The sequence below is a fragment of the Medicago sativa genome, chromosome 5, assembly GCF_051527215.1.
Source record: "Medicago sativa cultivar Bolivia chromosome 5, Bolivia_mono, whole genome shotgun sequence".
In the NCBI taxonomy this organism is placed as follows: Eukaryota; Viridiplantae; Streptophyta; class Magnoliopsida; order Fabales; family Fabaceae; genus Medicago; species Medicago sativa.
Genome location: NC_140753.1, coordinates 69,534,076 through 69,606,164, shown reverse-complemented (window position 1 = coordinate 69,606,164; position 72,089 = coordinate 69,534,076). Strand labels below are relative to the sequence as shown.

Sequence of the window (72,089 nt, the reverse complement as noted above, 5' to 3'; positions counted from 1 at the left end):
TTCCGACGCGTCTCCGGTTACAATCACGGCATGTACAATGTGAGATGAAATGCCCCTGGTGTGATACGGCTATTGAGGATGATTGGCATGCTTTTGTGGGTTGTACGGTGGCGCGTGAGAGTTGGTATTGGGCAGGGCTTTTGACTGTGCTGCAACCACGAGTTGGAACTGTGAGCAGTTTGGCAGATTTTGTTTTTGATATATGTCTTTCAGAAAGCCGAGACATTGCTGGTCGGGTGGCTTTACTTCTTTGGCAAATTTGGGCTGCACGTAATGATGTCATTTGGAATGACGCTCATCATACTTCAATGAGCATTGGGAGGACAGCACTAGATGCATGGCAACAATGGCAAGAGGTTCATAAACAGCCCTCACCATCAGTTGTGCAACACGGGCAAAATAAAGTGCAAAGTAACAGCTCAGTTTGGGAGAAACCGAGCGAGACATGGTTGAAGTGCAATGTGGATGCCGCGTTCCATGACCGTAACCATACTATATCTTTTGCGTGTTGTGTTAGAGACTCCCGCGGGCAATTTATCCGGGCTCAATCGAAATGGCAACGGGCAAATATGACAGTATTGGAGGGGGAGGCAGTAGCCTTACTCGAGGCCATTCACTTTGCTGATATGAATAGATGGAACCAGGTTGTATTCGAGTCCGACTCATCTACTCTAGTGCAAGCTTTATCGTTTCCATGCCATGGTGATTCGGAATTTTATGCTATTGTGTCTAGTATTATTTATCAGTTATCTTTACATTCCAACTTCAAGGTGAAGTTTGTTAGGAGACAAGCGAACATGGTTGCTCATGCTTTAGCTAGGGCGGCCTGTTCTTGGGCTAGTCACCGTATCTTTGATTCTTATCCTTCTTGTATTGAACATTGGTTGATTAATGATAATAATTAACTTTGTTTTGGTCAAAAAAAAACTTTTTAATTATGAAAAAGTCTTGTGGTATTCAATCAAGACTCTTTGCAACTTAAAAAAAGTCTTGTGGTATTCAATCAAGACTTTTTGTCATTTTAAAAAAGTCTTGAGGTTTTCAATCAAGACTTCTCATCACTTAAAAAAAGTCTTGTGGTATTCAAAAACATTCAAATTTCGAAGGATTGTTTAATAAATTGTATTTTGAAGGATTTTGTAGGATTTTGTAGTGAAATTTTAGCAATAAAAAGTCTTTCATGAAGACATGAGATTTCTTGAGATTGTTTTTCTTTTAAAATTTTACTATCTCTCTCTTCTCGCCCCCCCCCCCCCCCCCCCCCCCCCCCCCCCCCCCCCCGCTCTCTCTCTCTCATAAAAAAAAAAAAAGAGTTTGTATTAAGAATATTATGATAGAGTGTGTTTTCATTTCTTTTTAATGAGTCTTAAAATTCATAAAATCTTTTGAAATCTTATAAATACATAAAATCATTTCAAATCTTGTGATGTAAATCCATTGAAATCCAAATTGTAAATCCTAAGAGTCTTCTAAAATCATGAAAGTCATTAAAATTCTAGAAAGTCTTTTAAAATCTGAGATTTTTTTAAACAAAAATTGTCCTTTAAAATCTTAATTCAATACACCCCCTTAATTTTTGTGTTACAATAATTCTCCTCCATTTTAAAAAAGGACCTTTGTAGACGTCTCTTGTTTGATGTCACATATGTGTTCCAATATCATTTTTCTTCATGGACTTGTTTCATTTGGCTAAAGTCAAGTCTTGTAATATACACCAAATATTTCTATGGATGCTAATGAATTAATTATCGTATCACTAAAATTGCAACCACAAAAAATATTTCCACTGGAGTGCTCCATACGGTTGAAGAAGACATCCCTCCCCTAGCTACTACCAAACAAGAGCACCGCAAGACTCAATTTCTAAAACGTTTACTCGGTTTTCTACGCAAAATAACTTTCAGCTCAATTTATTTTCTTAATTTCTTTTAAATTAAAGGTGACTCTTCATTCAACTTTAGAATTAATTTGTCAAAGTATTTTATTTTTTCAAAAAAATAATAGTACTTAACTCAAAATCAATTCTGACAATTGCATAGTTTATGGGACAAGTGATTGGGACCAATGTTTAAAAAACTAGAGTTAACCAATTAATTGAATTGATAGTCATTCATCAGTTCAATAGAATCAATTCGTTGGAAGTATCAATAGAATTGCTTATATTTTTTATTTTTAAAAATAAGAAGAATGTAAATATGTTTGATATTATCAACTGCAATATATATATATATATATATATATATATATATATATATATATATAGGCAAAAGTTATTATGCATAAGGATTTCCTTATGCATGGTGCATAAGCAAATCATAACCATTAGATCAAGGACAGGTGTTATAATCTGGTGCTTCAGCTCAAACATATCACAACCGTCTGATTTCTTTAACGATCATGATTTGCAGCTTCAACTCTTCCTCTCTCAACCGACCACCTCCACCACACCTCCATCCTCCGTCCACCCCATCGCCGTCACTTCCGTTCCTCCACCGCCGATCTCCGATCTCCGATCCGCTCCTTTTATGTCTCAGCTTCGTTCAATTGTCCGGCGAAATCGAGTTCAACGAAGTACCGATTCTGCCATGGACGATCCAGATCGCATTCGCACCACATCAATAAACTCGTGGTTGCCGGCGGTGAGTCCGCCGGAGGAATCCCACCGCGTCTTGCAAATCGCCGCATTGTCCTTTCTCACGCAAAAACGACATCACGTTTCTGTTATAAACCGAAACGCTTTGTTTCTTCAGAAAATCGAATTTCACGCCAGCTTCAGAAACATGCAATTGAAGCATGTTCAGGTAAGAATCTGCATTAGCGTTTTCAGCTCTTAATCTCAGTAGATCCTCAACCGAATCCATGGAATCGGAAACCGAGTCAACTCGCTCTGAGTCAACTGGAAACGATTGAAGCTCAGATTCATGAAGCTTCAGAAACATACTTCTGAATTCAAGACTGATTGAAGCTCAGATTCATTTTGGATTATGAAAGAGTTTGTTGCGATCTGGAAATGGATTCTTAAGTATGTTGTGTTTGTATTTTCATAATCTAGGAAAGTGTTCTTCAAAGTTCTGGAATAAATTTTGGAGAGAAAAGAGATTTTGATTTAATTTTGAGGCTGCCGTATTATTCAATGGTGTTTATATGGGTTTCAGTGCGGCCTTAAAGATGTCGAACCCCAAATTCAAAACCATTAAGTACATCTAATGGTTTTGGAGTACAACTCACAGAAACCATTTCGACAGCAAAATGGTTTTGGAGTCCAACTCACGGAAACCATTCCCACAACAAAATGGTTTTGGAGTACAACTCACAGAAACCATTTCCACAGCAAAATGGTTTTGAAGTACAACTCACAGAAACCATACCCATAGCAAAATGGTTTTGGAGTACAACTCACAGAAACCATTTCCACAGCAAAATGGTTTTGAAACCAACTCACAGAAACCATAGCCATAGCAAAACCATTAGACAATTATTTTGGTTTCTCATAGAAGACTATCAAAACCATTAAATCATAATTATGGTTTCAGTAATAATTTCAGTGTATAACATCTTAATCATTATTCAAAACCATCTAACAATAATAATTTCATTAAAAACCATTACACAATTATCTTGGTTTCACATACATGATTATCAAAACCATTAAACCATAATTATGGTTTCAGTAATAATTTCAGTGTTAAACAACCAGAAACTCATAATCCATACTCATTTCTCTCTCTAACTCATAAAAAGCTTATTCAAAACAGCTTATTTTATGCAAAATAGCTGTTTTGCACAAATAAGTTGTTTTGTATAAATAAGTTGTTTTGAATAAGCTGTTTTGCACAAATAAGCTATTTTGTATAAATAAGTTGTTTCGAATAAGTTGTTTTGTATAAATAAGCTGTTTTGAATAAGCTGTTTTGCACAAATAAGCTGTTTTGTATAAATAAGTTGTTTTGAATAAGCTGTTTTGCACAAATAAGCTATTTTGTATAAATAAGTTGTTTCGAATAAGCTGTTTTGCATAAATAAACTGTTTTGAATAAGTTGTTTTGCATAAATAAGTTTTTTTGAATAAGTTGTTTTTTAAAATGAAATCGGAATAAGCTGTTTTGTATAAATAAGCTGTTTTGAATAAGCTGTTTTGCACAAATAAACTGTTTTGTATAAATAAGTTGTTTTGAATAAGCTGTTTTGCACAAATAAGCTATTTTGTATAAATAAGTTGTTTTGAATAAGCTGTTTTGCATAAATAAGCTGTTTTGAATAAGTTGTTTTGCATAAATAAGTTGTTTTGAATAAGTTGTTTTTTAAAATGAAATCGGAATAAGTTGTTTTGTATAAATAAGCTGTTTTGCACAAATAAGCTGTTTTTTATAAATAAGTTGTTTGGAATAAGCTGTTTTGCACAAATAAGCTATTTTGTATAAATAAGTTGTTTCGAATAAGCTGTTTTGCATAAATAAGCTGTTTTGAATAAGTTGTCTTGCATAAATATGTTGTTTTGCATAAATAAGTTGTTTTGAATACGTTGTTTTTTAAAATGAAATCGGAATAAGTTGTTTTGTATAAATAAGTTGTTTTGCACAAATAAACTGTTTTTTTTTTATAAATAAGTTGTTTTGCATAAATAAGATGTTTTGAATAAGCGGTTTTAAAAAAAGTGATCCTAATAAGTTGTTTCGAATAAGTTGTTTTGCATAAATAAGCTATTACATTGTTTTGCATAAAAAAATTAAATAATATTGTTTTATATAATTAGACATTACAAAATTTGGTATCAATTTCGACATAGGACGTATAGAGAAAACTTAAATAAAAGGTACCTTTTACATTGGTTTAGGGGCAACACTGATGTAAATTTATGAAGGTTGAAATCGATTTTGTAGAGAAGTGACCTAGTGTAAAACCGATAGAAGCTAAATCTGTTTGATTTTGAATTTTTTACACAAGATTAACAATAGGTGGAAAATATCCCTCCGTACGACATCTCATTAACATTGGTATCCTACGAAGTATTGATGCTTGTAAAATAGTGAAGTAAGCGTATCATATATGTATACAATAAAACTCATATTTTTTCTTCAAAAAAAAAAATAAAACTCATATTTTTTACTAGAGTGAATTGGTTATCAAAAATAGTTCACAATCTCTTGTTATAGCTTACCTCCTTGGATGGTAATCATGTTCGAGAACCTTTTCTTGAAGGGATGAGTTGAACCTTAGTATGTTATGTTTTAGGAGATTAACTATCATCAGCTATACCCAAATCTGGTTTGTCCACAAATTCATCTATTTTCTAAAAAGTACAAAATCTACTAATTTATTCTTTTATTTTTTTACAGAATGCTATTTATTCCTTAAAAGTCTAAAATTTAAATCAAATCATTGTTTTAAGAAAATAAATTGGACTTATTTGATTGATGATTAATATATTTTTAAGGACTTTGACAATTAATATTATTAAAAACCAAATTAATATGTTTCATATTTTAAGGGCAAAATAGCTCTAATTTTTTTATTCTCAAAGACTCGGTTCAATATTTACTCCAAATTGTAAAATGTCTAAGGGTGTGTTTGTTTCAAGTTTATCAAATTTATTCCTAGGAATAACATTCCTTGGAATATAAAGATGGGAATTTTATTCCTAGGTATTTAGAAAAAATATGTTTGGTTTACTAAATAATATTCCTAGGAACCATAAAAATAGGGATTATAATAAGTAACTATTTATGAATTTATTCCCATCTCCATGGGAACTTTATTCCCACCCTTTTCCTTGGGAAAATTTTTCTATTCCCAGGAACATTTTATACCCGGGAATAAAATTTACTACCTCCGTCCCTAATTATAAGACCCTTTTGAGAATTTTTTTTGTCTCTTTTTATAAGACCCCTTTGCTATTTCCAACTACATTAATTATTTCTTTACATATATGCCCCTATTTATTATACATCTTTTTCTTCAATCAGCAATAAATAACATGTTGAAAACATAAACCAACTCTCTCTCTTAAAGGATAAAATTGTAAAAACAATAGTAATTACAAACATATTTAATACAAATATCCACTATCTTAATTCCCGTAATTTTTTCAAAAGGGTCCTATAATTAGGGACGGAGGTAGTAGTAAACTTGTAACAAACATAGGCATATATATTCCTATCATTTTATTCCCGGGAATCAATAAATATAACTTGAAACAAACGCACCCTAATTTTGCACCACTTAATTATAGACCAAATGTTTGTATGGATACTAATGAATTAATGTTTCTTTGGAAGATACTAATGAATTAATGTTATCGTCAATTAGTATAATGGACACAAAATTGCAACCACAAAAAATCAATCTTCTAACTGGAGTGCCTCATACGGTTGAAGATAAGCACCAGCAATTACTACAAAACAAGCCCATCTTACATCAATGCTTTAGTTTGGTGGTTATGTTTTCAGTATAAATAACTAAATAGAGGAAAATCAATTAGTACATCCAAAATCATCATAAAGGAAAAAGGAAAGAATACTGAGAAGAGAGTATTAAGTGTAAGTTTCTCTAAATGGGATCCTTTTTTATTCAATTGCCTTATTTTACCTTTCACTTTTTCTTCTTGTTGTTGCTTACTCATTTTACTTCCCATACTTTCTCATTATGCAACTTTCACGACAGTTCTGCCTTGTTACAATTCAAAAACTCTTTTTCTGCCAACACTTCATCTAAACCAGATGATATTTGGCCTAGTTGTTCCTCTTTTTCTTTCAAGACAGAATCTTGGAAAAACAGTACAGATTGTTGCAATTGGGATGGTGTCACGTGCGATACTGTGTCAGGTCACGTGATAGGTCTGGACCTCAGTTGCAACAATCTGAAAGGTGAATTACATCCCAATAGCACTATCTTCCAGCTTAGACACCTTCAACAACTCAACTTGGCTTTTAATAATTTTTCTGGGTCTTCAATTCCTATTGGTATTGGAGATTTAGTGAAACTCACACATCTAAATCTATCAGACTGTTACCTCAGTGGTGATATTCTCTCCGCAATCTCTCATTTGTCAAAATTAGTATCACTTGATCTTAGCTTTATCTATGTGGAACTTGATTCATTCACATGGAAGAAACTAGTTCATAATGCTACTAATTTAAGGGAGCTTTATCTAGATTATGTGAATATGTCTTCCATCAGAGAGAGCTCTTTGTCTATGCTAAAGAATTTGTCATCCTCTTTGGTTTCTCTTAGTCTATCAGAAACTGAGTTGCAAGGAAATTTGTCCAGTGACATCCTCTCTTTACCTAATCTTCAAAAACTAGATTTGTCATCCAATTATGACCTTAGTGGTCAACTTCCAAAGTCCAACTGGAGCACTCCTCTAAGGTACTTGGACCTCTCTAACACTGCTTTCTCAGGTGAAATTCCTTATTCCATAGGTCAATTGAAGTCGCTTACTCAATTAAACTTTGATTTGTGCAATTTTGACGGGATGATTCCTCTATCTTTGTGGAACCTCACTCAACTAACATACTTGGACCTTTTTCGTAATAAACTTAACGGTGAAATCTTACCGACTTAGATTTGTCATCAACAAACTTGAGTGGTGTTGTGGATTTTCACCAATTTTCAAAATTAAACAAACTAACTTCCATCGTTCTTTCACACAATAGTTTTCTTTCTATCATCACTGATAGCAGTGCAGACTCCATCTTACCCAACCTTTCTTCATTAGATTTATCTTCTGCTAATATTAATAGTTTTCCTAAATTCCAAGCACGAAATCTGCAAACATTAAATCTCTCCAATAACAACATTCATGGGAAAATTTCCAAATTCTTAGCACGGCTACCAAATCTGCAATGGTTAGATCTCTCCAATAACAACATTCATGGGAAAATTCCCAAATGGTTTCATAAGAAGCTCTTAAACTCATGGAAGGACATTAGGCACATTGACCTGAGTTTCAACAAGTTGCAAGGAGATCTTCCGATTCCACCTTATGGCATTCAATACTTTTTACTCTCACACAACAACTTCACAGGAGATATTTCTTCAACATTCTGCAATGCAAGTTCCCTTTATATTCTCAATTTGGCTCACAACAATTTGACAGGTATGATTCCACAATGCCTGGGAACATTTCCTCATCTCTCTATTTTGGATATGCAAATGAACAACCTCTATGGAAGCATGCCTAGAACCTTTTCCAAAGGAAATGCATTTGCGACGATAAAGTTGAATGGCAACAAATTGGAAGGACCATTACCACAGTCTTTGTCTCACTGTTCAAATCTTGAAGTTTTGGACCTTGGTGACAACAACATAGAGGATACATTTCCCAATTGGCTAGAAACTCTACAAGAGTTACAGGTGCTAAGTTTACAATCAAATAATCTTCATGGTGCAATCACCTGTTCTAGCACCAAGCATACATTTCCCAAGTTGAGAATATTTGATGTCTCTAACAACAATTTTGGTGGTCCCTTGCCAACATCATGCATCAAGAACTTTCAAGGAATGATGAATGTGAATGATAGCCAGATTGGTTTGCAATACATGGGTAAGTCCAATTACTACTATATTGATTCTGTGGTGGTCACAATGAAAGGTTTTTCTATGGAGCTAACAAGGATATTGACTACTTTCACAACTATTGATTTATCAAATAACATGTTTGAAGGTGTAATTCCACAAGTCATTGGAGAATTAACCTCTCTCAAAGGACTTAACCTTTCAAACAATGGAATCACGGGTAGCATTCCACAATCTTTGAGTCATTTGAGAAATTTGGAGTGGTTGGACCTCTCACGCAACCAATTGACGGGTGAGATTCCTGAGGCTTTGACAAATTTGAACTTCCTTTCTGTCTTAAACCTTTCACAAAACCACCTTGAGGGAATCATACCTAAAGGTCAACAGTTTGATACATTTGGAAATGATGCCTATGAAGGGAATACAATGTTATGTGGATTCCCATTGTCTAAATCATGCAAAAATGATGAAGATCAAGCACCACATTCAACATCTGAAGATGAAGAAGAATCGGGATTTGGCTGGAAAGCTGTAGCAATTGGATATGCATGTGGGGCAATATTCGGGTTGCTCTTGGGTTATAATGTATTCTTCTTCACTGGAAAACCTCAATGCCTTGCAAGACATGTTGAACGTGTGTTTAACATAAGATTGAAAAGAACGAACACCAGAGCCAGCGCAAATCACAGAAGAATGAATTAATTGGATGAGGGTCTTTTCAAATATGTAGATACCAATGTGTTATATATTATAATTAATCTGAATTTCCCAGTTTAAGGGATGTGGTATTATATATATCTTTTAATACCAATGTGTTATATATTGTAAGTTGTTGAACAAATAAGAAATTTATAGTGATCAATTGCTTTTCTGTTACTTTCAAGATTTTTTTTTTGTTGAATAAATGATCAAGACTTGATTGCTTCAACTTTTGAATTTTTTTTTTTTATCTTAATGTCTCCTGGTTGGTAGGTAGCCCACATTTGGATAACACCACCCCCAAAAACTGCGTAACATTATGTGCACAAAAAATAACACACGCATCAGACTTCACACTAGAGCACCATCTGACATGAAACCAGGCACCGAGACGCAGCCATAAAATAGCAACTCTGCTATAAAGAAAGCAATTCAGCAATGTCATGCTCAAAATAGCAGCCACAAAACCAAGAGTTTGAACCAGGCTATCAAAGAATCAAACCTTGCAGCCATTCAAAAAAATATTAGCATTCCTTCTTCAAAATGTCCCTGCAATGTATCAGCCTCCCCTCCATGCATGCTTCTGCTTTGGCTAACGAATCTGCTATTTAGTTTCCTTCTCTATGCGTATGTACAAATGACATCTTTTTTAGCACCATCATTAGGCTACTTACCTTAGTAGAATAAAAGCGGAGATTCCACGAACAATCTTATTTGTTCTGAATCCACATAAGTGTATTTTTGGTGTCCGATTCTGCTATAATCTCATCATCTTTTAACCAGATTTTCTTAAATGATATGCGGACACAATTGCTTAAAACTCCTCCTCATTGGAATCCCGAACACCTATCGATGTCATAAAGCTTCCCATGATTGTACCTTTGTCCTTTGGAAGTACTCCAACTATACCAGCTGGACCCGATTTGCCTTTAGAAGAGCCATCTACATTCCAAAACCAAATTTACTATTTTTATCTTAAATATAAGAAAAAAATCAAAATACTTTGTCTTAATTTGGACTGTTTTTTTAACAGTAAAATTTATTAGTAAAATTTATATAGGCAGAAACACCCAAAATAAAACTCATACATCTCAGACTTACAAAAACATCAATAAAATCACCACCCAACCAAGGGCTACCACAAAATTCAACACAAACTAACCACCAAATCCAAAGCCAATACCAAAAATCAAAGACAACCCTCACACAATAGTCGAATGAGCTAGTTACGATTGACTTTTACTTATATTTAAAACTGATTATGAAAATGGTGCCTATGTTACCTATACGTTGAGTAAAAAAATAAGGTATATGTAAATAACCGTGTAATGGTTAGTTTTAAGAATAAAAATTGTTGTTCACACATTTGAGAAGGCTGGGACACACATGTAAAATACGGTTTTGCCCCCTCGACAGTTAAGTACCGAGGATTTAAAAATCCGGCTGCAGTTAACTGCCGAGGAATTCCTCGGTAGTTAACTGCCGAGGAAAACAATATTATAAAAACCTCGGTAGTTAACTACCGAGGAAAACAGACCCTTCTCTTTCTTCTTCTTCTTCTTCCACTTCAATCCCTTTTTTTGTTTTTTTTCTTTCACAACCACAAAAACTGGTTTATATTATAAGCTTGCTTTTGTAGGAGACTAACTCATCTTAGCCTTGGTCAAGTATTGTGTTGTTTCTGCTATCTTCAAGTTATTAATGTCTTCGACGCAAATGGATGATGATGAAGTTTATCAATTTTAGATCCACGTTCACGTTTGTTGTGTTAATTTCACCATGCTTGCTTCGATTAACAACTGCCATTAAGAAAATGAATCTTCATATCATGTTTTTTTATAAAAGTAAAAAAAAAAAAAAAACGAATTCAACCGTAGAAGTAACGATTTTGTTGTGGTGTAAGCTTATTATTATATATATCTAAATTCTTGTTTGTGTTGAAATGGAATTCACAAGTGATATGGTTGAGAATTAATTTTTAAGCTTTGTGGGGCCTATCATGAATGACCATGCTTGCTTTGAGGGGGAAGAAGATAGCCGAAAAACACCAGTATCATTCCTCGGTAGTTAACTACCGAGGTTTTCCTCGGTAGTTAACTGCAGCCGGATTTTTAATTCCTCGGCAGTTAACTGCCGAGGGGGCAAAATTGTATTTTACATGTGTGTCTCAGCCTTATGCAATGTGTCAACAGCAATTTTCTTTAAGAATTCACAAGAAAAATTGACAAAAAAAGTAATTTAAAAGAGATATTTATTTCAAATATGGAATTCCACTAATTATATCAAATATCAAACTTTTATAAATAATTTATGTTTTATTCAATTAGTTACTATGTCATGCAGTTTGATATAGTGTAGTATGTTCTTTTTTTATACAAGATATAGTGGAATAGGTTGGTTAGTGAAACTATATTAGTGAAAATCACTCTCAGGTTCTGAGTCAATATCATCAGACCACAATATGTGTAATATTAATCACCAATATCTAATATTTTATTAGTGCACTAGACTGAAAAAGATCATTGCTGTTTTTCATTTAGCTATTGATATATTTGAGCACAAGTATTATCATCGAGATGGTTATTTATTTAAATCTAAACTTCAATTTGGTGATGTAAGTATGATAAATGTTTGACAGAAGATGCATAAACCATTGAGGTTGTTAGAGAAAATAATTCAGATCAGTTCTTTTTTTGCTATCACGGCAAGGACCTATGGAAGAAATTGGAAGAGGCTTGAATAATTTGTTAATGTTAATTGTAACAATTAGATATATTGGTGTCTCTTTGTTAACATGAAACTTGTTGTTAACGAAAAGTGTGACCTGTGCCAATGAACTTATGTGTCTAAAGTATGCTGCAGGTGTGTAGAACTGTACTCGCTGTAAATATACTTACGTGTATATTTATTCTTGTTTACCTGCTTGTTGCAGATACTTGGTGTACCTCTCATAATATGTCAAACCTTTTGAAGAAGGACGGTTGCATATCAAATATTTACGAATATGGCAATGAACAGATTGGTTGGTGGGGAGTTTGATAATTCCAACACTAAGTTTAGGCGCAATGAAGACATCAGTGGCCTTAAGGAAGACCTTGCACATGAAATAAACAAAATGTAGAGAGATTTGGAGACGTTCTGAGGCAAGCTCAAGCAATTGCAATAATTTGGTTGTGTCATTGTCGATAACCAAGTTCTAAGACTCTGAGAGCTCAAGAAGCACACTCTTGGTGAGGATGACCTATAGAAGGAGGCGAAGAATAGAGCTTTTCACATCCAGGCCCTGGTGGGCTAACGCAGATTGCAGTCACCACACCCATGCCACCACAATGGTAGCGTGCCAAATGCCTTCCTTCTACTTGTTGTGCATGTGCAAGTTCATCTTTGAGAATTGATGTTGGGGACAGTTGCCACCATTATTTATTGATGATTGAAGCACTACAAGCCCTAAACTTAAGGGAATTACGAAACCCTGGGTTTCAAAAGTTGGCTCGCCAAAGTTGAACTAAGAAGAATCGGAGGCCAAGTTGCAAATAACAAGTTGTTTTTCATTGCTGTATCATTGCCAGTTTGATTGAAATACATCACATATGATGGTTGAAAACTACTTTTGCCCCAAGCACCGCATACTAGGCTAAACCATCTATATTATACAATTGTAAGATAAGCAAACTCTTCAATAAAATGTCTTTAAACAACTCTCCACAAATGAAAAGAAAATGCAGCGGATCAATATGCATTATAATCCAATAATTTGGTGGCAAGAATAATAAAAAAAAAAAATAACTTCTTACCTACCTATACATCATTGACCCTTTCAAGGTCAAGTCAACTCAACTATCTTTTTGCTACTCCGGTATTTTGAACCAAATGATAAATGCATGAAGAAAACAAGAATTCCTTTTAGAATGGGAAAAATCCTTTCCCTCACTCATTTGAGATAAGAAAACCTTAACAGCCTATACAAATTCTGACATATATATAGTGACTTAAGTTAGAAGATGAGATCCCCATATGCTTTTTTGGTGGGGAAAGGGTAACAAAGCCATGTCAATGAACATCACTACTTCTTCACGTATGTGAGATATGGATCTTGGGCAATGGTCAATACATCTGGTCTCTCAGCCTGGTTATATGTTAGACACCGCCGTATAAATTCCTGGCAAATTTGTAGATGAAATAGAGATATCGTCAGGTTTCAGTGATATTTATAAAAAGTAAGTAGGTATTTTGGATTTGGTTCCTCTAAACTGTGAGGAGTGTTATTCAGAGAAAACGGTGCAGACTTATAATTTTGATTGGCAAATCAACAGTGAGATTTTTAACTACTTCATAGTCTGCTTCCTTCTTCAACAGTTGAGATTATAACTACTTTTAACTACTTTATAGTTTGTTACTTAGAGAATAATACAATGCCTAAGAAATATTATTATGGTTCTGCTGAGTGCTGATGATAATTAGAAGTATAAATTTTTAAATGAAAAAATATCTTGCACTACCAATACTTTCTCATTGCTGCAAATTACTTTCAACAACTATCAAATCAAACCATTAACATTTTAATGGGCATTGTGATACCGAGGAGAGAATTTGCACATTCAGATAAATTGTCAAGGCTAATTGCGCCTGCACATAGAATAAAGTCGGATTTTCGTGCAATAATATAACCTAAAACAGGTGAAGATTGTGTCCACTGAATAATAGAATAATATAAATAAATGAACGATGGCCAAAGAACAATTAGCTACGGGCAGTACTTATCATAAAAGGTCTCAACCTACCTTTGCCTCATTAGAAACAGTAGGTCTTGAGGGAAATTCAACCTTGCGTGCCTTAATAATTGTGTCTTCACGAAGTATTCTCTCTTGTGTTTGGTCATGTCCGAAAGGACGTCTACCGAAGAGCATTTGATAAAACAAAATACCAGCAGACCAGACATCAACCTGTTTTCCACAAGTCAGAAATGTTATGTGAATATCAAGTAAGATAATTATCCAACACTTAGTTGTTTGCACAATACCGACATCACGAAACTTATGTTAAAACGAAATATCCATTGACCAAAATGACTGACAAATTGAGATTCATAACACAAAAAAATGATCCATGCATTCACGACTTGAAAAAAAAAAATTAATGACCTTGGATGATATAAGAGGCGTCTTGCTGAGCTCAAAGCATTCAGGAGGCAAATACCTGCAATTCCAAAATGAAAGAAAGGCAAAAAGAGGTTTATTAAAGCAAATGTTGAAAGAAGTTTAAAACCAACAAGTTTGGATCACTTCAATATTTGAAATCCTACAACAATGATCTTCATCACTTACCAATACGTTCCAGCCCCCTGGGATGTAAGTTCCATACCCTGGGATCCCACATCATTCTCCACAATCTTGCTAAGACCAAAATCAGTCACTTTGGCAATACCGAGCTCATCAAACAAAACATTTCCAGGCTTTAAATCATAATGGATAATCTTCAGTGCTCTTTTATTCATGTAAATAAGGCCTTGGAAAATCTGAACTAAAATGACTCTAGCCTCCTTCTCAGGCAATATAGGTGTTGCTTTAAGAACAGCATCAAGATCTTTCCCTGGTAGAACAGAGGAGGATAAAATGAAGGAGCAGTAGACAAAACAAGAAATCAAACATACAATATTTATAAGCATGTTTGGATAAACAACTTCAACAAGCACTTATAGACGTGTTTATCATTTAAGTGCTATGTAGAAGTTATTTCTATAATAAAAGATAAAATCAAATCAAAAAGTTTTCATATAAGCTATAAGTTGTTTTCGTAAGTTATTCTGGAGAGCTTATGGAAATAAGCTGAAAACAGCTTATTAACATGTCATAGGTTCTATTCATAAGCTCTCTCAAACAGTCTCACAAAGTGCAAGCTCAAATAACTCAATCCAAACAGACCCATAGTCTATCACAAAAGTCAACAAAATAATTAATTATCTTCATAAAACAGATGAGGTGTATATACCGCTGCAATACTCTAGAACAGTGCAGAATGTATTTGGATCAATCTCAAAGATGTCCCATAAACGAACAATATGACGATGGACCAAGGTCTTGTGAATATTATACTCCCGAATTGCATGCCTTATGTAACTTTGCTTCTTCTCTTCACTCCATTGAGCATTTAAACCATGAAGCTTGCATGCAACATATCTATGCTCCACCAAATCAAAAGCCTGCTGGAAATTTTTTACTTCAAATCACTGCAAAAAGGTATTTATTTACATTTGCCAATAAAAGGCAAAGGAACTCTCTAGGATTCTGGTTTTAGTAACTCAACCTTGTATAATATTCGCTAAATTAATATAAATACGATAAAATGATTAATATTGTACAGTAAAGTTTAGACCTTGTACACCTCGCTGAATCCTCCCTTTCCAAGAAGGTTTAGAAGGGCGTAGCGATGGTTTAGAATCTGAAAATTGTTGAACCGTGAACCATCTTCATCCCGAATGCGTTTCATTTCACGAATTAGTCTTCCCTTCTCTAGTTCGTAGCGGTCCCTCTCTCGCAAAACAATTTCTTCTTCCTGAAAATTGTTCAGTCAGTAGAAGTATAAAAAGGAAATAGAATAAGCGGAGAAGTAGCAACTTACCCGTTTAATGCTGGCTAGTCGGGACTTATAGATTTCCTCGTGAATGAGAATATCTTCCAGCAATCCAGCCTCTGCATCTATTCCATCACCCTTATCTTCAGGCATGGAAAAGGGCCAAGAAAAACAAAATTCAAACCATTAGAAAGTGAGCGGAATAATGTGATACAAGATAGCACAGCAGTATCTCATAGCCTGAAACAGATATTTATTGTATCGATTAGCCATCTTAAGGAGCATATTCATGATTTATAATAATATCGTATAAATAAGTAAATAGTGGAGGCTATTAAAAGTATGATGCAAACAAATTACATAGTGTTCTGGTTTATTATGATCCAAGATATATGTTAGTTATAATGACAATTGGTACAAACTACGAATGAAGGGAAAGGAAAAGCGGAAAAGGACAGTCACTCGTTCAGTCCACTTAACCCCTCTTCCCCAAGTTCAGGAAGACAAGTGGTAACAGAAAAAAGGAAACTAAGTGGTACCAGATTGTTTTTTCTTGAATAACTTGCGCTGGCGCTCAATTGCCTCCTTTGTTTCGAGTAGTTGTTTCTGTAAAAATCAAGAGATAAAGTAATTCATGTTATTACTAATGCAAACTACTGATATATGCAATGGCTCCAATTGAAAATAAAAAAACCACCACAGAAAAGTTATAGAAACATTCATAAAATATACCACAAGCTAATGCCTAATAGTACTGAAAAGGAAAACAGGTGGAAGTTCGAAGACACCATCCTTAAAATTGTATTTCTTCATCAATTCAACAAAAGCAAAAAGGCCCTTGTTTGATGATATTTAGAATCCAAGATCCTAATTGAGGCCCATAAAACCATTGTTACCAAAATGAAACACGTAAATATATTTAGAGACAGTTCAATTTAACGATAACGTGTTACATCAGAAACAATCAATTTGTTTTTATAGTGTACATACAAATATTCGAGCAATAAAATTAAAAAGCATATGTCAAGCATTGGCTAATGTACATTGATACAAATCTCTAGTGTTTAACTATTTTGAATAGGAATCTCATCTTGAATCCCAATATATTATGAAGAAATTGTCCCAAAGAGGGCAAGACATCTACGATCATACTTAGAAATACCATTGGGGCATAATAAATTCAATAAATAAATATGAAGGGAAAGAAAGAGGTTAGACATACAAGTTGGGCATTCAGATCCTTTAACGCCAGACCATCTTCCCAGGTCTCAGTTAAGACAGTTCCAGCTCTAAAATTCATATGATAAACCAATAAGAAAACCTAAATAAAAATATTATAAAAAGGTATTTGTCACAATGCTCTACCTATACCTGATTACACCAACATTTCCGAGTCTCAATGAGTCCTGTCGTACTTTTAGTCTTGCTTCTTGTCTCTCAGCCTTTGAAACTGATATCAGCAAATCGGATATTATTTTTGTTCTCTACAAAATTCAAGGACTGGATGTTAATATGCCGGCTTAACTTAATTTTTATACGTGACACATGCAATGCTCCTTAACTTATTTTGGAGTAAGAGAACGATAACCTCTTTAAAATTTCTAGTTCATCTTTGTTATAGAAGATTCGTGTGCATGCACAATTGAATCCACCACTTCATTATATTTTAAATAACATGTATACCAATAGGAGTTTTGTGCCTTGAGAGAATCGGGAAGGAAAGTTTAACCACAATCAAAAGATGAAAATAATCAAACCTTAGGTTTCATTTGCTCCTCAAGATCTTTCAATTCCTTCAGTTCCTACATGTGCCAAAATCAAACATTAGAATTTAGAAGAACAGAAAACCATCACATTAGTTTCAACAACCGTCAATTCTATTACCTAATACGTATTTACAATTTACAATTCATAAAAGCATATTTACAGTTCACTATAAATTCAATTAGCAAATGGTATCAAAAGAATGCAGTTTGAATAACACAGTTCGGTTGTTTCACTGCCATTTTTGTCAGGTCGTACAATGGATTTGGTTTGGAATATGAGTTACAATACCAACTGCCCAGTTGCACCTTCTATAAGAAATTCTATAAGAAATACAGTGTAAATTATTGTCATTTTTTAGTTTGGGCCTTAAATTTTGCTGAATCTGAGAATTATATATGCCGTGTATGATTCATTATTAATGACAAATTAAGTTCCAATGAGTAAAATTTGAGCGAAAATTCTATTGTAATTATTTTCTTTCATTTATAGGTGTATGTTTTTGAAACTATTTATCAATTGTCATGATATCTTATGACTTGATACAATTCAAGTTTCAGAAAACATCCTTCTGATTCACATCTCTTGTTGCAATAGGACAATTATTCATATACCTTTTCTAACTGTGGACAGATATTCTGATGCTGAGAGGCTTCTTGCTTTGCTTTACGTAAGTCTTCCTCCAACACAACAACTTTTGCACGTAAAGATGCAATCTCCTCCTAATTTAATACAAAGATGAAATAAAATAAGAAAAAGAAAATGAAAGTTAATGAAGTTAAAGTATCAGCAATGTCATTGAGATATGTTGGGGAAAGGGACAATTTAAAGAGATCATATCATAATTCTAATCATATACATATAAAGCCACCCATTCTTCTACTTGCCTTAAAACTTGCACGTAGAACTCAAAAATATAAAAGAAGACATACCTCTAATGAAGCACCATTATCATTACGAAACGGATCTTTGAGTCTACCATCCTGCAAACAAAAATATGAGTTCTGTAACGAACAATCAAGGAGTGCGACATAAATGATCAATCCATAAAATTTATTGCTTAAAGAACCAAATATTTGATGGGAAGTAACTTTACGACATACATTCTCATTCTGACCATTTGAAGCCGAAACTGTTGAAGAAGAAATTTGTGTTCTGGTCTGATCATTAGATTTGGAACCACGACCTCTGCTTGAACCAGAACTCCCTCTTCCACGACCAGATTTCTTTCTATTTGCATCAACATTATTTTTTGTCTCCAAACTAGTTTGTCTTCCTTCAGTAACAACCTGATATAGTGATAGTTATTCAGTTGGAATGGAAACAACTACGACACCAAATTGAGACAAAGTACCACTTCTTACAATTGTTGAAGTCATCAAAATACTAGTAACAGAAGATGGCGACTAAATAGTATTTAGAAGTAAGCCAAGCACAAGCAATTTATCTGACGCATTGCCATATTTTCAATGAGACACGGCTTTTCTATTACTACTATAGCAAAGAGTATATAGAGCCACCATATAAAAACAAACCTCAGCACGTTCAAAAACATCATCGTTATCATCGTGAGGTTTTAAGCGCTTACGTGTGTTGGCTTGAATCAAGAAATCAGCACCATTCTGGAATAGAAAGAAATATGAAGATAAGGGCAATCTATCAATTTAGTCCATCAAAAGAACACATTCGACCATTTATATTTTCCAGATAATCAACAATAAAATACTCAAAATAACACCAACAATGAAAACACAAAAATACCGCATGCGTTTATAATATCAAAAACGATAAACAGATAAATAATGAGGATAAACAAAGAGTAAACGGTCATTTTGGTCCTCAAATGAGCGAGACCGTATCGCTAAAGTCCTTGACTGTATCAAATTTATAAAAACATCCATAAATGTGTCTCGACTCTCGATTAATGGTCGATACATTCAACGACCATATTCACAAACAAAAGACACGTTTGAGGATCAAAACGCCAAACGAAAGATATATTTGGGGATTGTAATTGTAATTATGAAAATTCAAGGACGATGTAAAACGCCCAACACATTCATGGACCCAGATGGCTATTTACTCAATAAATAATCAGTCAACCAACAAAACGAAACAAACAAAAACTGCTACAAAAAGCTACTAGATCAGCGTTGAAGAACTCTATCACTACAAGCAACTGAGCAACAAATATAACAAAAAGAGACCTCATAAATGCATACACTCAAAGTGCCAAACCCATCTCGCAGATAAAAAGGGATAAAACTTGCATCATCATCATCAGAATCACTTGTTAACATATCTAGCTTGTATCATATTTTAAATTCAAAAAAAAAAAAAAATCATGTATTTGTATCATATATCACACCCCCCACCCGCACTACGTATTCAAGCTTCATAGTGGACAGCACATTCAAGGACCTAACTTATTAACAAACGACACTTCAAAGAATCAAACCATCTAACGAAATATATATTCGGATATGTTTTTCTAATTTTGATACATTCAAACGAAGATGGTGGTAACAGTGTCTTCCACAATCAGAACCCAAATGACTATCTACTCAATAAACAATCAGTCAACCAACAAAACAACAATAGACAAAAATTTCCACAATCAGAATTGAAAATCCCTATCACTACAAATAAATGAGCAACAAATACAACAAAAATAACCCTCAAACCACCAAACCTTGCAGATAAAAAGGGAAAAAAATTGTTCTGGGTTAGGGTGACCTTGTAGTATGAGGGACTGAATATCTTCCATACGAACTCATTGAAAATACGACGATATGTTCCAGGAAATCCATAACGGAAAAAAACACTATTTTTTTATCGATATCTTATTTATATAATATAATAAAGTAAAAAAAAATGACAGGATATATTCTGTATATAATGGAAAAATGTGGCTATCTTATTGTTACAGAATACATTTGAACAGTTAGAACTTGACCCGATTTTAGTTTTAGATGGGGTCCATTTTTCATTTGAGCTATAAATATATTTTCATTAATAAATTGTCATTATCATCAGAATCACTTGTTAACATATCTAGTTCTTACGTCCTTCAAAAAATAAAATATCTAGCTCTTACATGTCCTAGAGTTCAAAAATTTCAACTATTTGTATCGTATCACATCCCTACCCGCATTACGTATTCGAGCTTCATAGTGGACAACATCTCAAGGACCTAACTTACTAACAAAAGACACATTCGACGATCAAACCGCCTAACGAAAGATATATTTGGGGATTTTTTTGTAATTGTAATTTTGAATATGTAAGGAGGGTGCAACAACATTCGACCTATTCATGGACCCAGATGGCTATTTACTCGATAAACAATCAGTCAACCAACAAAACAAATCAGCATTTAAAATCCCAATCACTACAAGCAAATAAGCAACAAATAAAACAAAAATAATCCTCATAAATGTACACTGTACACATCATCAGAATCACTTGTTAACATATATAGCTCGTATTGTATCCTAAATTTAAAAAAAAAATATATATATATATATATATATATATAATCATGTGTTTGTATCGTATGACACCCCCACCCCACCCGCATATTGAGCTTCACAATGGACAACACATTCAAGGACCTAACTGACTAACAAAAACACTTATGAGAATCAAACTGACTAATGAAATATATATTTGGGGATGTTTTCTACTTTTGATACATTCAAAGACGTTAGTGACGGCGTCTGACACATTCAAGAACCCAGATAACTATAAACAATCAAATAAAAACTTCCACAACCTGCTACTAAATCAGCATTGAAAATCCCCATCATTTATCAAATAAGCAACAAACATAACAGAATCACTTACATCATAAACACATAACTCATCTTGCACATAAAAATGTATAAAACTTACATCATCATCAGAATCACTTGAACTGCAAGGCTCAACCATTTCTTCAGCTGCTACTCCACTGAATTTCCCAGAAGAAGAAACAGAAGGCCAACCTTGTTGCTGAGAAGCAGTTGAAGAACCTTTTCCCACCATTCGAGCTTCCAACTTGGCAATCTTTGTAGGCAGAGACTGATCCGATTGATTCGAAGAATTTGACGAAAAATGCACTAGCATATCATCCGACATTGTTGCCTCTGTAACTGCAAACTGTTTTTCACAAACAAACAGAAAAAATCATTCAAACCATAATCACAATAACCTCGTAAAATTCAACCCTTTTGAGAAAAAAATCGTTTCTTTAATGGAAAAAAAAAACGAGTTTTGAGGAATTTGGTCTTACCCATTCGTGATCAAAGAGGAAAAGGTGTAATTTTTTCAGCGACCCACGTAAAGAAAATTAGGGTTTTGTGGAAATTATGAAATGGGAAAATCGTAGAATCAGTTGAAGAAATGAAAGGGTCAAAAAATTTACGATGGGTGTGTTGATGTTGTGAAGGAAAGTGAAAATTTTGGGTAAAAAAAATCAAAGAATTAATTGATTTTGTGGAGAGAGAGAGAGAGAGAGAGAGAGAGAGAGAGAGTCTAGGGTTTGTTTAGAGTGGTGGAATCAAAAGCTTGGGCTTGGGAGGGAAAGATTGGTTTGATTAAATTGGGTATGTGAGAGAATGAAGCATCATTGCAAAACAAGAAGTAATAGAGGTTTTGAAATTGTGTGACTACTATTTTCTTTTGTGAAATTGCTGTGGGCTGATTTGTTTTTAGGAAAGTGATTTCTAAGGGTCAAAATTGGAAATAATTGGTGGTTATGATTGTTTAGATTTGTTTTGCAAAGCTAAGATACTAATCGCTTGATACTTTGATATTTTGGGTGAAAATATTGGATTTAGGGTAGAATATAGACCGTTTGATTAGAAGATCATAACTTACATTTTAATTATGCGTGTTTAGATCCGTTTTGTAAAGGTAAAGTACTAATCGTTTGATACTATAATTAAAGATCATACGATTGAGATTGCGTGATAGATCGTTTCTTAATAAAAAAATTAGGTATGTAAAAAGATAAGACGGATAGTAAATAACAAAAAAAAAGGTGTATTTGTCCAAAAAAAAAAATGTTTACTTTCTACTTTGTGTGTGTGTATGTTTGTTACATTGTAACGTGAGATTGGTACTTCTTAAATATGTATTTTCAGGACTTGGATCCTCTCCTTCACCAATTCTCTCCTTCTATCTCCTTCTCCAAATATTGACCCTTAGATCAATCAAATGGTCAAAAGTTAATTTCTAATCAAGAATCAATTTCATCCTACATACATACACTAAATTGAAATCCCAAGACGCACAGTATACTCTTCATACACAACAATTCATTAGATTGCATATTGAACTTACTTTAGTCTTGTTGTCATTTTTCTATATCTTATTTCTCATCATGTATCCCATTTCACCACTATATATATGAGGTAGTGTTGTAGGGGGAAAATGACACAAAACATTTTTGTAACATTAACAATAAGGGTTAATTATGTTAGGGTTAATTATGTTTATAGTCCCTATAAAACTATGAACTTTACATTTTAGTCCCTACATAAAATTTTATTCAATTTTAACCCTACTTTTATTAATTTTTACAGAAAATGAGATGTTTTTAATGCCTGCTTATAGTCCCTATGAAATCAAATTGAACAATGTTTATACAGAGAAGTCCAGTTAACAATGTGCTATGCACACTCGAAAAAGCATAAACAATAAAAAAAAAGTATGGTACGACAGTTCAAGGTATGGTTTATAATTTTGATGCGAGTTTCTTTACAAGTTACAGTCAAACTGGTTATATGGTGCTTGTATCCAGTGGCGGAGCCACGTTTGTGTGAGGGGATGCACCTGCATCCCCTGGATTTATAAATTCACTTGCACTAGTATAGGTTTGTTTATATTTTTGCACACTCTGAATTTGTAATCTTGCACCTCCTAAACTTCTCTCACATCAAAATGGCACTCATATCATGTTGCTTTTACCTCTTGACTTTTATTTTGTATTTAATATTCATAATTTGTTAAGTAACTACTATTCAATATTGGTGATTGGTTTTCATTCTGAAACTATTTTTCAACAAAGTATATATAAAATAACCACAGGGACCTAGACTAAATGCACGTTTTGAACTTATTCGTGAATCGCGATCCTTAATTGACCAAAGCCATTACACCATTCGGTTGTCTTTTAATTAATTTCTATATATAAATATTTAGAATTTCGTTTTTAGTCTCTACACAATAAAATAAAACTTTTTAGTCTTGTAACTTTTTTCTTTAGATTTTTACGGACCAAAAATGATGACAAATTTTTTATTGCAGCTAAAAATGTTGATGTAGAATTTTATAGGGACTAAAATAACGACGGAAAATGTTACAAGGACTAAAATGTGCAATTTTTTTATAGGGATTAAAAAAGAAATTATGAATATCTATGGGGATCATTTATTTAATTAATCCCTTTTTTTAAGAAACTAAAGTAGCACATTAAAATTGACATTAGGTGTATTTGAACCTGAGACTTAAGAGAAGATACTGCAAGGGATCAAGCTAACGCCACCAAGTGAACCTAACTGGGATTCTAATTTAGTTGTTTGTTAAATTAAATCCTATACAATTTATAAGGTTAAATAATTTTTTTTTTTGTTTTGAAAAATATTATGAATTTTTATTGTAACATCCCAAACTGCTTTTAGGATTGCCGACTAACCCCACAAACCAACACAGGTCTTTTCAGCATGCTTTGTCCTCACTCACATGCTTACCGGGAAACTTCCCGGTAGGTCACCCATCCTAGTACTACTCCAAGCCAAGCACGCTTAACTGTGGAGTTCCTATGGATTGAGCTCCCGAAAAGAAGATGCATCTTGTTGATATGGGTAGTACCTAACAATTCTTATAAGCCTTCCTTCAACCATGTAGTCCCATACCTACACGGCCTCCGGATCCCTCTCATTCCGATGTGATTTCGGTTCCTCTCTTTAACGTGGGGTCATCCTTACGGATAGTGCCCGTTCCAACTGGCGGGAACCTTTCGTATCCAACTGGCGGGATATCGAAAGCCACGTCGTGGATGTTACATGCCCACCAGCTTCCGCCTGGTTCGTCCCCGAACCACACCGTACTGGGAGAGGTCTGCTCTGATACCATTTGTAACATCCCAGACTGCTTTTAGGATTGCCGACTAACCCCACAAACCAACACGGGTCTTTTCAGCATGCTTTGTCCTCACTCACATGCTTACCGGGAAACTTCCCGGTAGGTCACCCATCCTAGTACTACTCCAAGCCAAGCACGCTTAACTGTGGAGTTCCTATGGATTGAGCTCCCGAAAAGAAGATGCATCTTGTTGATATGGGTAGTACCTAACAATTCTTATAAGCCTTCCTTCAACCACGTAGTCCCATACCTACACGGCCTCCGGATCCCTCTCATTCCGATGTGATTTCGGTTCCTCTCTTTAACGTGGGGTCATCCTTACGGATAGTGCCCGTTCCAACTGGCGGGAACCTTTCGTATCCAACTGGCGGGATATCGAAAGTCATGTCGTGGGTGTTACATTTATGGTCTTTCATGAAATAATTTTGACATGTCATTGACATTTTTTGAACATAAAATCGACATATATATTTTAGACATAATAGACTTTCATAACGTAGATATATTTTGAACATAAAAAGGTCATAACCTTGACGTTAACATGAATATGTAAGTTGGCCACACACACATACATATACTATCATAACCTTGATTTTAATATGAATATGTAAGTTTTTCCCACACACATGTGTATTCAGATATACTCCCCAATTGAAGTTTAGAAGTTTGCATCCCTTAAATCAGGGTCCTGGCTCCGCCACTACTTGTATCCGCGGCGAGTGAGAGGTTTTAGTGAAGGCTACGACAGGTTGGTTATGCTCTGAGTTGCAAATCCATGAAGGAAAAGTTATTGCTATGTTGAAAAGTATGGGTCTTTCAAGCATGACTTTTAGTGATCCCTAAGTTCTTGATGCTGCAGCGTATGGCAGAGTTGAAGGTCAATCCGAATTTAATATGATTGTTAAGAGTGTTATACACATTTTAAATTTGAAATATAACTATGAGGTAAAGTTTATTTGGATACAAACGAATATGGTTGCTCACAGTTTCGTTGGAGCAACCAATTCTTACGCTATAGTCACAATATCTATAATTATGTTCCTCTTTGTATTAACTTTTTATTGATTAAGAAATGAGTTAAATGTGTTTCTACCGGTCGTAAAATTAAGATTAAAGGGAGGAACTCAAATTGCTACCTTACAAAAGGTCGAGATATTCAATGAAATTCTCATTTTCACTAGTTTCTTAAAAGATAGATACTACAACATGTGTTTTTTTAACGGCAAAGTTTATTAATAATCAAGTCTTTACATGAGACAAACATAAACCAACATAAGAAAAACAACATAGCAAAGGGTGTCATATATAGGCGGAACACCCAAATGAAAATTCATATACACTACATAAAAACATTAATAAAGTCACCACTCAACATGTTAGAGTTTTATTTTAATTTTACTAATCAATATATTAACCAAAAACTAAGTTTTATTTCCTTCAAAAAATGCCGACCTATGGATTTTTTTTTTCAGCTCCTCGTTATGGCAACCAATAAAAATTTGACGGACAATCATGTTGTTGTGTACAATTTTTGAGGTCGATTCCATTCCTCTCGTGACAAAGACGGATTTCTAGCAATTCCGAAATCCCAAGTGTAGTTTCACTGCTGCAAATAATTTCAGGTGTAAAGCCAACACTTTTTTCTATTGCTTCAACAACCTCGGATAAAGTATAGAGGGTAAATGCTAGAGGCCTAATACCAGAGCGTCCAAGATCATCTGTAAGATTGCGACTTCCCCAATTGTATAATGCAACCGAGAAGTATTGATGTATATCAAATGTTGGATAGGAACATAGACCGTGTTTTTTCCATTGATTTGACCAAAGAGTATAATCAGGTCCAACTAAACTAGGACAGGCATTTAAAAGGGCATTCCACAAATCTTCAATCTGGTGAAAGAAAAAAAACATACTCAGGTGATAAAATTATGGACGTGTAAATTAGTTGTGTACAACTTTTTTAATTTTGGACAAAAAAAACTTCATATAAAACATGTCATATCATCATATTTTAGACCTAATATTTGATAGGAAATCAAAACTGTCAAATTTTAAAATAAGGATATATATTAATTCTGCAAAATAATAAAAATATGAAGAAAAACTACAATCAATTATCCGTTAAAGGGAAAAAAAAAACTAACTTTGGATTGCTCCAATGTTATACCCTAATTTTGGACCTAAAAATACTAACTCAATTCTTCTTTTCTTGTATTTCAAGTCATTTGAACTGTCTATGATCAATTACATTTTTCTCTGCATTTTATTTCAATATTACTTGCAAAATCCACATAAAAGGGTATTTTAGTCATTTCCTGTATCTAAACTCTTTTTTGTCCTTAAAAATGGTTTGAGTCCTTTCAAGTAGTTTGAATAAGTCTTCATTTCAATTCTATGCTAAAATCCATTTCAAAAAAATTGCATTTGAAGTCATCTTGAGTCAGTTTTGCCCCTAGGGGCATTTTAGTCTTTTCATGTGCTAAAACTCTGTTTAAGTTCTAAAATTTGTCCCTGAGTCTTTTCAATTGGTTTAAATAGACTCTTGCTTTAATTTCATGATAAAACCCATTTGTTTTATTGCATTTGAAGTCATTTCGAGTCAATTTTGCCCCTAGGGGCATTTTAGTCATTTCACATGAAATTTTGGCAGAGAGAGGTTACTTTGAAGTACCTCATTTAAGTAGTTGGTTCATTTTAGTCCGTTTTGTCAATTTTAATCGTTTCACTTTACGTTTATTTCAAATTACATTTTTTAATTCAATTTTATTATTTTTTTCATTTTTTGTCCTAAAGTTTCCAAATTTGCATTCAAGTCCTTTTTTTAATAATCTTCCTTTTTGCAGAATAGGCCTTTTAATTTCACATTTTTGCATAATAGTCCTTTTGGTTTCGAAATTTTTTTTTTAAGTCTTTTTGTTAAAATTGCAAAGCAGTCCACATTTTGTCCAGGATTATTTTCTAGTCCTTGTTTAAAATTTGCAGGTTAGTCCTTTTAAAGTGCCAGAATTGCAGAAGGTCCCTTGAGTCCAAAATTGATCCAAGGACGAATTAATTACAAAGTCCAGACAGGTGGCAAGCACACATTGGCTATCATGAACACATGTCACCTATATAAAGGCCCAATCATCACAGTCCCAAAACAGAACGAAACAACTCAGCAAAATTCAGTGCCACATCACAAACAAATTTCACATTCTCTCTCCATTCAGTTACGATCCAAAATCAGGATCAATCAAGAACACAAAAGAACAATCACAAACCCTAGGTCCTCAGAATCAAAATTCAACACAATTCCAATGAATTGGTGAGAGTTCTCAGAGATTCGAAGCTGAATCATCATCACTGAACTCAAACCACTGCAATTCAAGCACAAATTCGGAGAATTTGTACGATCACAGTGGAGAAGAAGAGGAATCGAAGAAAGATTCGAATCAGTGAAGAAGAAGAAGATCAAGCACCGATTTATTTTCGGTTTCGAAGCTTACCAGAAGAACCAAAAGCTTGCAAGGATCTATCTCGTTCGAATCTCCAAATCAAACTCAGGTAAACACACAAATCCTTCTCGTTTTAACCTTAAATCATCATCGAAGGTTCGTAGTAAAAGATAAACGGTGAATCGAAGTGAAGATCCTGAAAAGCTTTTGAAAAATTTCAAAGTCGAAACCCTAATTTCAAAAATCATGAAGATTCACCGTTTATTTTCCAAATCAGAGTGTATAATCATCATCAGTGAAGAAAATAGGACGAATTAGGGTTTAGTTTCGAAAAGATTAGGAAAATTTCTTGAAACCCTAGAACGTAGATTCAAGTGTAGATCTGTTCAAATCCATGCCTTATTTCAAAAAACAAGTTTAAGAATCATGAAGAGGGGCCAAAGACGAACACAACGACATAAGTTTTTTCAGAAAAGAGTTCAGGTGCAGCGGCGCCACCGGCGAGCCACCGCACCTCCTCCGTCGTGTTCGTCGGAGAAGATGACCAGGAGAGGAGAGAGAAGTGAGAGTTTCTCTCACTAGGATGAGAGAAGAGAGAGAAGTGAACGTAGGAAATGGACTGGACCGGCAGGCTTGGGGTTTTATAAGCCCCTGAACCGGTCTGGTTCAATCCTGGTTCACTTGGCTTTCGTTCGTGGCCACAGGATTTAGGGTTTGATCTGTTTGGATCAATCCAACGCTCCCCAGTCTCCCTTGAGACCCAGATTCGTTTAGGTTTGGGCTTGGGCCTGCTTCTTTGTTTTTTTCTTGTTTTTTTTGCTATACACACCTGCTGTGTTGATTCCTGCACCTCTTGCATATCAAAATTTTCATTAAACCTTTAGTTAATTTTCTACATGATTTTGGTACTTTTTCTTGTTATTTTCATGATATTTCCATGTGTAAAAAAGGGATGGAAAATATATGTGAATTTCTTGTGATATTTTGTTACTTTTGTGCAATTTGTGTTTTCTTTGGTGTGTTTTGATCTTAGTAATTTGATGCATGAAGTTGATCATTGACATGTGATTTTGTGATGCTCCTTTTCACATGGTGATATGTTTATGTCACTGCTTGTGTTAATACCCTTTGCTTTCTTGCATTACAAGTCACATTATATTTTGTAAATATGTAAATAAATGTGTGGATGATGTCTATGTGTTTTCATATCTTTTAGTGTGATCTTGACCTATAATTGTTCATATTGCTACAATACCTAAAGCTATTTGAAAACAAGCATGACTTGAACAATCATAGGTCATGGTCTTGGTTCTAGTATTATTAGCATTTTAGGTCCTTTTTGTGCTATGTTTTGCCTCTAACTTTCACTATCTTTCTATCCCTTTTTTCTTTTCTACTATTCAATGCCTATTATTACTAACCATTTTGTTCATTATTTCATAAGCATCTCCATCTCATCTCATATTCATCTTTATCTTCTTGCAATTTAATTTCATGCAAAAATTAGAATGTAAAACTTAGGAAATTTTGTAATATTTCTCCTATGCTTTAAAATTCTTGCAAGACCATAGAATGTATCTAGGCCAATGATGTAATAAGGACTATGGACTCTAATAATGTACACCGACACAAGCACCGACACATGCACACACATCACATAGATATTTTTAGATGTATGCTTAGGTTATGCATGTTTAGATGTATGTTTAGGATTGTATGTTTAGATGAATGCTTAGGCTTTATACTTAGAAAAACCAACTTTCCAAAAAAACTTGAATAGCATCACTCAAATAATTTTCCAAAGAAACCTTGGGATCAAAATCCCATTGAATTTTCCCTTTATTTTCTTAATAAAAATTTCAATGAACTTTAATCAAACTTTGACTTCCTTTCTCAAAATAACTAATCAAACCCCACTTTTTCTTAAAACTCATGCCTTTGAGGCCTCTCTCTCTCTCATTCTTCAAAATTCCATTTTCAAACTTAAAATCAACCAACAAAAACAAAAATATTTTTGGAAGAGAACTACGGTGGATTTGATCCCTTAAACGGGTACGTAGGCAAGGAACAAAATTCCTTCAATTCAAATAAAATAAAAATTCAAACACATTCTTCTCCCTCCAATTCTTCACTTAGAAACTCTTAGACATCAATAAACACTTTCAAATTGCATTTAAAAATAGAGCGCGCGCGTAGAAAGTAAAGGCGGTTCCTATAGGATACTATAGTCGTTATGGGTGCCTAACACCTTCCCGTAGCGAAAACAACTCCCGGACCTCGATTCTCAAGGGTTTTGCTTATTTTTTCCCTTCCCAAGAAAAAATAAGATATCACCGGTTAAAAAGGTTCAAACGTAATCAATGTTTGACACCCGAAAACCAAGATAAAACAGCTGGCGACTTCACTGGGGAGTTTCGAGAGTTACGCCTAGTCTTTATTTCCACGCTTGCGCTCTTTTTACTTGTTTCTTTTACTTGCTTTCCTATGTGAATAAATGTTTAAATTCTTGCAAACGTGTGGGGTGAGAATATCAAAAGTCCTGCACCCGGGCTGAGTGAACTTACGATTTAGGAGGGATATAATCGACAATTCATTCCGGGGGTTGCCTGGTGTTTTGGATTATGCGATCAATCCCACATAGCTAAGGCATTTTGGAGGTGATGTTGTCGGCGCGTGTTGTCGCGTTTAGGCACTTTACTTCTAATTGTTCTATGACGCTATGAACCGTAGATAACCGAACCCATCCATGGCCATTTTCTAGGATGTAGTGCGGAGGCTAAACCGAGTGTTGTCTCGAGTTTTAGTTGTCACGCGATACTACACTCAAGTTAGACCTTCCGCGGATGATCTTGGAGCGAGTGTTGTCTCGTGACACCATGATATACGTCGGAGAGGTTGCAACTTGGGAACCTTTTTAGAACCTGGTTACTATCATCCAAAGCCCTAGTTTCACCGGACACCGTGTCCACCCATGACTCCTTGACTTTGAACTTCAACCCACCATGTTTTCTCCGAACTTGAACATAACCTTGCATTCATGCATACATGCATACATGCATAAACTTTTTCCATGCATTGTTATCAAAGGGTTTAGACAAGTTGAATTTGTAAACATTGTAGGAATGGGAAAGACTAAGTCCTACAAGTTCAAGGAAGTGGATTTGGCTAGTTTGAGAGATTTGGCACTCAAGGTTAAGGATCCGACTGGTTTCCGACATCGTTACGGGGCTTTACTTACTATTCTCCAGACTAATGTGGATGAGAAGCTTGTGCACACTCTAGTGCAATTCTATGATCGGGAGTATTGGTGCTTTACTTTTCCGGACTTTCAGTTGGTGCCTACTCTGGAGGCTTATTCTCACTTGATGGGTCTATCTATTGCTAAGGGGGTACCCTTTGCGGGACTTGGGAATCCTCCTACTCCATTGGTTATTGCTAAAGATCTCTATCTCAAGACCACCGATGTCTCCAAGAATCTTGTCACTAAGGCTCGCATCCGAGGGTTCGCTTCAGAGTATCTTCTTGGGAAAGCCAACCTCATTACCACTTGTCAGGACACTCTCGAGGCTATTCTTGCACTTCTCATCTATGGTCTTATTCTCTTTCCAAATCTTGATGACTTCGTGGATATGAATGTTATTATGATCTTCCGCTCCAAGAATCCGGTTCCTACTTTGCTAGCTGACACATATCATGCTATTCACGATCGTTCCGGCAAGGGTCGTGGATACATTCTTTGTTGTGTGCCTCTCCTTTATAGGTGGTTTATTTCGCACCTTCCGAAGTCTTTCCACGACAATCCAGAGAATTGGTCTATCTCACAGAGGATTATGGCTCTCACTCCTAATGAAGTGGTTTGGCTCACTCCAGCTTCAAGAGTCAAGGAAATCATCTTTGGTGGTGGGAAGTTTCTTAATGTACCTCTTCTTGGTACCCGGGGTGGAATCAACTATAACCCGGAGCTCGCTTTGCGACAATTTGGTTTCCCGATGAAAGAAAAGCCCATCAATCTTGCTACAACTCCTTACTTCTTCCACTACTCCAATGCTCCCACGGGAATAAGAGAGGATTTCATGGAAGCTTGGTCCAAGCTTCGGAAGAAAGAGGTGAAGCACATGGGTGTGAGGTCCGGTGTTGCTCATGAGGCCTATACACGGTGGGTGATAAACCAAGCTGAGGAGATTGGCATGCCTTACCCCTCTATGAGATATGTATCTGCATCTATTCCTACCATGCCTTTGCCTCTACTACCACCTACTCAGGAGATGTATCAGGAGCATCTAGCTATGGAGAGTCGAGAGAAGTATCAGTGGAGGACTAGATACTACGAGGCTGAGAACTTGATTATGACTTTGGATGGAAAGGATGAGCAGAAGACTCATGAGGTGTTGACATTGAAGAAAGAATTGGCTAAAGCTTGGAAGGAAATTGAAGAGAAGGATAGATTACTTATGAGGGACTCCAAGAGGGCTAGGGGTGCCCGTGACTTCTACGCACGATACTGCAGCTATGAGTCTGGGTCTGAGTCCGAGGATGATGCTTCCACTTCCTATGCTTGAGGATTTCTATTTCTTGTTGTTATTTCCATTTGTTTATATTGTTTTACATTTCAAAGTCTATCCCTTGGCTTAGCATTTCAAAGGGAATCGTCCTGTAAAACTATATGTTGGTTGTTTGTTTCCCGTTGATGTTAATTGTTGTTTAGTAATGTTTACAAACTTCTAATTTGTCTAAAACCCTTCGGTAACATCAAAAAGAGTCTTTTTACATATGCATTAACACATTTCATGCATCATATGCATTCATTGGTCACAAAAAACTTCTCTCGTGCTCATTGCCTCCTGGTTTTGTCCGCCGCAGTCTGAAAGGTGGCTCGTGTTCGCAAGGTTTACCAACCAGATAGAGTTCATCAAACAAGATTTCACAAGAGAAGGATTATGGCTAACTTTGAAGAAGAAAATGCTCAGCTCCGTGCCGAATTGGCTGCTATGAAAGAAGACTTGGCTAAGGCTCATGACACTATGTCTGCTCTGATGGCTGCACAAGAACAACCAGCCACATCTGTTCCAGCTTCTACTGAAGCAATTCCATCTATCCTGCTGTCTACTGTAGCTACCGATGCTCGGTTTGTTATGCCCAATGGGCGTCCTTATGGTCTCTCAGCTTACTATTCTCCTAACACTGCTGCTGGTATCTCTGGTTTTGCTGGTCAAGGACAGATTCCCGTATCTACTGCTATGCCTCAGGTTACTACTGTTGTTACCGATCCTATTGTCCACACTGTGCAACAGGTAATTGATGTCGATACTCCGCGTGGACAAGACCCTGTAATGGAAGCTATGAAACGACAGTTAAAAGAGTTGGCTGGAGAACTCCGTGAGGTCAAGGCTAGCCGTGGAAGCAACGTCTCTGCTAAGGCTCGTGATCTATGTCTGGTATCCCGATTCGAGATTCCTAAGAAGTTTAAGGTGCCAGATTTTGACAAATACAATGGATCTTCCTGTCCACATAGTCATGTCATTCGGTACGTCCGGAAGATGGCCAATTATGCAGATAATGATGCACTGATGATACACTGCTTCCAAGACAGCCTAGCAGAAGATGCGGCAGATTGGTACACTGGTTTGAGCAAAGACAATATCCATACTTTTGAGGAACTTGCTGCTGCTTTTGAAAGTCATTATGAGTTCAACACCCGTCTGAAGCCAAATAGGGACTCTCTTAAGTCTTTGTCTCAGAAATCAGATGAAACCTTCCGTGAATATGCTCAGAGATGGAGAGGGGCAGCTGCCCGTGTTTCTCCTCGACTCGATGAGGAAGAATTAACACAGACATTCCTGAAGACTCTAAAAAAGGAATATAAAGAAAGGATGATAGTCTCTGCTCCAAACAACTTCTCCGACATGGTTACCATGGGAACTCGTCTAGAAGAGGCTGTCAGAGAAGGTATCATTGTTCTTGAAAAGGGTGAATCTTCAGCCAGTGCACCAAAGAAGTACGGTAATGGCCACCATAAGAGGAAAGAATCCGAAGTAGGGATGGTATCTGGTAACCCATCTGCAGCTGCTACCCAATTACCTCTGCCCTATCAATATATGCAGTACTCTCAACATCCTTTCTTCCCGCCATTCTATCAGCAATATCCTCTGCCACCAGGTCAACCACCAGTGCCCGTTAATGCCATTGCTCAACAAGTGCAACACCAGCCTCCTGTTCAGCAACAACAACAGCAACAACAGGGTCCCCGACCCAGACCTTCTTTTCCACCAATACCTATGTGGTATGCTGAGCTGCTCCCAACTTTACTTGCTAAGGGACACTGTGTCACTAGACCAGGCAAGCCTCCGCCTAATCCTTTGCCTCCCAGGTTCCGACAAGATCTTACATGTGAATTCCATCAGGGTGCTCAAGGTCATGACATCGAAGGTTGCTATGCTCTGAAATATATTGTGAAAGACCTGATAGAAAAGGGACGGTTGACTTTTGAAAATAGTGTTCCTCATGTTCTTGACAATCCACTTCCAAACCATGCTGCTGTTAACATGATTGAAGCTTTTGAAAGGATCCCCATTCCTCAAGAGGATCCCACATTGAATGTCCGTAATGTTGTTACTCCCTTGGCACCGCTACATGTTAAACTTTGCCAGGCTTCTTTGTTCAATCACGATCATGCTTCCTGTTCAGAATGTCTTCAAAATCCTATGGGCTGTTGTGTGGTGCAAGATGATATCCAGAGCCTGATGGATGACAAGTACTTGATTGCCAGTGAGGTATGTGTGATCGTGCCAGTGTTTCATGATTCCCCGATTGAAGTTGCATCTCAAACAAGGAATGCTGAGCCCTTGGTGATCAGGTTACCTGGTCCAGTATCTTATGCCTCTACAAAAGCAATCCCTTACAAGTACAATGCAACCATGATTGAGAATGGAGTGGAAGTGCCTCTAGTATCCCCAGCTACAGTTGATAATGTTGCTAGTGAAATTACAGCTCTTAGAAGCGGAAAAGTCCGTCCACCCTTGTTTCAAAAGAAGGTGGTTACACATATTGCCACAATAACTCCACCAGTTGCTCCTCCTGTTGACAAGAATTCCGGCCCATCAGGACAATCTATTGATGAGTCTAATCTGGATGAAATTCTGAGGCTTATCAAAAAGAGCGACTATAAGATTGTTGACCAGCTGCTGCAAACTCCGTCAAAGATATCCATCTTGTCTCTGCTCTTGAGCTCAGAGGCTCACAAGAAAGTGCTAATGAAGGTACTAGAACAGGCCTATGTTGATCATGAAGTCTCTGTGGATCAGTTTAACAGAATAGTGGGTAACATTACTGCTTGCAATAACTTGGGGTTTGGTGACGATGAACTCCCCGAAGCAGGGAAACACCACAATTTGGCTCTGCATATCTCAGTACACTGCAAGTCCGACATGATATCCAATGTGTTGGTGGACACTGGATCATCCTTGAATGTAATGTCTGAGTCTACACTAAGACAGTTGAGTCATCATGAGATTTCTCTGAGGGGAAGTAGCTATCTGGTTAAGGCTTTCGATGGGTCTCGCAAAGATGTTCTTGGGGAAGTAGACTTGCCAATTACCATTGGTCCTGAGACATTTCATATCACTTTCCAGGTCATGGACATCAATGCTCCTTACAGTTGTCTCCTCGGAAGACCATGGATTCACGACGCTGGGGCAGTAACTTCTACTCTGCACCAAAAGCTCAAATTTGTGAAGAACGGTAAGATTGTCACTGTGCATGGTGAAGAAGCATATCTAGTTAGCCAAGTGTCATCTTTCTCTTGTGTTGAAGTAGGGTCCGCCGAAGGGACGTCATTTCAAGGCTTGACTGTTGAGGGTGCAGAACCCCGAAGAACGGGTACTGCTATGGCCTCATTGAAAGATGCCCAGAAGGCTGTTCAGGAAGGGCAAGCTGCTGGCTGGGGCAAAGTGATTCAGATTTTGGAAAACAAGCGTAAAGAGGGCCTTGGATTCTCCCTGACCTCAGGCGTTTCAACTGGAACTTTCTACAGTGCTGGGTTTATCAATGCTATTGCTGAAGATGCTGCTGAGAGTAGTTACGTGCCTACATTTGTTGTACCAGGAGGCACTGCGAGAAATTGGGAGGCCATTGATGTTCCTTTAGTCATGCATGCTTCCATGTAATGTGTCTTGTTGCTCATGTTTTTCTTTGTTTTCAAAATAACAATCCTTTCGCTCTGCCCAAGGCGAAAGTGATATCATTGTAAGGGCGTGTTTGTTTCGGCATTTCTGTTATCAATAAAAGTTGTCGTCTTTCTCACGACTCTTTGTTTTTTACTTTTTAGTGCCTTTTTCTTGGAAATAATGGTAATGCCAGAAAAAACCAAAACCTCTGTATTTTCTTATTAATTTCAAAAATCTGCATGAAAAAACTTTTTCTAAAAATCATCCCAATCATATTATGCAGATTGAACCACAGTAAACCCGTTGAACACAGTGACCCTATGGTTCCTCCAAATTTTGAATTCCCTGTATATGAAGCTGAAGATGAGGATGATGATGAAGAGATACCGTATGAGATCACTCGACTGTTTGAACAAGAAAGAAGAGCCATTCAGCCTCACTAGGAAGAGATTGAACTTATCAACCTGGGTACTGAAGAAAATAAGCGAGAGATCAAGATTGGTGCTGCACTTGAGCCAAAAGTGAAAAAGAAGATCACACAGCTTCTCCATGATTATCCAGATGTCTTTGCATGGTCCTATGAAGATATGCCTGGTCTAGATCCCAAGATTGTGGAACATCGGATACCGACAAGACCTGAATGTCCTCCTGTCAAACAGAAATTGAGAAGGTCTCGTCCAGACATGGCTCTTAAGATCAAGGCTGAAGTACAAAAGCAAATTGATGCGGGTTTCCTCATGACAGCTGAATATCCTGAGTGGATTGCCAACATTGTACCAGTACCGAAGAAAGATGGGAAAGTTCGAATGTGTGTTGATTACAGGGATCTGAACAAAGCCAGTCCAAAAGACAACTTCCCATTGCCTCATATTGATGTGCTTGTTGACAGTACTGCTCAATCAAAAGTTTTCTCCTTCATGGATGGTTTCTCTGGCTACAACCAGATACGGATGTCACCTGAAGATAGAGAAAAGACGTCCTTCATCACTCCGTGGGGAACATTCTGTTATAAAGTAATGCCGTTTGGCTTGATAAATGCTGGTGCTACCTATCAAAGGGTATGACCACTCTGTTTCATGATATGATCCACAAAGAGATTGAGGTATATGTTGATGATATGATTGTGAAATCAAGTGATGAGGAGCAGCATATTGTGTATTTGAAAAAGATGTTTGAAAGATTAAGAAAGTACAAGCTGCGTTTGAATCCTAACAAGTGTACATTCGGTGTAAGGTCTGGAAAGTTGCAAGGCTTCATTGTCAGCCAAAGAGGCATTGAAGTTGATCCCGACAAAGTCCGAGCCATCAGAGAAATACTGGCCCCTCAAACTGAAAAGCAAGTCAGAGGTTTCCTCGGACGCTTGAATTATATTTCAAGATTCATATCTCACATGACTACTACCTGTGGTCCAATTTTCAAATTGCTCAGAAAGAATCAACCTGTTATATGGAATGATGAATGCCAGGAAGCTTTTGATAGCATTAAAGAATACCTGTTGGAACCACCTATCCTCGTCCCGCCAGTGGAAGGAAGGCCTTTGATTATGTATCTCTCAGTGTTAGAGGATTCAGTGGGTTGTGTTCTCGGTCAACAAGACGAGACCGGAAAGAAAGAGCATGTTATCTACTATCTGAGCAAGAAGTTCACCGACTGTGAGACTCGGTATACAATGCTTGAAAAGACTTGTTGTGCTTTAGCTTGGGCTGCCAAACGCCTGCGTCATTATATGGTGAATCATACAACTTGGTTGATATCCCGAATGGATCCAATCAAGTACATCTTTGAGAAGCCTGCTGTCACTGGAAAGATTACACGTTGGCAAATGCTGTTGTCTGAATATGATATTGTGTACAAAGCTCAGAAAGCAATCAAAGGAAGCGTCCTTGCTGAGCATCTTGCTTGTCAACCTCTTGATGATTACCAGCCGATTAAGTTTGATTTCCCTGATGAAGAGATTATGTATTTGAAAGCGAAAGACTGTGAAGAGCCACTGATCAATGAAGGGCCAGATCCCAACAGCAAGTGGGGATTGGTGTTTGATGGTGCTGTTAATGCTTATGGTAAAGGAATTGGGGCCATCATTGTAACTCCACAGGGGCACCACATTCCTTTCACCGCTCGAATAACCTTTGAATGCACAAACAACATAGCTGAATATGAAGCATGCATCTTGGGCATCGAAGAAGCCCTTGATCTGAGAATTAAGCACCTTGACATCTATGGAGATTCTGCACTTGTTATTAATCAGATAAAAGGTGAATGGGAGACTCATCATGAGAAGTTGATCCCATACCGTGACTATGCAAGACGTCTGTTGACATACTTTACCAAGGTTGAGCTGCACCATATCCCTCGGGATGAAAACCAGATGGCTGATGCTCTCGCTACTTTGTCCTCCATGTTTCGTGTGAATCATTGGAATGACGTACCCGTAATCAAAATACAGCGTCTTGATAGACCCGCTCATGTGTTTACTATTGAAAATATGCCAGATCAGACTGATGAAGATGGGAATAATAGAAGACCTTGGTACTACAACATCAAACAATTCTTGCAGAATCATGAATATCCACCTGGTGCTTCCAACAGGGATAAAAAGACTTTGAGACGATGGGCTAGTAGATTCCTTCTGGACGGAGAAATCCTATACAAGAGGAACAATGACATGGTCTTGTTAAGATGTGTTGACAAACAAGAAGCTGAGAAATTGATGCATGATGTACATGATGGTACTTTTGGAACCCATGCTTCGGGCCACACCATGTCAAGAAAACTGTTAAGAGCCGGCTATTACTGGATAACCATGGAGCGTGATTTCCACAAACATGCCAAAAGATGCCACAAGTGTCAAATTTATGCTGACAAGATTCACGTGCCTCCACACGCTCTCAATGTTATATCTTCCCCATGGCCTTTCTCTATGTGGGGCATTGACATGATCGGAAGAATTGAACCAAAGGCTTCCAATGGACATCGTTTCATTCTAGTGGCAATTGATTATTTCACCAAGTGGGTTGAAGCCGCTTCCTATGCAAATGTGACCAAGCAAGTGGTAGTGAAGTTTATCAAGAATAACATCATCTGTCGATATGGTGTTCCCAACAAGATCATCACTGACAATGGTTCCAATCTGAACAATAGCATGATGCAAGCTTTATGTGAAGAATTCAAGATTGAGCATCACAACTCTTCTCCTTATAGACCTCAGATGAATGGTGCAGTTGAGGCCGCTAACAAGAACATCAAGAAGATTGTTCAGAAGATGGTCACTACTTACAAAGACTGGCATGAGATGCTACCGTTTGCCTTGCATGGTTACCGTACTACGGTGCGCAGTTCAACCGGGGCAACTCCTTTCTCTCTTGTGTATGGCATGGAAGCGGTTCTCCCTCTGGAAGTGGAGATTCCATCTCTTCGAGTGATCATGGAAGCAAAACTAACTGAGGCTGAATGGTGTCAAAGTCGGTACGATCAATTGAATCTGATTGAAGAGAAACGTATGGATGCTATGGCTCATGGACAGTTGTATCAAGTGCGAATGAAGAATGCTTTTGACAAGAAAGTCCGACCTAGAGAATTCAAGGAAGGCGAACTTGTATTGAAAAGAAGGATAAGCCAGCAACCCGATCCAAGGGGCAAGTGGACACCTAACTATGAAGGTCCTTATGTTGTCAAGAAGGCTTTTTCTGGTGGTGCTTTGATCCTTACACACATGGATGGTGTTGAACTCCCAAATCCTGTTAATGCCGATATAGTCAAGAAATACTTTGTCTAAAAAGAAAAGAACAACGTGGTAGGTCGAAAACCCGAAAGGGCGGCCTAGGCAAAAATGCGCTTCCCGGTGGATCGAAAACCCGAAAGGGCGATCCAGGCAAAAGTTAGGGACAAAAAAAAAATGAATATGAAAAGCTCGCTGAGATTGGACGCAACTCAGGCAAGAATGAGCGCCTCGATGAGCCGAAAACCCGAAAGGGCGGTTCATGCAAAAAGGAGGTTGACAATAAAAGACAAGTAACTATATCTGGCAAATCACCATCACCCCTTGGGGCATCCGCAACTGTCAATGATCGTCTTCATCAGAAGCTTCTGTACTTGTGAATTCAAAATTTCTATGAAATGTAGCGGTCATCGTGTTCAATGTATCACCAACCAATGAAATTACCATTTTCCAAGCTTTGTAAATCCGTGAAGTCATGCTTTGGCCGACTCTCACTCTTCTACATCAATTTGAGCCTGTGCTATTGTTTGAAACTCTATTTTTCTTTCCACTTTCAATGCTATATACAAAACATTTTCTTTCTATTTTGATGATGTTAATGTCTGAAACAAACATCTTTTGAAAATTGGAACTTTTTTTCCTGTCTATTTTGAAAGCAAACCTGAGCAGTAGGGTACATTTCAATGAAACATGCATGAATGAATGAATGTCAATGTCTATTTCAATCCATGTTACAAGCAGGTTACTCCCCAGGATGATCTGTGGTCAATGGCAAGAATGAAAAACAGAATAAAAATGATAAAAAATTGAAAAAAATGCAAATGAAAAGCTCGCTAAGTTGAAAACCCGAAAGGGCGGCTTAGGCAAAAATGAGCACCCCGCTGATTGACAACCTATGAAGGCAATTCAGGCAAAAATGGGGCAATGAAAAGAATCTTACTCCCCGGTGAATCGAAAACCCGAAAGGGCGGTTCAGGCAAAAATGGGATTGGAAAATGAAAGGATGAAAAATGAAATATTGAAAAGCATTGACCACAGATGCGAACATCCAATGTTTACCCAGCACTGACACGCCTAACAACGGCGACCTGTATCCAAGAATCTTCCAAAGGGTCCCTCCCCTATAGCTTTATTGCCCTCAGCCATGGTTTCGATACGTCTCTCAACGACGGTCTCTCCAAAGAGGTTTTCCCCCGTGAATATGTTGTAGCACGAGCCACTACGTGCCCAATCTTCCAATGTTTTGTCTATCTCTGTGAAACTCCTTTGTCAAATTACAAACCAATCATGCATTTCAAGCATTCATACATGCATAATCATGCATTTTATGTGCTCATACATTTAATAATCTTGTTACAGCATACATACATGCTGCATTTCCAATTCCAACTTTCAATCTAAATCAGTTTCCACTCCCAATTTCAATTCAATCCAAGTTTCAACTGCCGAATTCAATTTCAATCCCCAATTTCAATCACAATTTCAATTCCAACTTTCCAACTCAATTCAATTTCCAATTTCAATCCAGTCTCAATTTCATTTCAATTCAATTTCAACTGGCAAATTCGATGCAATCTCAACTCTCCAATCTCAATTGTAAATCATTTCAAATCTCAAATTCGATGCAATCTCAACTCTCAAACCTCAATTTCAATTCAATCTAATCTCAATTTCAATTCAATTCCAATTCCAATTGTCAAATTCAATCCAATTTCAACCTCCAATCCAATTTCAAATGTCAAATTCAATTCAATCTCAATTTCCAATCCAATCTTAATGTCAATTTCAACTCTCCAAATCCAATGTCTATGTCTATATCTCTAATCAATCTCAATTCTCAACCTTCAATTCAATGTCTGTGTCAATGTTAATCCACTCTCAATTTGCTTTTGGGCCAACAAAAATGGTCATGTCTGTCTTCAAATCAAGTCAATGACAACTTACTCTCAATTTGTATCTTTCTAAACCCAACTTCCAATTTGTATCTTGTTATCGGTCAAGTGACTAGTTCGACCCAAAGAATAACTTGTACCTGCTTATATACCGATACTTCCGGACAAACGACAAGTTCGATCCAAAAGAACAGTTTGTACCCAGCTTATGCTTTGTTATCAGTCAAACGACAGGTTCGGTCCAAAGAACAGTTTGCACCTATCCACATGATGTGGTGATGATCCAGCGGCATGTTCGATCCAAAGAACAGTTTGTATCTACCCTTTTGTCTATATCTCCAGTCAAACAACCAGTTCGATCGTAAGAACAGTTTGTACCTGTCTATCCGTTTGTATCTTCAATCAAGTGTCAAGTTCGATCCAAAGAACAGCTTGTATCTGCCTATATGTCTCTGTTTCAGGTCAAGTGCCAAGTTCGATCCCAAGAAAAGCTTGCACCTATCTCTTGTTTTGTATTCCTTGGTCAAGTGGCTAGTTCGATCCAAAGAACAGCTTGTACCTTATTTTCTATCCCCTGGTTTGTCGACCCTGTCAGTGTCCACCTGGATCCTCAGTGACATGACATGCTCCATAGACTCCAGTTGTTTGTCTTGCATTCATAATCAAAATATTGCACGACATTCATGATTTTGAAAATCTGAAAGCGTATTTTTATGTCCAAAAACAGTGCAAATGTTAATATTTAAGTATCTTCGTCCAGTCAAATCAAAGACTTCGTCTCTTGACTCTCCGGACAAAGAAACTTAAATAGGGGCAGCTGTTATACCCTAATTTTGGACCTAAAAATACTAACTCAATTCCTCTTTTCTTGTATTTCAAGTCATTTGAACTGTCTATGATCAATTACATTTTTCTCTGCATTTTATTTCAATATTACTTGCAAAATCCACATAAAAGGGTATTTTAGTCATTTCTTGTATCTAAACTCTTTTTTGTCCTTAAAAATGGTTTGAGTCCTTTCAAGTAGTTTGAATAAGTCTTCATTTCAATTCTATGCTAAAATCCATTTCAAAAAAATTGCATTTGAAGTCATCTTGAGTCAGTTTTGCCCCTAGGGGCATTTTAGTCTTTTCATGTGCTAAAACTCTGTTTAAGTTCTAAAATTTGTCCCTGAGTCTTTTCAATTGGTTTAAATAGACTCTTGCTTTAATTTCATGATAAAACCCATTTGTTTTATTGCATTTGAAGTCATTTCGAGTCAATTTTGCCCCTAGGGGCATTTTAGTCATTTCACATGAAATTTTGGCAGAGAGAGGTTACTTTGAAGTACCTCATTTAAGTAGTTGGTTCATTTTAGTCCGTTTTGTCAATTTTAATCGTTTCACTTTACGTTTATTTCAAATTACATTTTTTAATTCAATTTTATTATTTTTTTCATTTTTTGTCCTAAAGTTTCCAAATTTGCATTCAAGTCCTTTTTTTAATAATCTTCCTTTTTGCAGAATAGGCCTTTTAATTTCACATTTTTGCATAATAGTCCTTTTGGTTTCGAAATTTTTTCTTTAAGTCTTTTTGTTAAAATTGCAAAGCAGTCCACATTTTGTCCAGGATTATTTTCTAGTCCTTGTTTAAAATTTGCAGGTTAGTCCTTTTAAAGTGCCAGAATTGCAGAAGGGCCCTTGAGTCCAAAATTGATCCAAGGACGAATTAGTTACAAAGTCCAGACAGGTGGCAAGCACACATTGGCTATCATGAACACATGTCACCTATATAAAGGCCCAATCATCACAGTCCCAAAACAGAACGAAACAACTCAGCAAAATTCAGTGCCACATCACAAACAAATTTCACATTCTCTCTCCATTCAGTTACGATCCAAAATCAGGATCAATCAAGAACACAGAAGAACAATCACAAACCCTAGGTCCTCAGAATCAAAATTCAACACAATTCCAATGAATTGGTGAGAGTTCTCAGAGATTCGAAGCTGAATCATCATCACTGAACTCAAACCACTGCAATTCAAGCACAAATTCGGAGAATTTGTACGATCACAGTGGAGAAGAAGAGGAATCGAAGAAAGATTCGAATCAGTGAAGAAGAAGAAGATCAAGCACCGATTTATTTTCGGTTTCGAAGCTTACCAGAAGAACCAAAAGCTTGCAAGGATCTATCTCGTTCGAATCTCCAAATCAAACTCAGGTAAACACACAAATCCTTCTCGTTTTAACCTTAAATCATCATCGAAGGTTCGTAGTAAAAGATAAACGGTGAATCGAAGTGAAGATCCTGAAAAGCTTTTGAAAAATTTCAAAGTCGAAACCCTAATTTCAAAAATCATGAAGATTCACCGTTTATTTTCCAAATCAGAGTGTATAATCATCATCAGTGAAGAAAATAGGACGAATTAGGGTTTAGTTTCGAAAAGATTAGGAAAATTTCTTGAAACCCTAGAACGTAGATTCAAGTGTAGATCTATTCAAATCCATGCCTTATTTCAAAAAACAAGTTTAAGAATCATGAAGAGGGGCCAAAGACGAACACAACGACATAAGTTTTTTCAGAAAAGAGTTCAGGTGCGGCGGCGCCACCGGCGAGCCACCGCACCTCCTCCGTCGTGTTCGTCGGAGAAGATGACCAGGAGAGGAGAGAGAAGTGAGAGTTTCTCTCACTAGGATGAGAGAAGAGAGAGAAGTGAACGTAGGAAATGGACTGGACCGGCAGGCTTGGGGTTTTATAAGCCCCTGAACCGGTCTGGTTCAATCCTGGTTCACTTGGCTTTCGTTCGTGGCCACAGGATTTAGGGTTTGATCCGTTTGGATCAATCCAACGCTCCCCAGTCTCCCTTGAGACCCAGATTCGTTTAGGTTTGGGCTTGGGCCTGCTTTCTTTGTTTTTTTCTTGTTTTTTTTGCTATACACACCTGCTGTGTTGATTCCTGCACCTCTTGCATATCAAAATTTTCATTAAACCTTTAGTTAATTTTCTACATGATTTTGGTACTTTTTCTTGTTATTTTCATGATATTTCCATGTGTAAAAAAGGGATGGAAAATATATGTGAATTTCTTGTGATATTTTGTTACTTTTGTGCAATTTGTGTTTTCTTTGGTGTGTTTTGATCTTAGTAATTTGATGCATGAAGTTGATCATTGACATGTGATTTTGTGATGCTCCTTTTCACATGGTGATATGTTTATGTCACTGCTTGTGTTAATACCCTTTGCTTTCTTGCATTACAAGTAACATTATATTTTGTAAATATGTAAATAAATGTGTGGATGATGTCTATGTGTTTTCATATCTTTTAGTGTGATCTTGACCTATAATTGTTCATATTGCTACAATACCTAAAGCTATTTGAAAACAAGCATGACTTGAACAATCATAGGTCATGGTCTTGGTTCTAGTATTATTAGCATTTTAGGTCCTTTTTGTGCTATGTTTTGCCTCTAACTTTCACTATCTTTCTATCCCTTTTTTCTTTTCTACTATTCAATGCCTATTATTACTAACCATTTTGTTCATTATTTCATAAGCATCTCCATCTCATCTCATATTCATCTTTATCTTCTTGCAATTTAATTTCATGCAAAAATTAGAATGTAAAACTTAGGAAATTTTGTAATATTTCTCCTATGCTTTAAAATTCTTGCAAGACCATAGAATGTATCTAGGCCAATGATGTAATAAGGACTATGGACTCTAATAATGTACACCGACACAAGCACCGACACATGCACACACATCACATAGATATTTTTAGATGTATGCTTAGGTTATGCATGTTTAGATGTATGTTTAGGATTGTATGTTTAGATGAATGCTTAGGCTTTATACTTAGAAAAACCAACTTTCCAAAAAAACTTGAATAGCATCACTCAAATAATTTTCCAAAGAAACCTTGGGATCAAAATCCCATTGATTTTTCCCTTTATTTTCTTAATAAAAATTTCAATGAACTTTAATCAAACTTTGACTTCCTTTCTCAAAATAACTAATCAAACCCCACTTTTTCTTAAAACTCATGCCTTTGAGGCCTCTCTCTCTCTCATTCTTCAAAATTCCATTTTCAAACTTAAAATCAACCAACAAAAACAAAAATATTTTTGGAAGAGAACTACGGTGGATTTGATCCCTTAAACGGGTACGTAGGCAAGGAACAAAATTCCTTCAATTCAAATAAAATAAAAATTCAAACACATTCTTCTCCCTCCAATTCTTCACTTAGAAACTCTTAGACATCAATAAACACTTTCAAATAGCATTTAAAAATAGAGCGCGCGTAGAAAGTAAAGGCGGTTCCTATAGGATACTATAGTCGTTATGGGTGCCTAACACCTTCCCGTAGCGAAAACAACTCCCGGACCTCGATTCTCAAGGGTTTTGCTTATTTTTTCCCTTCCCAAGAAAAAATAAGATATCACCGGTTAAAAAGGTTCAAACGTAATCAATGTTTGACACCCGAAAACCAAGATAAAACATCCAATAGTAGGTTTTCTCGGCAAAATAGTGGACCCGTCATGTTTGTTCTCGCAGGCCAGAGCCCCCGAATCTTGAAATTATTGACTATTGCCCCTGGATTGCATTGTCCTAGTCGACAAAAGGCCAAAGGCCATCGATACACCATCACGAAGTAGTCAAATGACGATATTGCGGCATTGAAGAAAAGGAAAAGGAGAGCTAAACTAATAATTATTTTCATTTTCATTTGAAGAAGAAAATATTCAGTTTGATTTGTGAAGAAGGAAGAAAAAGAGAGTTATTGAAAGTTACAAACACAGCACATTTAGTTGACATGTATTACATATGTTTTATGGTAGGTTAGAAGGAGAATTCGCATGAAGGGGAATGCTATATGGCATGAGAGGTAGGACAGACGAATGCACAAAACGTTCATGTACATGTGTTTTTTGTTTTTTACCTTCCAAGTTTTCTCTGTTCATAGATAGACCAAAATAATAGAAACTCCATGAGAAGAATGACCGTGGCAACATTCTAGGCTAGTGGTAGCAAACACTCAAGAGAGAGTGATTTTTTTTTTTTGGTTACAAGAGAGAGTGATTTGTAAAAGCTTTTGTTATTTATCACAAACAATTTTAAAAAAATTTACTAAAAAAACTCAATAGAGAGATTTACTAAAAATCAATGCACATGCAAACACTCAATAGAGAAAGATTTACTAACAATTTGGAGCCAAATCAAAATGAAAAGTGAAGTAAAAAAATAATTAAAACCAATCTTTCATGCAAATATGACAAAATAATAATATCTCGTACATTTAAGCATTTTCCTTTGCACGAAATTGGATTCTTATGTGGTTATTGGCTTCATGCATTTGTGTGATTGTTCAATGGAGTTTAGATCTTTTAAATTTCAAAATGATTTTAAATTTCTTTGAAGTTGAATTTCATGCTTTGCAATTACAATTTTAAAATAATTAAATTTATATACATCGTGCAAAAATATTTTACATTGTCAGTTTTGGTCTCCCCATGAGGGGGTGGGAATAGTTTTGATCTAATAGGACAGATCTAGTTTAAAGAAACTAAAACCTAAGTTTGATTCATTAGTTTGTTAAAGGTTTTATTTTAAGTCTGACATGTCCTATTTAAAAGTGTGACTTGACCTATTAACTTGCCTAAAAGTCTAATTTGTACTAAAAATAAATAAATAGAAGATTTGACCTATTTATAAAAAGGTTAATAAGTATAAGTATATATTTCTAATAGGAAGACTTTTTAGCATGTCTTATGCCAGGAAGACTTTTTGTCGTGGTAATATAATTCATTTTAGCCTCTTCAAAAAAAAATATTTCTAATAGGTCAATAAAATTTTGTAAAACATATACATCTATTTTTTATCCCACTTTATAAGCACATATTACATGTACATCCAATAAAATAATTAGAGTATGTACATCCATTTTGTAGAGGCTAATAAGCGTGTATTGCATAGATTTGATCTATTGTCTTTCATTTTTGTTGCTAATAGGGTTTCTTACTTTGTAATTTGGAATAAGATGATAATGAGAATAGTAAGAGATTAAGAGGGTAATATCCAAAAGTATGTGCACTCGTTGGAATTGAAATATGAGAGTACTACCAAGAGTTTTGCAACTGATAGGAAATCCCAAATTGCAAAAAATAAAAATAAATTATGGTATTGAAAATTTGAAGGAACCAAAAATTTATTAATATATATAATGGAGTATATATAATTATACGGCATGATAGGTCTAGTAGGCTTTTCTATAAGTCTTAGCATGACCTACTTAAATTAACGAGCTTATAGAAAAGTTTGAGTCTAACCTATTTAATAAACAAGTTAGGTCAAATCAGAGTTTAAGTAGGTCGTGCCTTAGTCACTGAAGAACGGTCTGGCCTATTCCCTCCCCCTTGTCCACAGGGTTATACACGAAGATCTTACACTAAGCAAAAACTCAATCTCAAAGGAGGCTAAAACATATCTTTGGCACAATAAACCCTTTACCAAAGCAGAATCCCAATTCTGTAAGGACCCAACTGAGGCACACATGTATCTTCATCACATCATACTCATATCCTGCTTCTCAACTGTCAGAAGCTTAGGATTCCTTCGACAGTGTTGCTATTTAGTACGGGTAGATGAGCAACGAATATCCACGATAGAGAGAAGCTAGCGGTTACAGTTTTTTATTTTTTAAATTAAAATCATATAATTTTGGCTTTTAGTGGAAATCATGGGTAATGATAGTGTAATTCGTTGGTTTTCGTCAAATCCCTCTCGTACTAAAAAATATTTCCCTTCCTTAGAATACATAACGCATTCAACCATGCTTGACAACTTTCAACGGTTACGAACCCGCCACCCATAACAACTTATCAATGATCACCTCTCACAGTGAGATGTACAACTATATAAAAAGGAAGCTTAAGTCCTCTCTCATATCCACATTCTCTATCCTAAAAACCTCTAAACCTCTGCTCTCTTACTGACTGGAGTGCAAAGTGCTTGCAAGTATTCCCAACTTGCCATCGACATTGTTGTTCCTTGTCGGACGTTGCTCTTGTGATCAAAACACATCAGTGAAACCGTATGTGGGAAACTAGTTTTCCCCATCTCTTCCCTTGAAAGATTAATACTTCTTGTTCTAGAATACGCAAAAGATTATCCTCGGTAGTCCTTTTAAGGCATAAATCCAAAACCAAATAAGGGCCCAAAAATATATTAGTATAAAAGTAAAAAGTCTTAGCATTTTACGTTCCATTTTAATAATGCATTATTAGCGTATAATATAAAAAATTCAAATAAATATTCATTTAAACAAAATTCAAATAAATATTCACTCTAAGCTACATATATATTTTGTATACTTTTCTCTAAATATATACATATATATAAGTTTATAAACTTATTTGAAATGATATGTAATTACATTCAAACACATGTTCATGTTAAGTTCCATCCCGCAACGCGTGGGTTATTATCTTGAGATAAATAATAGTACATCATTTAACCCATCACTAACTTGATAAAATAATATTTTACTTTGTCTCTTTTTAATTGTGGATGTTTAAATTTTATTTAGTGAGTAACAAGAGTGCAATAGGCCAACTAATCTGTGGCATGTTTAGATTAGATGAAACACTTTTAAAAAAGGGTAAATACAGACTTTGGTCCCTTAACTTATTTTTGCGTTTCATTTTGGTCCCTTAACTTTAAACTGTCTCAATTTGGTCCCTTAAGTATCTCTCCGTTTACCAAAGTGGTCCCTTCCGTTAGTTTTCCGTTAGGTTTAATAAAAAAAAATGTGGTACACGTGTCATTTTATCATTGGTTGAGAACTTTTTTTTTTTTGTTATTTCCTTCATCTCCTTCATTTGTTGCGATTTGCAGTTTCTATGGAAGATGAAGAAAGTGTTTTGCTGGTATTATGAGAAGATCTATGGAAGAAGAATGGGACAGGCTCTGGAGCTGGACCTAAGATTGCCACTAACCTGCAGAAAAAATCACACACACACACACAAAGAGAACACACAGGAGCCGAAAATCCAAACAACAACACACAAAAATTCCAACTAACAAAATCTGCAAAAAGACACACAAAATTCATCAAAAACACCAATTCACAATCTTCATCAAAACATGTAATACACAATCACACAGAGATACAACAATTTTCATCACAACCTGCGCAACAATCCTCACCACAACATCAAGAACCAATCACATAAACCAATCAATCATTCAAATCGCATAGATCCAGTCCCAAATCCAAATCGACACAAACCCCACAAGCCACAAAACCCAGTACCGTATCCAAATCACAGCATCCCAATCGTAAACAACATCAAAGCCGTAGCCAAACACGAACCGGATTCATTTAAAGGTATTATGAAATACATTTATGGTGATATAATTTGTTGACGAATGGAATTGGATGAAATGAGAACTAATAGTTGGAAAGAAATCATATTCCTTTATTTTAACAAAAGCATCAGTACCATTTCTCAGCTTGTTCATATGAGCAAAAGTCTTGAAAAGGGTATCAAAACCAAGGGGTGATGAATTGCAGTGAGTGTAGGAATGAAGCAATGATTTAACGAGATTTAAATTGGTGATGATTTTGCTGAAAATGGAATGTGTTGTTTTAAAGTTTCGATTTTTAGTGAGAATGGGAATAAGGAAGGTTATGGGTTTGGACCCAATTGAAACCGCGTTGTTTTGGAGTTTTAAGAGGATTTGTTGGATTTTGAATGGGGCAAGAGTTTTTGATAAAAGAGTGAGTCTTGGCAAGAGTTTCTGGGTTTGTGCTATGAAGGTATGAAGATGGTGATGAAGATGATGAAGAGAATGAGGAAGAAGATGAAGATTGTTGAAAAAAAAATTGGTGGTGGTGGTGTACAATTAGATATAATAGACAAGCATTATCTAATGGTTGTATTTTCAGAAAAAAGATCAAACGGTTTAAGAAGATGACACGTGTACCACATTTTAACTTTTTTTATTAAACATAACAGAAAACTAACGGAAGGGACCACTTTGGTAAACGGAGAGATACTTAAGGGACCAAATTGAGACAGTTTAAAGTTAAGGGACCAAAATGAAACGTAAAAATAAGTTAAGGGACCAAAGTCTGTATTTACCCTTTAAAAAAAATACAAACAACGCACTCTAAAAAACTTGTGTTATAATTTTTTTTTGTGGGACTCACATAGTTGACTTACTTCCTCTCCCATGGTTGACTGCAGCAGTTTTAAACACAGGACATGACATGACATTCGCAAACTCAGAGAACAAAAAAATCGCATTCATAAACTCCAATCCCTTAGTGGTTTCTTTCCTTGTAATTTCCTTTATCACTTATCAGATGTTTCACAAAAATTCAAAAGAGCCTCATTTTGTTGTTGTCAGGCTCTTTCTGTTAATACCGTTAGGGTTAGTCCACTTATATGCAGATTGGCATTGTCTATATTATCCTTTAGGGTTGGCTTACTCAATCTACTTTTTTCCCCCAATCATTTGTATTTTCTTTTATACACAATCTACTTTTTCTTTCTACTTAATTGTGGCAATAATGCTTTAGTTAGTTGAGTCTCATAGACAATGTTTTTCTTCTAGATCAAGTAAATTTAGTTATGTAGAGGCAAATATGTGTGAATAACGAGTGTTGCTATGCATGGCAAACAAAATCATCCCGGAAATATCATGAAGTGACAAACAACTGTTAGATATTGCATTTGTAGGAAACTTCTACTTTACAAAAATTGATCTAAACTTCTACTTTTCTTTGTTGTAGACTAGGCCAAAGAAAATTAAGATGATCTTTTCTTTGATTATTTTTTTTCACAATAAAAGATGATTTTATAAATGATTTAAAATGTCATTACAAATAATATATGTTTTTTTATTGGTCGTCGACGTTTCTTCTTTCTCTACTTTGTCTTTGTCTCATGGTCTTCTTGTGACCATTTAATTTGCTGACTTGCATTATATATGTGAACAAAAGTTACTTCAAATTTTTTTGTACTAAAAATGGATCTAACTTCTTTATAAAAAGATCAATTTACGTTGACCAAAATAAGAAAAACGTAGTGTACACAACAATAATTAATACTTGAAGTTACTATGCTTGTCCCCGTATCTTTAGCCAGTCTCATCATTTTTGTCCACAATATAACCTTTCCCATTTGAAGAATGTAGAATGTTTTTACTAGTTTTGCAACATTAAAATTTCTGAGAAAAATTGTCTCATTTGGGTTGGTTTGATAATGTTGACTTATGATCTTAGAGTGTGTTATCTTAATTAAATTTTTTTATTTCAGTTGATTAGTTTGCCTTATTAAAAAAAAATATATGGATTCCAGGTACTAAATTATACCGTATGGTATGATATGCATTGTTACTACTATTATATGTGCTTCTAACCTATGAGAGAGACTATACCCAACAACACAAGGGTTTCGAGTGATAAAGGTTTCCAATTTCTGGTCCAAGTTGACCAAAAAACGCAGTGACTAGGTGAGGTTAAGGGAAATCAAATTGTGGGTTGGGTGTGTCCACATCGAACACTGACTCATGTGCATGGATCGGAATAAGAAACATTCAACCTACCTAGAGTTGATGAGAGGAATAAAGGTCCAATGTGTCAAGAGTGACAATAGAGTCGTGGCACCATGCAAGAAGGAAATAATCAACAAGATTATAATAATTCTATTGCTACAACTAGTTCTTAAGTTAATGTAACCAAAAAAACTAGTTCATAAGTTTGCAACTTGCAACAGCATATACAAAAATGACAATACTGTTTTGTTGTTTGAGGCATCTCTATCTATCTAATATGAAACTTAAACTGAGCTATCTTGAATCTAGCATGGCAAACTCATTCCTCTTGGCACCTTTTTTTTATTATAATAAGAAAGTTAATTAAGGAGAATTTATGTGTATTCCGTTAAAAGAAAAGTTGAACCATGTATGTTAATGTTCCTCGTATGATCGATCTCTCGTTCATTTAATTCTCATCTTGTTAATATAATTATGTGACATTGATTGTACAATTTTTAATGGACATCTCATGTTAAAGTTGACGCATCCGTCTGTGGTGGAGAATATTGTTCCTCCTCAATTGTGTTTCCTTTTCTATGCCATAAAAATGTTATTGGTTGTAGTTTTCTCTTTTAGGATAGGGCTATGTGTTTCTTCTTATGGTTATTCCTTCAAAAAATGTTTGCTAAGTTTATCATATCAAGAGGGATGCTAGTACCGTCACTCTCTTGTACACTCTCCCAGTAACGATAATGTGAGTGATTGTGTAATGATTAGTTTTAAAAATTCATAATAAAAATTGACATAAAAAAAAACAGGAATTTATAAGAAATATTGTTTTAAATATGGAACTCTACTAAATATATCAAGAGGATTGCTATATCTCCCGAGAGATTTTTTCCCGAGAGTTTCACGAATGCATTATTTTGCTATCTTTCATTATTATTTTTCTCTTTTAGATAGGTTATGTATCTTTCTTTCTATCCTACACTACTGATAAATAGGAAAGGGAAAAAAAAAGGAGACCATGTGTGCCTCAAAAAATGACAGCCACCGCTACTGTCACTTTCTACATAAAGTTACTAGTCACCTTATAAACCACCGCCATTAGCTCACTACATTGCAAGCATGTGATCATATATTATTAGTTTAATCCAATTAGATGTTGCTTCAAATGCATAAATGAAATTGTTACAATTATACTGTCATGAAAGATGAGTTCAGTATAGTTCGTGAAATAGTCGTGATAAGCGTGTCGCGATATTTAGCATTTTTGATATATCAAATGTCAAACTTCTATATACATTTTTTTTATAAGCTGTCAAACTTCTATATTAGTACTTGCAATATTTTTTTTGACAAAAAGGTATTTATAATTTATACTACTTACTTTACGTTCTACTAGTGTTGGTATATATTAACGTGCCGGTCTTTCCACTTTTCTAATTCATTTAATAGTACGTTTATTTTATCGCATTGGGTTATAATTTTTTTTTAAATACCGCAATCAAATAAAGATTTAACCTATTATTCCTATTGTCGTGAAATTTTTCCTATTATAATGGGCTTCAAATGGTTTTTTCATTAAAAATTTATACAATATTATATAAAAGTTAAAATTCTAATTATAATAGTTTAAAAAAAAGATATAATCGGAAGATAAAAAAGTCAATCCAAGATTATGTATGTGTTTTATATGATTAACAATTCAACCGATAAATGAATGAGAAATACAGCTTTTTTTTTTTTGTCTCTAGATGAAACAGTAAACATTACTTAAAACACTTATACACACAACTGTCATGAGGTCATGAATTCAAACACGTGGAAGATGTCCGACTTAATATATCAACATTGGCAGATGAGTCATGCCTTACAAACAACATACTATCATTAAGGCTTAAAAAAAAGATGTTGATAAATATCGACTCATTACATTTACTTTAATAAATAATACTCCTTAAACTGCAAACTACTGTTACCCAATGCCCAATCCATGCTTCCAATGCCCCCTAATCGATAAACCAAGTCACTTTGAATCAAGACATGAAAATTGTGTGCTACTTCATTAGTTGACAACGTGTTTAGTTTGTGAAATGATAGGTAATATTTTGTTTTTCATACTATGACAATCCTCTTTACTGTGGAGTTTGGACAAGTTCAATGTTATTTAGTTAGCATGCCATCATGGAATACTTTGTTATCATATTCAATCCATCCATCCAAGATTTTTTACAACTTACGGATATACACTTCAAATTTCTTTACATCTATTTTCCACCTTGAAAAGTATAATCTCATAAAATTATGCCAGGCTTGAATGTGAATGAGTTATTTCATTATCAAACATTAGTGGTTCATGAAAATTTGATCCATCTATTAATCGAACGTGGAACAAAAAATATGACATTGTTGTAATATGAATCGTAATACTATATATAATTTGAATCACTAAAACTCTAATTCACTCGTAAATATATTAAACTATATAGTTGTTCTATAGTCACAGAGGTGGCCGAGCTGAGTAAACAAAGACCGGCTGCGTTCATTGTTTTTAAGTTCTATTTCTTTAGTCCTATGTTACTAGTTATTTTAACAATGATATTATTTGTTTTACCTATTTTCCATAGCATTTGTGTTTCCCATTTCATCATTTGATATAAAATTATTTTGTTTGGGTATCTTAGTGGAGCAGAAATTTTCGTTAATAGCCGTAAATCTTTGTCACCTCTAGAGAGAAGTCAAGGAGCTATTAATTAAAAAAAGTGTGGACAATTTTATTTTATTTTTAAGGAATTTGTGGACAAATATTGTGTTTTATTATTCCTTTCTACTCATGCATTTTCTTCTCTTCTTTTTCACGAATAAACTTTTAGTTAATTTGCTTTTATTTGTTCTTTGGATGGGATTATTGAAATAATTAGCAGGATAAATTGTCTATGTGCCGTTAAATCATCCTTCACATTCATAATCTAACATCTTTTATAATATACACCATGTCAAAGTATATTGAAGCATGGATATGAATCAAGCTTTGTACACTAGCAACAAACACATATGACAACATGCTACAAACACATATGACAACATGCTGATATAGAAAAAAGATTAGTGGACCCCATCCACTCTATTCAGGATTCACATCTCTCTTTTTTCTCCCCCCCTCATTCTTGTGTCTTGGAGTATGAAAATGTGGGACCGACCCAACTTGTAGAATGGAGGATATGGTGTCTAAATATAATCACCATAGTGATACATACATTAAACATACATATAGGTTAATTTCCTTCAAATATCACAATAATATATTGTTTTTTTATTTTAAAAAGGGCGCATGATAGTCTAAAACTTGCATTGAATCAGGTTATTTCTGTCGATTATTTTTTTTTTGAAGAAGCTAAAATGAAATTTTTTAAAATCACAGTGAGTCCTGACCAGCACAAGAGTCCTGTCGATTATGAAGTTTACAAAATATGAAGAAAAGAGAATCAGGTTATTCACATCGATTATGAAGTTTACAATATGAAAAATAGAGAATAAGGTAACAATCTCTTCCATGTTGACCGTCAAAAAAGAATACTAGCTAAAAAGTGTACTTGTATAAATGGGATTTTTAATTTGTTATTGATTTTTTTTCTTTTATTATATTATTATAGTTGATCATTGTTTTTTTAAAAAGTTAAACAAACTCACTTAAATTGACATTAGAAAAAATCGAACATGCACACTGCAAAATCTTTATCCAAAACTACTAGACCAACCCAAGTGGGTTTATATTTGAGCATTGTTATCAACACACTCCATCTACCAAATACCAACAATGACTTCGCACAATTGATAAGAGGTCGATATGAGCACACTTAGACAATAGAGCAACTTAATTGAAACAAACCTATAAAAACCATGAAAGTGTAACTCAAAATTTAGACGGCATCCTACAAAGCAACATAAACAAACTTAGAAACCATATTAAGGATTTTGTCCGTCGGTTGGATTTAGGAATTTTATTTGGTTCAAAAGATAAGATTGATTATATTAATGACCAAACACCTTGAAGTTTTCTTCTAGACAAGAACAATAACTCCAGCTACAGTGGGATTATAACAATTGTTTCTTTTGCATAAAAAAACTGTACGTATTATCGTTGTTACTCTTCATCGAAGAAGGTAAGTTTATCAAGAGTACTCTTGTAGCTTTAATTGAAAAAATTAAATATTCACTTAATATATTTCTTTTAAGGTTAAATAAGTTTTTGGTCCTTGTAGATATACCGAATTTTGTTTCTAGCCCTCAAGGAAAAAAGTGACATGTTTTAGTCCTTATAAAAAATTTCAACATGTGATTTTACTACGTGTTCATTGAAAATTTGTTTAGTTATTCTTAAAATTCTAAATATTTTAATGATTTTTTACGGACATATTAAGAACATTATAAGAAATTTGTTTATAAAAAATTAAGCTTAAATAGTTAAATTGTTCCTATAAGTTCGCCTGTTTTCTGTTTTCGTCTCTGTATATTTTTTTATTGCAAAACAAACCTTATAAGATGCAAACGTTTTGCTTTTGGTCTCTACCGTCATCATCCGTTACAAAAACGCATATGTGACAAATAGAGGATGACGTGGCAGTGGCTGACGCCGCTGATTTGACAAACTGGATGATGAGTCACACTGTGAGAGGGACCAAAACCAAAAAAGGAAATTCTTAGAGGGGCCAAAACCAAAAAATGAGAAGATAAAAAATTCAAATTTAAAAACTTTGGTTCTTCCATCGTCTTCCTGTCTTTCTTCCTCTATTTTCATCTTAGTCGCACACCTTCACCATTTCTTCTAGCTATGTCCTCCATTTATGCTAAAAATTCACAAATAGATCATAAAACAGTAAAATTCCTTCACAAAAACATGCTTCTTTTGCACATTGATTTTGACAACGATGATGAAATTGTCACTGCATTGAGGCTTTTAAACCAGGTTACCCCAATTTCCAAGTTTCTTCATTTCACATCGAATGAGATGTTGTTGACGACTTTTGAAGGGAAAGAAAGGGTTCACATTATCGACTTCGACACAAAGCAAGTACTACAATGACCTAGCTTGTTCCAAAGTTAGTTTCATCGGCTAATCCTCCAAGCCATGTTTGAATCATAGGCGTGGGGGAATCGAAGCAAGAGTTGAATGATACTGGAGACAGGCTTGCTGGTTTTGATTTTCATTCAGTACTGGTGGATAGACTTGAAGATGTGAGGCTTTGGAAGATTCATGTGAAGGAACATGAAAGGTGTATTCTTGTGAATAATTACAATGTTCAGAAGGAGGAGCACATGAAGGAGCAACATCCCTCACTTTGGATTGGCTTGATCAACCTCTCTACACGATATATGGAGACAACAGCAAAAGGGTAGGAGTGTTTTCTGTTGGCAGGGGCGGATCCATTTGAGAGCAATGTGGAGCTAAAGCTCCACATGAAATTTTTCATTTTTTTTAATAAATAAAATACATGTTAAAAATAAGATCTTTTGAATGTTTTGTCACTTGTTAATGATACCAAAAAATAATTATAAGAAATGAGGAATGAGGGATGAGAAGAATTTATATCTAAAGTTATTAAAATTTGCAAGAAGCATGATATTGATGTGCCTGATATGGATGCACCGCATGCACAAAGGAAGTAACTTTCATTGAAAAACACCAATATTGTTTATTAAAAAGTTATATATTTAATATAAAATACACAAGTTATAAGACAAACTTACCATTTTAAATTTTTTAACATGTGCAAATTTGTATATGGTAGAAAAAACTCTTCTTATTTTTAATATAATTTGCATTATTGTTTCTTCAAAATTTTAGCTCCACGTATAATCAATGTCTGGATCCGTCCTTGTCTGTTGGTAGGAAAATTATCATTATTATTCTTTCATTCTTTACTGCAGATAAGATTTACTAGTTCAAAGAGTAGTTAGTGCAATTCATTTGTATTAATACACCAATGTTACTTTCTGTTCTTAATTTTATAGTCAAGATTTCTAGATATCCATTTGAAGTCAAATTTTGCTTGATTATTTCGTTCTTTATGTATTCATTTTCAAGTTTTTGTACTATTTATATTCGAAGGTGAAATGAAATTCTTTACAATTAATTATTCATTCTCAAGTCCTTGTACTATTTGTAGTTACATGTGAAATGAAATTCTCTACCATTCATTACTCATGTTATTTTCAGTTTATACTATTTCAATTAAACATCCAAGCAAAAATAATTAGTGCCTCTGTAGAATATTTCACCTCGAAACTTATATCAAATCGAGAGAAGTGGCAGACATATATCTATGGTTTGTTATTTCATACCACTCCGTGTAAAAGAACCATGCTTTTGTAAAAAGTCATGGAAATTTTACGGTTTTATGATCTATTTGTGAATTTTTAGCATAAATGGAGGATATGGGTAGAACAAATGGTGAAAGTGTGCAACTAAGATGAAAATGGAGGAAGAAAGACCGGAACCAAAATTTTTAAATTTGATTTTTTTATCTTCTCGTTTTTTGATTTTGGTCCCTCTACGAATTTTGTTTTCTGGTTTTGGTCCCACTCAATGTGTGACTCATCATCCAGTTTGCCAAATCAGCGGTGTTTTCCACATCAGCCACCGCCGCATCAACCTTTGTTTACCACATATGCGCTTTTGTAACGGATATTGACGGTAGGGACCAAAAGTAAAACGTTTGCATCTTACAGGGTTTTTTTACAACAAAAAAAAGATATAGGGACGAAAACAAAACAAACAAAAAACAAGCAAACTTATAGGAACGATTTAACTATTTAAGTCAAAAATATATATTTTTTTAACGTGTGATGAATTAAATATGAACTTTTTAAAAGGCCAAAATTTCAAGATAATGTTTTTGGACCTAATATTTCGTAGAGGAATTTTTTATTATGTTCTAAACAATTCTGTAAAAAAATCATTCAAAAGTTTAAAAACTTAAGCATAATTTAAACAAATTTTAATTTTACAAGACTAAAACTATGAGGTGAAATTTTATATAGGGACAAAAACATGTCACTTTTATGAGGACTAAAAACAAAATTTGTTGTATTTGTAGGGAACGTTCCTGAAGGCACATCAGCACTCCAAGTCAGTGTACAAAATGAGATTAAGTGTGTAAAAGTGTATGGGAAATGAATCGTATCTTGGGGATGACGCTTTGTCACCATTATTTAAGCTCGTTGGAGAATAACTACTTTCATGAAATGCGGCACCTCATCAGGGAGCCGTTGGAAGCCATATGCACGGTGCAAGAAGCGCGGGGGCGTCTTCTAGTGAGGTAACATGCACCAGAATTAACGTCTTCCCACATTGCATTCCGAAGACCGCATCACCACCATGTCGGAGGACTGTCGTCGTTGCCTCCATCCGTCATTACTGTACATATCACTTAATAATTAATGTGGTTACCTTTTTTTCAATAAAACTTTATATTGTGAGCTTAAAAGTTAATAAGAAAAGAAATTTATCTACCACTAAAAAAAGTGTAGTAGAGAGGAGAATATGTCTTTACTTTCTACAGGTTATTAAAAAAATGGTTTTGATACTTAATAATTTAGTGATTAATTTTTAATTTTTTATAAAAACAATTAATTATTTTGTGTTTGTTTACTGGAATGAAAATCATTTTTTCAAAAAGAAACAATTATAAAAAATAAAAAATGTGGAGAAACTACTAAAAACAGCTTCTATGATGCAATCTTTTTTTCCTTTATTTTCTTTTTAAAAAGTAATAATTTTCTAAAAAGATAAAAACACAATTAATATATCATAAATTTTTATATGAAAAAATCATTTTTGAATATGAGATAAAACATAGTCAATTGATTTTTTTTTCTCTCATTCTAATGGATTAAACATGATTTTGTCAGAAAAAAATGGATTAAGCATGATTATTGGAGTCATGCATTTCAATCACAAATAACATCATCAACTATGTACTAACCACCATTATATCTTGTAAAAAAATACATATCTCCATCTTTTTTCATTTATTAAATATGACTTTTTTTTAATAATATATATTAAATATGACTTGTAGAGTTATGTATTTCGATTACAAATAACATTATCAACTACATACACGAATCACCAATATATCTTGCAAAAATATACATATCTTTCTCGTTTTTTTCATGTATTATATATTAAGTCATGCATGTCATGTGAGAATAAATGTTATATATGATAGAAATATAAAGTGATTGTAAATTTTCATATCTATTACAATTATGTATTATGTATTTATTATCAATCAAATAACTAATTTATTTTATATAAATAATCCCATAAAATATTGCAAAACTCTCTTATTTTATAAGTAGACTATAAACCACATTATTTACCACTATGAAATTAGACGGGAAACTTCAACAATAGCATTTTTTTAATGGAAATTACTACTAATTAGTTGTTAGATTAAACTACCCAACCCCATCTAACTATTAACATAAATTATTATGAAAAGATAGAACACCTCCTCTGAATAATACATTTTTTTTTTTGAAAGATCCTCTGAATAATACATAGTATATGTATGTATTACCAAAACAAAATAGTACCCCTTTAGGTATGGAGCTTTTGGTGCAGTCTTCCATCCCAATTGTGCACGGGAATGAGAATCCGTGTAGTTGTGTTGGAGGGGTTTGGATTATCCAATGAGTTAACACATAACCATGACTGCTCACATGATTAATACAATCGCTTAATAAATAAATCCATTCCATACAAACCATGGCCAAAGGGCCAAGGATATTAAAGAGTTGGCAACGAAGCTAATCTTTTGATCTTACGGCATTGTCGGACTTTGTATTAGCCTTAATATTAAATATAATGGCTATGAATTTTGTAATCTAGGTCAAATAGTTCGGTCAACGAACTTGAAAGGTTGTTACAATACATGAAAAATGCTAAATTTTCTCCATACAAGGGACGGATTTGTGGTGTATATATATTCATAAAAGGTAAAAAGTTTCACTTTACATCGCATCGCATTGAGTAATAATACATATATTTATCTGCAACTGTTTAAAATAGGGAATTGCTAGCAAAATTATGTTTACAATCATCATTCATTGTTATAAAACAAAAAGAAAAGGAAAAAAACTAATATGTTCTTACAGATTATGATATGATATGATATACACAAACAAAACTCGTCTATAATCATTTCACATTTTACCAACATTAGGCATCATGCCGTTTTCGGGCAAGCGCAAACAATTATATGAAGTTGGACCTTCGGTTCATGGGGGCTTCATTATTTGACTTGTAGGCGTATGAGTATATAAAATTTTCTTTTGTTACGTAGACTCAAACCAAACACTTATTATTTGATAAAATAAAAAGGAATTTTGCTCTTCTCCCTTCAAAATTGCTCATCACCACCCCAAATTTCCATAATTAACCCCAGCGCAAGTTAACTTCCGCTCAAGAGTTAATTTGTGTTGAACCCCAGCAGCAGTTAACATGCGCTGATTTTAGGTATGCAATCAGAACATCCATTCTTGACATAATTGCATTTCTATCCTTTTTAAGCATTTCATCCATCCATTCATTCATTCAATCATTTTCATCCATTCATTCATTCACTCATTTTCAAAATCAATTCTAACTTAAAATACGCAAAATCAAAATCAATTCGAAAATTATTCAAATGTCATAGAAAAACACGTAAATGAGCAAATGCCACATAAATGTCATCATATTACATCAAGAGCCAAAATGTCGTAAAAAACTAAAATAAACAATTAAAAAAAAACCTAAAAACGATCAACCACTATCCAAAAATAATTTTCATCTTTTTTTAGAAGTAAATTGGCACAACTTTCAATATATAATTTATAGGAAAATGTTAACAAATTCTCTTAGGGTATTGTTTAAGCATCCAAAAGTAGCAAATTTTACATCGAAAATTGTGTAGTTATGACTTTTACATTGTTTGACTAATTGACTTGTATTTTTAAGACAAAATTTCTTTTTGTGAGTTTCTTAAACAATGCGCTTAGGGCACTTGTTAGCAAGACCTTAATTTAAGGCACATTGTAGGATTCCCCATAAAGTTGATATGTTAATCATTAATACGTTAAAATTACATCTTTCTACTAACCATGTTTATCGAAAGAAACAATGATTGTTATTCTTAGGCATTTCATTCCACCCGTGTAAGGAATGACAAAGCTATAATGTCTTGAGCATGAGACTTCCAATAACTTGAGCATGAGACCTCCATAGAACCTGGCATGGAATTTTTTATAAGGGTTTTGCTAGAAGCCACCTATGAATGTGTCTTTTAGCAATCCACATTTTAAGCTGTGATTTCCACTTTTTAGTTATAACTTTGCTAAAAGACGCCTTCATAAAATTAGTTAGTGTCTTTCAGCAAATGCTCATAGAATAACTTGCTAAAAGACACCTTCATAAAAGGTGTCTTCTAGCAAAACCCTTTAGTTTAAGTGTGTAAGTTAAAGTTTTAATGAAAGAAATAACATTCTTGTTGGTTTAGTACATGGAACGAAATCATCCAAATACAAAAGATAGGTAGATGTAAAAATTTCAAACTGATAATATATTTTTTTTAGAAAATTTTGACAACAAATTAAATAATGTTGCTTTTAAAAAGAAACAAATCATTTATGAATCTAAACCTTAAACTTTTTTTCTTGTAACCTTAACCTGCCTCATGAGCCATTAATAGTACAACTAATTGGTGGCTATCAAATGATCAAATGCTCGATACAAGTTAAATTCATGCCTGTGGTTTACATTTTTAAATCCATGCATGTGATTTACATTTTAAAAATCAGTTCCCCCTAGCTCCACATTGTATTTGTATTACATGATGGTGGTGAGTAAGATAATGATATTTAAATGTATATATGAAATTCAGAGGAATGCTATCACATTTGCTCCAATAAATAAAGACAAAGAAATATGATTAAACTTTCTATTGCAACTATTTTAAGGGAAATATGGTTGCAATGAAATAGATTGGTGTTGAACTTGAAAATGGATCCCAAATATTTCAGGTGGGATCAAATATGTACCATAACACAATATGAAATCAACAATCATGATTTTAAAAAAAAATAGGTAAACAGATGGGATATGTTACAAATAGGGTCAAATGCAAAACTTTGAATATGCTAACTAACTACTCAAAAATGTTCCTATAATGTTTGAACAAAACCTGTAAAATAAGTAACAATTTTGAGAGAAAGAATCGGTGCTATGAATAAAAAAGGACTACATATCTTTTACTAAAAAATTATTTGTATGGAGGTTTTCTTCATTTGAGTAGAGAAAATGGATTTCCAGTTGATCAGAGAAACATCACATATAAACGGTAACAGATTCATGTTGTGATCTGCGGATGGTCAAATGATCTTCATCATCTGGTGGTTAAGTGTCGATGGGTTAACTCAAGTGTGTGCTAGTGGCACAGCGTTTCTTGTGTGTTAAAACATGACCAAAAACATTACTAAGTTTTATAGTTGGACTCCCTGTAACCGACCTCCTTAGCACAAAATGATTTGTTCGTTTTTGTTAAACAAATCCTAAAGTTCATTCAAATTTTGTTTTTAGGTGAAACATGTTAAGAGATGGATAATCATTTTAGTAAAAAGTATTATAAAAATAGGGTTCTAATATACTTTTAACCCCGATAATATAGTAACTTTCGAACCATAATAATTTGGTATCACTTTAGTCCACCATCATCATTCATAATAACATATTAACTTTGGTCCTCATAGCCTACTCATCTGTATAACTGTAACATACTGCCATCACCCTTAACAAAACATGAGAAGAATTACTTTTGCAAAACGAAAAAGGTATTATAATAATTTTGATAAGAGACAAAAAACATATTTTAGCCAAAAATAACAATGAGTTGGTATAATTTGTGCCAATTAGGCTTGTGACCTTGAACAAGAAGTTGTATTTAACAGCTGCATTTTTGCTTTATCTTTCACGTAAACATGATATCAAGTGTAATTATGAAGCCGTTCCAATTCAAAGTCAATAATAGATCATCATTTGAATCAAAAAACCTTCATCAAATTGTAGGTCTAGAAGCTCAAGTCAAAGTCCCATTTGGAAGATGAGACAAACATTTCTATAAATGAAGTTTTAGGGTGACCCCCCAAGTTCAATGAAATAAAGTTATTATTACAACATAATGATACAGAGAATAAATGAGAAGGGTACATGAATGAGTTCAAAACTTGCAAATGAGTTGTCAAAAAAGAATATAATCTAGACTAGATTTCTGGAAAAGCTACCACCCGTTGTTGTAACTTCTCTCAAATCCATTACTACTCGAGTTGCCAAACCTAGAAGCTGAGTACCCATGATGAAAAGTCCTGGTTGATCCTACTGAATTAGGAGTTCCATCATGAACATCCCGCGTAAAAGATTTAGAACTGAAATTGTGACTACCGCTATTGTAAAAATGGTTTTTAGTACTATTATTAGTACATGGTGTTATTGGAGACCTCCAATTATCCCTTTCGGAATTGAAGGGAGAGAAATCACCAGAATGCTCTGCCGTCCAACCACCTCTATGTTTTGATTTCTTTAGTGTTTTAATGATGCTTTCTTCTGTATGAGACCTTGTCATTTTACTATTGTTACCATTATCATAAGGTGCAGATCTATATCCCATGTGACCATTCTCTTTCTGGGATCTTGGTGTTTCTGTACTTGATAAATTATGTTTCCTGTTGCCTACCTGAGGAGGCGAACGCAGCACACAAAACAACTTATTCATTTATTTTAAAAGAAACTGAGTGAAGAGATAGATATTATGTGGCAAGAAAGCATAAAAACTAATAATAATAGATAATAATGGCTAACGGCTAAAATTATTTCAGTAACTTTAAGAAATAGTATCATATAATGCACCTTAACAGAACTTGAGCATTCTCGGGAAAAATGTCCTTCTTCACCACACCTATAGCATGAACTAGGTGTAGCTGGATCGGTGTTCTCGGGTTGCCACCTTGAGCTTGCCTGCATTGATTGATCCTCATTAATTTATTTATTATTTAAAGAGATAATTACATTGACCTCCCTTGAGTTTTCTGTAAATGACACAAAGACCCCCTCTATTTTTATAATGGACATTAACCTCCCTTAAATTCTCTTATAATAGTCAAACACCTCCCTTTTTAATTTAACACCGTTAACAATCCGTTAACAATAAAAATCATTATGAGGACCATCTTCCTCCACTAAACCACGAAACATTCCAGCCATTTTTGTAAGCTGTTCAAAGCTTTTTCTTCCCCTTTATTTCAAATGCTGCAGCGCAGACCTCTTATTGCCATGTGAATCATACACATGCCCCATAAAAAAAACAAAATGCACAACATCATATTAATTTGGTTTCCTCATTTTTATCCCAAAAACGTGATTCAGTGATCGCTAAAAAAAGTGTGAGCAGATGATAAGTTGTGATAGGAACGGACAAAAATTAGAAACACAAAATGAATCACAAAAAACACACTTGTAAGAAACGATAACACACGAGAACGAAAAAATCCAATGCATTTGATTTGAGTATTGTAACTTGTAAGATCAGATGCTTCCATGGGTAACCGAAAAGTTGTGAGATTTGGAATTTTTTTTCTGACAGACCTAGACGGCTCTAACTGCAGGGTGGTATTTGTCATGTGAAAAAATAGAGGGGAGGTGAGTGACATGTGTACAAAGTTTAGGGGAGGTAAGTGTATTTTTCGCTTATTTAAATCAGCATATATTTATTAAACACAAGCACCCTGCACAAGATGAACAGGGACACTCAAACCACATTACAATAACCTCTAAAGGCTCACACCCAAAACCTGTTACCAAAAGGTACCCAGGGCCGTAACCAAAACACCCTTTAACAGGGACCAGAGAAAAACAGCTACAGGGCACTACAAACAGAGCGCCCCTTCTAATTAATACAAAAACAATGGGATTATTTTAATTCAATTCCACGCCCATCTGAAACCAAATTTGAGACAAGAAAAAAGGTCCCTCGGCAAACTCTCCCCTAAATTCATCTCCTATTAATTAATTTAGAATTTTGTTTGTTGTATTAAGTCAATATTTTTTAAAAATAGTTTGGTGTATGTATACCTTGGAAGTTAACCTTAATATGAGAAAAGATGAGAGGTTAAAGTAAAATCAAATCAAATTACCCTTGGAAAGAGAGCCATTCAGAAATGATGGTCTAGATCGAGGATAACCCAATAACAGAAAAGATAAATAGAATATAAAGATTAAACAACCTTATAGACATATCTTGAAAATTACCTTAACAGAACTTGAGCATTCTCGGGCAAAATGTCCTTGTTCACCGCAATTATAGCATGAACTAGGTGTGGCGGCAGCAGTGGCCTCATTTTTCAACCTTGAACATGCCTGCACCAATTGATCTTCATAAGCATGCATACTCAATTTTATTTTAATACTAAGGTATTTACGTGTCAAATCATAGTTTCTAAAAACAGATTGATGTGCTTTACTCCCAGTAGGCAAAAAAAATGAAATTAATGGAAAAGCAAACCTAACTACTTTTGGAAAGAAAAAGCATTGCATAACGTATCGTCAAGATTAAAAATAAATCACAGGTCAATAAACTTAAAAGACTTACCCAACCAATATGACCCATCTGACCACATTTGTAGCAAGAAAATTCTTTTGGTATAGATTCTGTTGTATTGACACAGCATAAGTGGCCAAATTTCTTGCACACATAGCATTGTATTTCCTAGTTAAACAAAGGGAAATCAAGTAAACAATCATAAACTGAACGCTTCATAATCCATATCTGATTTATCCATTAATAACTAAGTGAACTCAACCAAAAACCTTTAGCATAGTTTCCCATAAAAGAAAAGGAGGAAAGTGAAGCGAAAAAGATGGATAAGAACTACCTTGAGATCATCCTGCGAATAATCATTTTTGCACAAAAACATATCATGCCCAGAATTCCCGCATCTCAAGCATACTGTCAAGCTTTTAGAATTAGAGCCAACTGTGTGCTTCTTTGGACAGTCGCTACTTCGGTGACCAGCTAGCTTGCAGGTAGAGCAATACCGTCCCTACAGAAGATAAAAGGAAATCTATAATTCTAGATAAACAATAAACCATGATATAAACATTTTTAAGCGCTGACAAACCAATATGACAAAGTCTATGATATGGTTGAAATTCATTCCACTGAAATAGGTAAGTTTCATTTTATGGACAGTTGCATTCAACCAAAAAAATCTTCAATGTTGATCATGGAAAAGGCAGTTTGTTTATTTTCCGCTTAGTTGCATCTCCATCACGCCGCTATAGCAACCATAGCGTTCCGGAATTTGAACAAACCACCATTTTTCGTGGTTGACAACACTATGCACTAAATCGCTTAGCGAAACAATAGTGGTTTGATCAAATTCCACTATTTTGTAGCACTATAGCGCCGCTATTACAACATATCAAACTCCAGTCAATCCAGCCTAATGGTGCATGCACTGCACCAGGAGCAGTATCACCTAGCCACCAACGCAGTCAAACAGACCTTGTACCATAGACTCAGCTCGCTGATTAATAAAAATAAGCAACCACGCAAATCGATCAAACTTATTATACATAGTCGGTAACTATAGTATACATAGCTCCTTTAAACAGAAAAAAGAATACGAGAAGCAAACCAAACATACCATAATGCATTTTTTGCCATTATTATGACTCAAACTGCCACACACAAAACAAGGTTTCTTGCGCTTAGCAGCCGTACAGTTGAAAGAAGCATGGCCTTCTTCGCCGCAGTTATAGCATGTTCCCCAAACATTATCTGATGGAGGATCAAAATACCTGGGACCACGCTGATGATAGAACAGAAACATATACCCAAAGTAAGCCTTGGAGACAGTACAGTACCATTTTCAATATCACATTTCAGGACAAAAATTTCAACTCACAAGCAGCTTACGGAGGACAGTATTGTTGCTCGTATTAACCACCCTTGGTTCTGCTGCTTCACCAGGTACCACTTTCTCTGGGTCTTCAATCGTCTCTACAGCTTCCTTTTCTTCTTCTTTAACTGTAACAGCCTATATAAGACAATCCATTGTTTCAAAAATACCAAAAAGTGAAAAAACACAGCCGAAATTCTTAAACTAATTTTGGATAAGAAAGAATTCGTTATTTGAACTTTAGTTGTCTTAAAATTATTGGAGCAATCTGGTTGTCTTTCAACCACAGCTTTGTAGTGCTAGAGAGTAGGCACAGTCTTCTTCAAACAAGAGGGTAGGCATAGTTTTCCATAAAAAACACAAACATAGAAAAACTTTCTTGGTTGACCAAGAATGGCCAATTTTTCATTGAAAATATGGGTAGGGGTGGGGGGAAGCAATTTTAACACAGCAAATATTCAATTGAACAAGTCTAATAGAGACTTACATTTACAGTTTGTATCTCAGATTCATGCTTTTTCTTTTTCTTCCTTTTCTTAGTCTTAATCTCCTCACTGTGCAATTCGGAAGCTGTGTTTCCTATCAAAGCATCCAATACAATGTTAGCATAGCATTTTCAACAATACATTTCTCAACAAATATTACAACTCACAAGCAGCTTACCCAGAGCAACACTGTCGCTCGTATCAACCATGCCTGTTTCCACCTCGGCATTCTCCACTTTTTCTGGTGCTTTGATTGTCTTTACAACTTCCTTTTCTTTTTCTTCAACTATAACAGCCTACATAAGCAAAGCTTAATTAAGTATATCGAAGAACACAAAACACAGCTCAAAATGTTCTTAAACTACTTTTGGATAAACAATATACAATTGCAACTGTAATAATTGTCTTAATACCATTTAATGTTAAATCTGACTAACCAGTTTAGGCGTGTTTCAGTCATATACCCTACTAGGCCTTGTTTGAATAAACAATTTAACTAAGTGTTTATCATATAACTGTTTAAAAATAAGTTATCTCCCAGTTTAGGTGTGTTTCAATCATATATCCTACTAGGCCTTGTTTGAATAAACAACTTAAGTGTTTATCATATAACTGTTTATGAATAAGTTAACTCTACAACAAAAGTTAAACAAAATCAAGTTGTTTTCATATAAGCTATCATTGAGAGCTTATGAAAATAACCTGAATACAGCTTATAGACATGTCATAAGATGATTTCATAAACTCAATATGGCCCTGTCTGGATAAACAATTTAATTGCATTAAAGATTATAGCATAAGCGCTTATTATAAGCTATTTCCATGACAAAAGATAAGATAAATTCAAATTGTTTTGACGTAAGCTATAAACTGTTTTTACAAGTTATCCTAGAGAGCTTATGAAAATAAGAAAAAAGGTAAAAACAGCTTATCAACATGTCATAAGTAGTTTTCATAAGTTCGCCAAACAATCTCACGAGTTCTTGTGCCACTGGATAAGCTCGAAAAAAACCAATCCAACTAAACAGAAACTAATTAATCATTAGAGCAATTTGGGTTTCTTTCAACCACACCCTTGTAGTGTTTAGAGAGTAAGAACAGTTTTCCATAAAAAACATAACACAGAATAATACTTTTTTTTTTTTTTTTGTTGCAGACTAAGAATGCCCAATTTTCCATTGAAAATAGGGTTAATTAAGTAAATGGTCCCTATAAATATTCAGAATTTTTCCTTCAAAAAAAAAATATTCAGAATTTTGTTTTTAATCCCTACAAAATAAAATCACACTTTTTAGTCCCTATAAAATTTTCCATCAACATTTTTAGTCCCTATAAAATTTTCCATCAGCATTTTTAGTCCCTATAAAAAATTTCCCTCAGCATTTTTAGTCCCTAAAATGCTTAAGGGAAATGTCACAGGGACTAAAAACAAAACTGTGAATATTTATAGGGACTAAAAACTTAATTAACCCTTGAAAATATAAGGGGGTAAAATCAATTTTTACACAACAAATTTTCAATTGAACAAGTCAAATAGAGACTGACATTTACAGTTTGAATCTCAGATTCATGTTTTTTCTTTTTCTTTTTCTTCTTTTTCTGAGTCTTAATCTCCTCACTATGTGATTCGGAAGCGATATTTCCTGTTAATGCATCCAATACAGTGTTAGCACGACATTTTCAACATTACATTTCTAAACAAATATTACAACTCGCAAGCGGCTTACCCAGAACAACATTGTCGCTCGTATCAACCATGCCCGTTTCCACTTTAGCATGCTCCACTTTTTCTGGTGCTTTGATTGTCTCTACAACTTCCTTTTCTTTTTCTTCAGCTATAACAGCCTACATAAGCAAGGCCAAGTTAGTTTCAAAAAACACGAAACAAAATCCCAAATGTTCTTAAACTAATTATAAAATTTGAATAAATAATATACCAGTGTAACTCTAATGATTGTCTTAAAAACCATTTAATGTTAATCTGACTAACCAATTTAGGTGTGTATCAATCTTATACCCTAATAGGCCTTGTTTGAATAAACAACTTAATCAAGTGCTTATCATAAAACTGTTTATGAACAAGTTATCTGTACAACAAAAGTTAAACACAATCAAGTTGTTTTCATATAAGCTATCATTGAAAGCTAAGGTGAATAAGCGGAAAACATGTTATAGAATGCCATAAGATGTTTTCGTAAGCACAATAGAGCCCTGTTTGGAGAAACAACTTAATTTGTATTGCAGCTTATAGCCTAAGCGCTTAATGTAAGCTACTTCCATAAAAAAGATAAAATAAATTCAAATTGTTTTCAAATAAGCTAAAAGCTGTTTAATAAGTTATCCTCGAGAACTTATGAAAATAAGCTAAAAAGTAAAAACAGCTTATGAACATGTCATAAGTTGTATTCTTAACTTCCCCAATCACTCTTACAAGTTCTTATGCCACTAATTAAGCTCAAGTAAACCAATGCAAACCGCTCTAAAACAATTCACAAGTGATTATGCTAGCAGATAAGTTCAAATAAATCAACCAAAAAATCCCATTGAAAACAAAAAAAAAAAATCATCTTTTTATTGCAGCCAAAAAAAACCCCAAATTTCCATTGAAAAATTGGGAAAAAAATTCAAATTTTTGCACAGTAAACATTCAATTAACGAACTAAACAAAAACTAACATCTACAACTTCAATCTTCGTCTTTTTCTTCTTCCTCTTCTTCTTTACTGTCTGTGTATCCAATACGGCGCCGTTTTGTGGAGTAATTGCACGGTTGTGAAGTGCTTTTTGAATAATCTCGAGGCTGAGATCCTTGTTTGCTTCTTCATCATCATCACTGATTGCTGTGATTGAAGAATTTGAAGCATTGAGCTCCTCTTCTTCGAGCTCTATCTTCCTCGCTGATTTCTTTTTGGTTCCCATCTTGAAGTTCAATTTGAGCAAACTCTAACCCTAATTATAATATAGCTTTGTTCGGTTTTGTGTCCTTTCTCGTAATTAATTAACAATTGTTTTTCTTTTTGAAAAAAACAATTAAAACAATTAAATTTGTTCTTCAGTAATTAAATTATGTGTCCTCGTGAGCTTAGCTCAGTTGGTAAGGACAATGCAAACCTCGGCCACTACCAAAAAAATTATGTATTTTTTTTTTTGGTAAGGACAATGCAAACCTCGGCCACTACCAAAAAAAATTATGTATTTT

At 34.8% G+C, this 72,089-nt stretch overlaps 4 protein-coding genes and 1 long non-coding RNA gene across 6 annotated transcripts; 2 read left to right on the top strand and 3 right to left on the bottom strand.

Annotated features, from left to right (window-relative positions):
• The first annotated feature begins 6,476 nt into the window (after positions 1-6,476).
• On the top strand, positions 6,477-7,561 carry LOC146924450 (receptor-like protein 6). The gene has a single exon (XM_085709478.1). It carries the CDS (start codon positions 6,551-6,553, stop codon positions 7,559-7,561), a length of 1,011 nt encoding a protein of 336 aa, XP_085565604.1. The 5' UTR covers positions 6,477-6,550.
• Positions 6,477-9,390, top strand: LOC146924449 (receptor-like protein Cf-9 homolog). The gene has a single exon (XM_085709476.1). The coding sequence runs from the start codon at positions 8,098-8,100 to the stop codon at positions 9,214-9,216; it is 1,119 nt and encodes a 372-aa protein (XP_085565602.1). The 5' UTR covers positions 6,477-8,097; the 3' UTR covers positions 9,217-9,390.
• Positions 9,391-12,869: 3,479 nt separating this feature from the next.
• On the bottom strand, positions 12,870-22,147 carry TSL (Protein kinase superfamily protein). The gene is made up of 17 exons (XM_085709475.1): positions 21,821-22,147; positions 21,442-21,687; positions 19,083-19,169; positions 18,651-18,836; positions 18,480-18,530; positions 18,162-18,269; positions 17,541-17,585; positions 17,155-17,267; positions 17,006-17,072; positions 16,323-16,389; positions 15,832-15,926; positions 15,586-15,765; positions 15,202-15,412; positions 14,538-14,802; positions 14,355-14,409; positions 13,995-14,156; positions 12,870-13,372 (listed from the first exon to the last, which is right to left on the bottom strand). The coding sequence occupies exons 2-17, from the start codon at positions 21,664-21,666 to the stop codon at positions 13,277-13,279; spliced, it is 2,013 nt and encodes a 670-aa protein (XP_085565601.1). The 5' UTR covers positions 21,667-21,687; positions 21,821-22,147; the 3' UTR covers positions 12,870-13,276.
• Positions 22,148-26,448: 4,301 nt separating this feature from the next.
• Positions 26,449-46,689, bottom strand: LOC146924447 (uncharacterized). The gene is made up of 3 exons (XR_015010168.1): positions 46,364-46,689; positions 26,820-26,828; positions 26,449-26,565 (listed from the first exon to the last, which is right to left on the bottom strand). It is a non-coding gene; the product is annotated as an uncharacterized LOC146924447 (long non-coding RNA).
• Positions 46,690-64,529: 17,840 nt separating this feature from the next.
• On the bottom strand, positions 64,530-71,818 carry LOC146924446 (uncharacterized). 2 transcript variants are annotated; one of them, XM_085709442.1, is made up of 12 exons: positions 71,567-71,818; positions 70,619-70,736; positions 70,437-70,534; positions 69,070-69,187; positions 68,894-68,985; positions 68,413-68,544; positions 68,152-68,316; positions 67,378-67,545; positions 67,095-67,211; positions 66,755-66,862; positions 65,357-65,464; positions 64,530-65,183 (listed from the first exon to the last, which is right to left on the bottom strand). In XM_085709442.1, exons 1-12 carry the CDS (start codon positions 71,807-71,809, stop codon positions 64,731-64,733), a joined length of 1,920 nt encoding a protein of 639 aa, XP_085565568.1. In that variant the 5' UTR covers positions 71,810-71,818; the 3' UTR covers positions 64,530-64,730. The 2 variants fall into 2 exon arrangements, with proteins under 2 accessions (XP_085565568.1, XP_085565569.1); XM_085709443.1 differs by having other exon boundaries at positions 70,443-70,534.
• Between the last annotated feature and the right edge of the window lie 271 nt (positions 71,819-72,089).

Excerpts from the sequence above, each read along its gene's own strand:
- LOC146924450 (XM_085709478.1), top strand. The coding sequence starts at position 6,551 with ATGGGATCCTTTTTTATTCAATTGCCTTATTTTACCTTTCACTTTTTC.
- LOC146924449 (XM_085709476.1), top strand. The coding sequence starts at position 8,098 with ATGATTCCACAATGCCTGGGAACATTTCCTCATCTCTCTATTTTGGAT.
- TSL (XM_085709475.1), bottom strand. The coding sequence starts at position 21,666 with ATGTCGGATGATATGCTAGTGCATTTTTCGTCAAATTCTTCGAATCAA. Across the intron at positions 15,927-16,322 it reads ATTCAAGAAAAAACAATCTG|ATAAGGGTGATGGAATAGAT; the intron begins GTACCACTTAGT and ends CCATGCCTGAAG. Across the intron at positions 14,157-14,354 it reads CGCCTCTTATATCATCCAAG|GTTGATGTCTGGTCTGCTGG; the intron begins GTCATTAATTTT and ends TGTGGAAAACAG.
- LOC146924446 (XM_085709442.1), bottom strand. The coding sequence starts at position 71,809 with ATGGGAACCAAAAAGAAATCAGCGAGGAAGATAGAGCTCGAAGAAGAG. Across the intron at positions 68,986-69,069 it reads GAGCGACAGTGTTGCTCTGG|GAAACACAGCTTCCGAATTG; the intron begins GTAAGCTGCTTG and ends ATGCTTTGATAG. Across the intron at positions 65,465-66,754 it reads AATGCTCAAGTTCTGTTAAG|GCAAGCTCAAGGTGGCAACC; the intron begins GTAATTTTCAAG and ends CAATCAATGCAG.